This window comes from Akebia trifoliata, chromosome 4 (assembly GCF_017979445.1).
Source record: "Akebia trifoliata isolate Shusen 1 chromosome 4, ASM1797944v1, whole genome shotgun sequence".
Lineage (NCBI taxonomy): Eukaryota > Viridiplantae > Streptophyta > Magnoliopsida > Ranunculales > Lardizabalaceae > Akebia > Akebia trifoliata.
Window position 1 is genome coordinate 21,033,711 of NC_141378.1, and position 72,089 is coordinate 21,105,799.

Consider the following 72,089-nt stretch of genomic DNA (forward strand, 5'->3'; position numbering starts at 1 on the left):
ATGAAAAAAATCTTTAAGTAAAAATTATCGGATGGAATGTTGATTGTTCTACCTTTCTGATGATTTATATTGTGATCAGTTCAAGATAAACCATGCTCTGTAAAGAACTTTTGATATTTCTCTTATAACTTTGACTTAATCATTGATTACATATTTTTGGAATTCATTCGTAATATAACTAATTGATTTTTCGATCCACAAATATTAGTTTTATTTAGTGGATTGAGATAAATAGAGGACATCTAAAATTGTTAACATGACTTGCAATGGTAGATCAGACCGATCTACACCTCTTCATAGTATTTTAAATATTTTCTTTTAATGTTTTGTTTTATATAATTTATTCTCGAAAACTATTTTTAATCGGTTACGTAAATTTGAAGTAAAAGGAATACCGGATCAACGTTGTCTCTGTGGATCGATCCTTGCTTGCCAAGGTCTTTATTTTATCATAATCTACACCAAACATGCTATTTGATTTAAATCCGATTAATTTATCAAATATCTGACAATATCTAATTTGAATAGACTCCAAAACCAAACTAAAGACATGCGCCTAAAGATATGCCCCTGAAATTTAGTCTTCTGCAATTGATTAATCAAAATTGGCCCAAATTATTTTGTCTTCAATCCTATAGCCAAAAATCCTAGATTTTTGCACCTCAAAACCAATCATCTTTAACCTACAAGACAACTTTGTCTCCAACCTTATATTTACCATGGAGCTTAACGAGCTTGAAGATGTTGAATTTTAATAGAAAAATCAAGGGTTCTTTTTTTGTGCGTGGAAGATGGGAGAGGGGTTAAAGATCTTGAAGATGTTGAATTTCTTTTAACAAAATCAAGGGTTTTTTCCGGTGAGTTATTAGTTATCAAATATATATATTCAAGATGTTGGACAACTGATCGTCGTAGTTGATTGGAGAAGTGAACACTATAGTTGGTTAGGGATGACGATCACCTCACCTAATTGCAAGCCCTAAAACCATCGTTAGTTGGCTGAAAGTTAGAAGAAGCATTTTAAAAGAAAAATAAAAAACGTCTTTTATTTACAACAAATATTTAATACAATAAAAATTAATTTAATTTGAATTCAATATCCAAGATTTTCAAATAAGAGTATGACTTCAAATCGAATTTTGGACTATCCATTGACACCCTTATAAATGGATATATATATATATATATATATATAATATATATATATATATATATATATGCGAGTGATTTTTTGCTCACAATCCAACAACTATTTGACATGTAGCGTAAATGACGTGAGCAATAGAAAGAAAACTCCTCTCTTTTGCCGGCACTTCCTCTGCTTACAATTTTTTTTTTAAATATTTTAATTGTTAAAAAGGTCGTTGAGCCCACATGGATGATCACATTGGCAATCTAACAATACACCCTTCTAGATTTCATGAAAAATACATATTCAAAGAAGAAAAAATTGAATTTTTTGAACTTGATCTAAAGTGTTGAAAATGAACAACTACTGAACATCCAAATTTAAAATTAAAATTCAACAATAAAAAATTATTATTTTTAAAATTCATAGAATTTCTCCCTCTACCAGCTGTGGCATGGATCATGTTTTTGAATACCAAGAGATGATCCGATCAATCGATTTCCTTTTTTCACCATGGCCAAGACATAAAAGTTCTATCTCTTATTGCTTAGGTCATTTAGACCTCATGTCAAATGGATGTAAGCAAAAAACCACTCATATTATATACCACATTAGTAACATTAATAAGATGGTAATATCATGTGGAAATTATTTCAGCATGGCTTATCAAAAAAAAAAAAAATTAGTATCCAACACGCAAGGATGGAAAGATATTCCCTACAGATGTCTAATACTTATCACTAGGAATCTCTAATTCTCATCCCATCTAAGCCGTTGATTGGATACTCTTAATTTTCAACGTAGTCTTTCGAATCGACTTTCCAATACCACCGCATTCTATATTTCCATCCATCCCAAACTTGGAAGAAAACGTAAAAAAAGTTAGGGGCGTCTCAATCTCAAGTCGTCACCGAGAAAGAAAGAGAGAATCATCCACCGAATCTCTTCTATACAGGATTAGTAAAATCGTGTTTTGGTACAGTTAATTAGAAGTAACGTTAGTGTGAGACAAAAGAGGAGGAGAGAAACGGAAAATAAAGCTAAAGAGAAAGACACCCGAAGACCCTTCATTCTCTTCTCTTGTATTCTCCCCATTTCATCTTGTCCTCATCTCTCTCTCTCTCTCTCTCTGTTTGTGTGTTTGTGAGAGAGATTTGTTTGCCTGTTTTTCTCTTTGGAGGAGAAAGATGGAGGCAGAGAAGAATGCTTCTTCTGTATCAGATGTTGGTGCATGGGCGATGAATGTTATCAGCTCTGTTGGCATTATCATGGCCAACAAGCAGCTTATGTCCCCCAATGGTTATGGTTTCAACTTCGGTTAGTCTCTCTCTCTTTCTCAATTGACGGATGGATAGATCAATCAATCAGATCTGAGATCCCTACTGGAACTGATTTGATTTCTTCTCATTATCTCCTTTTTTCCAACAAAAGAATTTTTTTTGGTTTTAAATCTATCCTTGCAATCTCCGCTTTGTGGATCTTCTCAAGATCCATCTTTTATTTTTGAATTTTTGGATCGGGATCTAGTGTAATTAAGGTATATATCTTTTGTTGGATTTGCAATCTTCTCATCTTTCGATTCTGTTTCTATAAATCTGATCAAAATGGATATTTTAAGGCCTAAATTCTCTAATCCACACTTTTTAATGCTAATGCCCGACTGAATTTTACCAAATTTCATTCTTATTTGTAACTTATATCTTTCTCATACGTTGGATCACTCTTCAATTTTCAAACCACAAGGTTCTATTTCAATTCCTTTGTTACCGCGTTTCGATTAGTATTCAAAATATTTGTATTTGAATTTCTTGTTTCCATTTAAATCGATATCTGGTGGAATTCTTCACCCAATCAGTTTTTTCTGCTTAATTTTCTTCATGTATTTGCTTCTTTGAACTGCAATTTGCTTAAAACTTCTGTATTTGGGATGCATAATTGAGTATAACTTTTCTCTCTTGTGGCTTTTGTGTATATTTTCTCTCTTGTTAGCATTTTAGCTCAAGTTTTGAATTTTTGGTATATTGGCTGCAAATTGCTTCACCTCTTACTTCTGTAGATGTTTATTTCACTATCATTTTTTTTTAAATTTGGTTTTCTTAATCAGCTTTGCAATCTTTGTATTCCATTTGGGTTGATTTTTTCTTTTGGAATCTTTACTTAATCCATTTTATTGCTCTCTTCTTTAAAGTTTGCACAAATTCATATATGATATCAACGACATTTTCTTCTCCATTACCATCATAATCTAAGAATAATCCTTCTCAATTATACCATTTCTGCATCTCCAGCCACAATTTTAACCGGATTCCACTTCGCTGTGACTGCGCTGGTTGGTCTGGTATCTAAATCTACTAGCAATTCCGTATCAAAGCATGTACCTTTGTGGGAGCTTTTGTGGTTCTCAATTGTTGCCAATACATCAATCACGGGGATGAATTTGAGCCTCATGTTAAACTCTGTTGGATTTTATCAGGTTTGGGTTAATAACTTTGTACTTTTTTACTGCTTTGTGCCAATGTTTGACGTTAATAATTGTAGTTGTGATTTGTATTATTGCACTTGTGGTATAGATTTCAAAGCTGAGTATGATTCCAGTAGTTTGTGTGATGGAATGGATCCTTCATAGTAAACATTACTCGAGGGAAGTAAAGGTGGCTGTGATCGTAGTCGTTGTGGGTGTCGGTGTCTGTACTGTAACAGATGTAAAAGTTAATGCCAAGGGTTTCATTTGTGCCTTTGTAGCAGTCCTTTCTACATCCTTACAGCAAATTGTGAGTATTTTTAATTGTTTTGCATCTATTCATTGCATTATGATTTTCTTTTTTAGTTTTGATGAATCATATTAATAGAAATATGATATTTAAAATAAAACCAAAATCATTCACAGAATGAAAGAAAAGTTTTTCTTTCATAGAAATCACATAATAATTGTGTAGTGTTCTGAAAATCTTACCTCGAGATAGCTGGTATTTATGTTAAACTGTAAAAACAAAGAATAGCTTCCAACTTATTTTCTTATTTGTTTATTTATTTGTATAGATTTTTCATTTATTTAAATTTCTATATATTTTATGATCTTTTTATAATATTTTCTAAAAAAATATGAGCCTTCCCACTTGTATTGCCTCAAGGTGCATAAAACCTAATATTTGCTTCTCTTGTTAAAACTTAAAACATTGTTTGTATCCATGATTGATTAAACGAAAAATGATGATATTTTTCCAATTGTTATAGTTTTCTGTTGTAGTACATTGTTAATATGTCAATGTTTTGTATATTTCATGTATTACTTGCTTAGCCAAACAAATGTTTCATGTAGTGCTTGCAAGAATGCTAACCTTGTCCATTTTTTCACTATTCACCACAAATTTTTTCTATTTGGTTACTTTTTATTGTTCAGTACATTGATTTGTATTTTGATACTTTAATTTATTCTTGCGCGTGTTTTGTTATGGAGTTTGGTGTCTCTAAGTTCCGAGGTCCAACACATGGTGTAGATACATGCGCATCATACCCATTTTTGGGTAACATAATCTCTGAGCACAGCCCAAAATCTTTGCCGGGAATTACATTCACACCCTTTTCACCAACCCTCCAAGGTTAAAACACCTAGACCATCCTGGGAATTGGACTTTTTCTTTTCTTTTCTTGATGGGCAAAGAAAAGGATTTTATTAAACCTGATAAATTGGATTTGGCTGGTTGCCTTGGTGCCTTTTTATCAATGTTTGGCCCATGTTGAAAATTTAAGTAATTATTTTGATAAGCAATATCAATTTTGTTGTTGTCATCTTCAATGAATCTTGTTCCTTGAGATAATGTTATCCTTTTTAGTCCATAAAATCAAATTTATTAAGGAAAAAGGAAATGCTAAAAAGTAAAAAATACAAACTCTAAGAGTGTAGGAAAAGCTCTAGTGCTAAAAGATACAAAAAGATGAATCAATCCCAACCCCCAAAAAACAAATCCCCTCAATATGCCCAATTAAAGATCTTCATTTAGAGATAAAACCTTGAAAGTCAAATAGGAGACCGATAAAACACAAGAGCCTTATCCTTCATAATAACAACTTCATAGCGACTCTTCTTTTTTTGTTTCAAGTACTTTTTATTTTTTTCCCTCCGCTTGCCTAACATATCCTAATTAGAAGTAACTTCCATAGGATCTTTCCCTTGCTAGACATTTATTGACATGGCCCCCTTGAAACAATTCTGTAACTGTTTACAAAAACTCAACAAATATCAAACTTTAATAAGAAAACCATAAATACTGGACAAAGGGAACAAAAAATAAAGTGATCCAACGATTCATCTTTGGATCTATAGACCATGAAGATATTAGGAATGGAGAAATCATGACTAACTAGATACCCAATTGTGAGGATTTTAGATATAGTCCATTAAAGAAAGTGATATTGGAAGGGATAAAAGATTTTCAAATCATCTTCGCAGGAAAAAAGATCCAACAATTTAAAGGCGATTCCTTGTAAAAATATCTTATCGAGAATTTTCCATTGTGGGCCTCTGCCACATTTTACCGTTATCTTCTAGTTGGTGATGCTTGCATTGCTAAATCTCTCCTTAAATGTTAACCATAATGCTTATTCTAATTTTTTAGATTTCTTTTAATCATGAGGTCCCATGCTTGGCCCAATTTATAAACCTTCACGCATTAATTAACGAACTTTTTTTGGGGTACATAGACTTGGCATAGATCAATAGAAATCAACCTCCAACAAACTCCTACACCTCAAATCCTCCCAAAAACCAACATGAGATTGGGATTGCACTTTAAGCCAAATCCCTGTTTTTTAAATTGTTGGAGAACCTTTGTGATGCCTTTCCAAACTCCAGCATTGTACAATAGGAAATGGACTAAAAGAAACTAGGCCAAATTCCCATTACTATATCTTTGACAAACCCTTACTTCCAGAGATTCCAATGTCACCATACCTGCATAACCATTTAACGAGGAGGGCCAATCATCTCCTTCAGATGTTTGGAACTAAAAAGTATTCCAGATTTTGGAGCACATAGTTTCCTAGCTATTGTTCCCATTTCCTCTTAAGAAACCTGTACCCCTTGTTTCCAATCTTTTGACCATTGAAATCATAATTGAGAACAACACTAATAAATAAATAAGAAGACTAAAAAGTGTTCTTATGATTGGTCATCTCAATCGCCTTCTGTACATTTTCTGGGTTTGATAAATTTATACTTATATGAAAAAGTGTTCTTTTGATATGGCTAAATTTATCCTGTTCAAATAAATAACATTTCTTTCAACAGGACAACCTCCTTTCCTGACCCTTCTTTTGTCCAGTGGTTTTATTGAAGACAACCTCTTCATGAGTTATCAACTTACCTTTTGGACCTCACCTTGTTAAAAGTCCAACTTCAATATATAGCCAAACCCAATATCTTGCCCACTCATTTTCTGTATGATCATTGGGCCCAACACCCAATTAATCATTATCTTTGTTTGTGAAAACCACCTCACCCAAGTCTCTAGCCCATGCATTGGACACCTTAGATTCATGATCATCTTTCCTTATTTTTGTAAGAAGACCGATCTGTTAGAGATGGGGAGAACTATGAATATAAGGCTTAACTGGGGTATGACATACCCGAGAGTGGAGGAAAATATACACTCAACAGTCCCCCTCACCCATAATGGTGGAAAGATTCGAACTCATGACCTATGTGAACCTAGTGCTCTGATACCATGAAAGACTTTCAATATAAGTAAAATACTAGAGACAACAATGGCGTTGAAATGAAGTCAATAACCGGATATTTTGATTTGCGGTAGATTCTTATTAAATAGAGAAGGAAACCATGTGTCATACACAACTTAGTAACCACTTGATCTAATCCTAAAGATGATTTGGTACATCTCTATATATCTTAAAAGATTTCAACATAACTAGTAGTCTCACAATGTCCACGTCCCAAAATGCCTATATTATGCAAGTAGTGCCAAAAGACAGTCAAGGTAAAAAGAAGGAAGTTGCTTAATTAATAAGCCAATAACATCAATCAAAGATCAATGTTGTTCACCTCCCCTATTCCAAAGATCGTGCTTTGACTTTAAGTGATCTATAAACATTATATAGCTTCAAAACTTCCAAGGAGACAGCATAATGCAAGACTCAAATCAAGTCAACAATCACAGGTTTACAACCTTCAACTGAGAACATGCTCTGTTATCATATCTTAGGAACTTGAAAATAAAAAATAAAAAAAAATAGGAACTGCCATCATTGTTTTATCGATATGATCACTTTGAGGGGTTTGACTCTTTTACATCTTGCTTCTTCAAGGGGACAAAACCTCCTAATGGTCTGGTCTAAAAATTTTCACATTGATCCTACTAAATATGATATAAAATATTGAATATCAGCACTACTAAATTTATTTTAAAATATCAAATAGCGCTTGTAACATTCCACCACCTCTTTAAGAAACCTTGCCCTCAATGTTAAATATGTACATTCGTGGTAAGATCTTCATTTTTTTTGATAGATCAAGGGCTGGATATTCGAAATTTTCATCAATAACAATTCTTTTTTTCTTCAAATCATTATGTGAGCGCAATGTGAGTTATGAATGGTCGCAAAAGCAAAAATGATTTCTTTGAGGGGTCTCCATCCAAAGTTTTAGCCTTTACATCATTCCTATCCTCTATTGAACCCACAATCTTCAACCCAAGAAAGTGCTCTGGTATCATGTGTTATGAACCTAAATATTATACATACAAAATTGCAAAAACTAATAATTATTATTGTAATGAAGCCAAGGTGAGCGCCTTAGGCGTGTCGTCTTGAGGCGGGGCAAACCGAAGGTGCCTTAATAAATCTGAGGTGGGGTGTACTAAAGCGCACGCCTTGACTGTGCCTCAATCAAGGTGCAAGGGGCATGCCTCACTAAAAATTGAATAAAATAAATGTATTTTATTTGTACAGTCTTTACATACAAAAAAAATTATTTGGAAAATACATTTTTTACCATTAAAAATGTTTAATTTTACATTTTGCATTTTTATTTGGCCCAAGCCCATTAAGGTTGGATTGGGCTTAAGTCGACTGAAGCCATTCAAGGTATATGACTGGTCTAAGGCACAACCCGCCAAAATACGGCTGGGTTAGGCTCAATGAAACCCGCCCATTGAAGACCCTTATTATTGTTGTGCTGTAGCAACGATGGTATATGTCATTTCTGGCCCGCTTAAACCTCTTCGTCTTCTTCCCCTTTTTCTTGTTCTTTCTCTCAAATTTTTCTCTTCTTCTTCTTGAAGTGTTGGATAATTTACCATATTTATATATGTTATAATTGAAAAATATCTAAAACTTATCTTTCACCATTAAATTTTATAATATATAATTTTATATTTATGTTTTAGTTTTATTGCGATTTGTTTCACTCAAACGTGTGCCTCACCTAGGGCCTTAGGCACCAAGAGGCCTTTGCGCCTTTTATAACTACACTGTATTATTGCTATGGCCACTTTTAGGTGGTCGATCAACTTACAACTTGTCTCTTTGAGAGAAGGGGGGGGGGGGGGGGGGGACCCTCCTAATGGACTTCTCCCAAATGATTCTTCTCTCCTCAACCTAGACACGTACATTATTATTGATAACCTATTTCCTAAATATAGGTAGGAGCAGAGTTCAATTGTTAGGTTAGGATTTATATTAGATTTTCTACTATTGCAAACAAGATGTTTTTGTTTAGATGGGGAGTCTTAGTGATATTTGGATTAATAATGATACATTGTCTTTTTAGTTTCTCTCTGGATAGGTTCTTAGAAATCAGGGTTTTAGCGACTTGGGAGCAATTTTGCAAAGAAGTCTATTGGGAGGTAGGCAAGATGTTAGGTCTGTCGCCCCTCGCCCCCCTCCCCCCCCTTCTGTCAAAGTGGGTCATATCAATAATATATTGCTTGGAGGAAAATCCCCTTGGAGTGGTTATTGACATCCTCAAAGTGGTCACCTCTGTGATTGTTCCAAAATCACATTATATTCCAAGATTGCAATGACTTGAATGACACATTGTCTTCAATGAAATATTTGAATTACCCTGCTATCAATTTTTCAAATTTTAACCTTGAGGAAAACGTTTCTTCATAGGATGGTGGATTGTTAGGAAACCAATTTGGTAGTTGGGGTCTAGACTAGATGTGTTATTGTTACAATAAGATGTGTCCCATTGGATGGGGATTCTTAGTAATTAGAATTGATTAGGATATATTGGCTTCCTTATCTTCTCTTTGGAAATAAGGCACTTCGGGATTTAGGAAAATGGAGGAGAATTAGTGGAGAGAAGTTTATTGGAACGTTTTTCCTCTCATAGATGCAAGATGTATGGAGGTTGGACTATGTTTCCTTACTTTGCCACAAGATTTTCATTATTTTTGTTTTGAAAGGTAATGAGTCACAAGTTACTAGAGTACCATCTAGAAGATTTGTTGTACCACAAGTTAATATTTGTATTGTTGTTCCACTATATTGGAATTTCTGAAGGTTGCTTTGCTGGACACCTTTGGATAAATGACACTTAGCATTCGAGTCACGTGTCAAGGTAGCAACTGCTCTAAATGTGTGGAGGGAGGTCGAAGAGGACTCGCTCTTTTAAAGGCCTTCTAATTGAACCAAAAGTTATAATTCAGGAATCTTTTCTGTTTTTAAAATCTTTTCTCATTGAAAACGATTTGCCATGAGTCAAACATGATCCAAATTCCCAGAACATCAATTTGTTCTGAATTCATCCAATATTCACGAAAAATTTGAGCTTCATTGCCCACTAATAGAAATCTTTCTGACAAATGAACTTCTTACAAGAATAAATTATTTATTCAATTTTTTTAATGTAACACATTATTATAACTATAAATACAATTTTGTTCCACGTAATTAATTTTAGTAAGTCAGTGCAAATGCACATGCCACTCACTATTTTTTTTACATAATAAAGAGGATAATAATTGATAGCATGATGGATATTTTATGAATTGTACTGGAATTTTTACATGAATCTGTAGGACTCACATGGGGATTAGTCTAGGGCTGATTTGTGGTGAGGATGATCTCCAAGGAGACCATGCTCACTCAAATTCAGCTCATTCTCCAACCCTATGAACTGTTGCTGCATAGTTTGGGTGGAATGAATGGTTGGAATTATTTCAACTTCTAATAGACTTTTGACAGAATTAGAAGTTTCAGAATTAGCTGACTTTTGGCCAGAATATTCTCCGTTGTAAGGAAATCATTCTTATATAGAAGAATCCATAAAATACTGGGGTTAATATTTGTGCCTGTAATTTTTTTGCATTGCTCAAGTATGTTCTTGGCTAACACCAATCTCACTCACTCACGAGGCCACATAAAGAAGTACTTGAGGTCAATAAACCTTACTAACCTATGTTGAAGGAAGTACTCTCTTGTAATGGCAGAAAAGTTTTGGGGTAGTCAATTAGTATTCTCTGCCTTGATAGACTTTTGACCATGGCCTATTTAATGAGGATCTAAGACCTAGACCATTTCAATTGGAATATTGACAAGCATATGCACAGTTCTTGGCTGTTCCGTCCTCTCTTTTTTTTCCCTTTAGTTTAGCTTACTTTAACTCACTCAACTTCTTAGCAGGTTTACTTTTTAGAACCATTTGTCCTGTCTAAGAGTTAAGAACCTGAAGGGACATGGTATTTTCGATCATCACTGTCATCTTAGATTTTTTATTAGTATCAAAACTGTCTCTTGTGGAGAAAGTTCAACCTTGACATTGTTCAAAACTTTGCTGAGTGTCAGTAATGTGGCTAGTTGACAAATTTGAAATAAAGAGTAAGTTTATTGACCGAGTTTACACCATTCTTTCCATTTTCCAGCACTGGAGTTTTTGTGGATGACTGAAAGAACATGTTGGTAAATTCTATCATATAATATATAAATTTGTTATAATGTTGAGACCTCTATGTTTCCCTACAATGTCATCAAAGTTGATAACGTAATTTTCATATTTTTGCTTCACGTTAAAACTTGCCTATGTGAACTATCAAAAACACATGTTGGATTGAGATAACCTTTTTGTTTGGGTTGCATGTTGCTTGTCTTGTCTGTTTAGAACAATCCTCAATTTCTGATTGGACAATCTCTTGTGGTACAGTCCATTGGTTCCTTACAGAAGAAGTATTCAATCGGGTCTTTTGAATTACTAAGCAAGACAGCTCCCATACAGGCTCTCTCTCTTCTTGTGTTTGGACCTTTCATCGATTACTACCTTAATGGTCAATTCATATCAAACTATAAGTTGTCTTCGGCTGCAACTGTAAGTTCTCTATTTCCCTTTTAACCTTAATAAAGATGTCAATCTTTTAGGAGAAATTTACTAAAATGGTACATGAAAATTACCAAAATGGTGCACTATTCATTTTAATTTCGAAAATGGTAATAAGTTATTTTACCAAAACGGTAAAATTTGAAATGATCAGTGTTTAATCTCAAAGATGCCCTTTTACCATTTTATTTATTTATTATTATAAAACAATATACACATGCCCTGTATAAGTAAACAAATAGAAATATTACCGTATTAGTGTGGTCACGTTTCCCTTCAAGATTTATTTTATTTCATCACTCTGTACTAAAACAGTTATATTTCTCTTTGTTTACTTAAACAGGGGACATGTATACTGTTTTATAACAAAACGGGGATACGTGTTTTTAGTATCAAAACACCGTTAATTTCAAATTTTACTGTTTTCAGAATTAAAATGAATAGTGCACCGTTTTTTGTAAATTTTCAATTTTCGATGCACATTTCGGTAAATTACCCATCTTTTAGTGTCTCCATTTATTTCTCTATGTTTTTAAAAAAGAATTTGTGCAAATAATATGTATTGGATACTCGGCATATGTGCAGTTCTTCATAGTCCTCTCTTGTTGCCTAGCCGTGTTCTGCAATGTGAGCCAGTACCTTTGCATTGGACGTTTCTCAGCTGTCTCTTTCCAAGTGTTAGGTCACATGAAAACTGTCTGTGTTCTCACGTTGGGTTGGCTTCTGTTTGACTCTGAACTGACATTTAAGAATATACTTGGGATGGGTGTTGCCGTTCTTGGCATGGTAATTTACAGTTGGGCGGTTGAGATTGAGAAGCAGGCCAATGCCAAGACATATACGAAAGATAGTCTGACAGAAGAAGAGATCAAACTTTTGAAGGAAGGGGTAGTAGGGAATACTTCTGTGAAGGATCTTGAGCTTGGCGAAACCAAAAGCTAGGTTGGTGCCCCACCTTACAGAAGAAACAAATATGTATTACACTCCCACTTTGGCCTTGTGTCTACTACGCCTTCTGCTTCTTCACTAATAGTCCAGAAATACAATAGAATTGAATGGAAGACATCCCCAACCAATGTCCCACTTGCATCTAAAATTCTTTCGTGCATAGCGGTCAGATAGTGAAGCTGTAATTGGATGGAGAGGTAAAACCCATAGAATTTTTTGGATTACATAGGACATTTACTGTTTTATTAATTTTCTTTCGTGCAGGGTTGAAGCATTTTATGAACCTCATCATCATCATCACCATTTTCATTCACAATGCCTTATTCCATTATATTTATTTTGTAACAAAAGTTATTTTATTTAAATGGTATTTATATTCTTTCTTCTGTTTCTGCTGGGAGGTTCGGGTGTTATTTTTCCCCCGCTCATATTAGAACCCTAGTCACCTGGTAAAGAGTGCCATCCCCTCTCAATTGCCATTTCGGTGCACCAAACCCATTTGAAGGGTCTCCAAGGCATACTCCATCTCCTATTCCATTTTGGAGAATCAAGTTTTCCATCTCCTAAGGTTCAGAGTTGCTTTCAAGCGTATTATTTTCAAATAAATTGACTTTCACAATGAGCTATGACCATGAAAAGGTGAAGTTTCCTATACCATCGGGTTACTTACATACCCAATTTCAAAAGAAATAAGTTTGAGACCAGATCGTTTATTCTTAGGAGTATAGTTAGCAATTCGGTGGACGGGGAAAAAACGGTACGGAAATAAATCGGGTACTATTCAAAATAGTGATGCACCAGTTCGCTCGGAAATTCGACGAAAAAAAATGTAGGATGGTAATAATACGGAACGAAAATAATTAGAAAATGATTTGGATCAAACAATTTTTAAAATTTTCAAAAATTCAAATGTATGTAACATGATATGACCTAACAATTTTAATCTACTAATCAAATTATCAAAACTTAAATTAAAAATATCTTAAGTATACAAATTAACAAATTCACAATCATATTCATCCAATAAAATATATACTAGCAATTAAAGATTTAGTTTTAATCCATCTAATAATTAATGTAAATAAAAAGTATAAAACAGGATATATTAATTAATATCAAAATCATCATGTCTCATGACTTAATTAAATTCAAAAAGAAATTTCTTGTCGTTTCTAAAAAATTATTAATGCGAAGTAGACAAATTTCACCAGATGGCGGACGATCAATGAGCATACTCCACGGTAGGTCGGTGGGGACGATTTTCAACTTAGGGTTTTTTCCCCCCTCTCTTGAGTCTTGAGTTTTGAAGTGAGAATAGGAAAATAGACATAATTTAATAAAATACTTACGGAATATACGTACAAATCGCGATTTAGTCATTGGGATTCAAATATCCGCGAATTAATCTAAATTTTTGAATCCAATGACAGTTCTGATTGAGAAGAGTAATATACGTCTAATTCGTGTCTAATTCACGAATCAATCGCAAATTTACTAACTATGCTCAAGACTAAGGCGTGCAAAACCATTTACCTATAAATGAGTGCCATAATCACATAATTCTCCAAATATTTTCCAGAATTTGTAAACTTCTCCGAATAAGGGACTAGTCTTAGTCCTTTTAAATAGATAAATTGATGTTTTACAAAATCATTAAAATTTTATTTTGTTCAATATTCATATCTGAAGAATAGCCTATGGTTTTTAAGGAGGTTGAAGATGATTGTGTTCTGGTGAGAGAAATCTAAAACATTATGTCCATTTCTCAAATTTTATTCTCGGTTCTTTTTACAAAATTTTCCCAAATTATCTGAATTAATTGAACCGAGCTCCGTGAATAATTACCAAAATCTAGGGTAACACAGGTTGGTAGGGACCCAAATGTACAATGTGTGAGCCCACAGGTTGAACAACATTATCTACGCATTCGAGGTTGGGTTGTCCGATCGAACTTGGATGCCAATTAGCTTTTATGGTCTTAATTTGTATTGGGCTCAATGGATTTGGTGGCCCATTGCCCAATTTTCTTACCTTGGCCATATTTTAGGCAATTTGTTTTACTAAGTAGATGCATCCATATCTATAAAGCCCACAATTTTATCTCACAAACTAAATCATGTTCGAAGCCTTAAATAGCCCATCTACTTTAGGCCTCTCACATCCAAATTTTGATCCAAATTAAGGCGATAACTTGAGAAAGAGAGCCACATAAAATTATTTTAGTCTTAGGACTTAGCAAGTTGAAGCCCAACTAAGAAATTGTGATATAATTTGACTTGATTGAGTCCTTTGACTCGGTTGGGTCTCCAATTAATAAATTGTAGCTCATGTATGGTTCTCTAGATCAAGCGGTCCTAACTGGTCACAATCAACTTTTAATGTTCATATCACTATATGGGCCTATTATAAGATGGCCCAAAATGATGAATGTTACACGGAATCCTTAATCAAAAGATCAAAAAATTCACATCAATCCATCATTTTGATTTACGAACACATTTGATTTAGATATAGATCGCTGGACAATTTTTACATGACATGCTAAACATCCTATATTTCTCTTTTGAAAATTTAGATGGTAAGCTAGTGGAGGTTTCGTATGTCAAGATTGCTCAATAGGGCTATGTGTCTAGCGTTACTACACAAGCATCCTTCAAATCCATCTTTCTCTTTCCAAAAACATAAAAGTTGAATACGTTTGTGTACAACACCACCATACACAAGCATTTGCTGTTCTTTCCTTTTTAGAACACCAAAGTGAAAGTGCCACAATCTGCTTTAAATCGTTGGGAAATCTCTTTAACAGATTCACCACTTAGTTTTAGGTCTTGGAACAAGAATCAATACAAAATTAGATTTAAAAAATCAGGATCTACGAAAATATCGACTTCGAGAATCAAGTTATGGGATTGGAAGGTGTTAGGAATTCATCCTACTCAACGAAAGCATGAAATTCTTACATAAATCTGTCTTTTGTTGAAAAATGATGATTCCTGTGCTTCAAAACTCATTTTCCTAACGTAACATGATTAATAAAAAGTTCTTTAGCATGGAATACCTCATCCGAACTTCGGAAACATATCCAAAGATTAAAAAAATCTCTTAAAACATTCGCCCATTATTAGAAACTGCCACAATCAGATTAATGAGTTGATCAATCAAATAAATGCAAAAAATTGGGGTATCTACACACAAAGGCTTTTAGGATTAATCTGTTATGGGATGAAGAATAAAAAAAACCCTAAAATGAACAAAATGTAAATCTTACCCAATCAATCAAGGGACAAAGCCTTAAATTGCCAGAAAATTATAAGTCCTTGTGATCTTTCACATACTCATAATCGATTGCTTCAACGGAGATCCGAACATGGCAATGTTGTCTGAGTACATTTGCCATCAATGGAGTTGAACTCTGATGTACCTTGATATTAGTAACATAGAGAATAATAATATAATAGGTTAGATTAGTTGATAAGATTTGGATTAACATAAGAAAATAGATTTGGATTGATATTAATTTGTGTAGACACCCAAATTTGCACGAACCCACTTAAAAAAGGTATCCAAAACCTCAAAAGCCTAAATAATCAAAAACCTATCATTTGATCAAAACAAAAACCCGAAGTTAGCTCATGGGCCCACAATAAATGTCAATTGCCCAAAATTTCAACATTGTTCAAATCCCAAACCTAAGCCCATCATTCAAATATCTAAGTCCATTTATTAGCCTAAACTCATTCATTGTTCAAACGTATTCTTAAGCCCGCTATCTATCCTAAACCAACTCTAAGCCCATTACTTTTAATCCAAACTCATCATCATTCTTAGTATTCCCAAATTCATTACTACTCCTAAATCAAATCCATTATAATTTCTAAGTCCACTATTATTCCTAAACAATCTCTAAACCTATTACTCTTAAACCATTTTTATGCTCATTACCCTAACCTACGCCCATTCCCATATCCAACAAGCCTTTAATCCAAATCCATGACCCATGTCAATGCCTAAGAAGCCCAAACCCCATGGTTTCTCACTTTGTCAAAAAGAGTACACATGTCATATTCTAAGCCAATCTTAGAATTGTACATTCACCCATGCTTCTTATGCTATTTACAAGAAAAATTAAGCCTACTTCTCAACAACCACATCACATTTCCACTTGTCACCATCACATTAACCCTCCCCGAAACATGCTCTTACTTTCCATCTCATCTTACCAAATGTCACCATCTCCTTTAACCAATATATTTGTTTTCACTCCATCCTTAAGCATGAGTCACATGGTATAATTCACATAGGCTTAACCAAGAAGCATAGTTCAAAAAGCCCATACTTATCCCTTCCCTCTTTTGCCATTGAAAAGCATGGAAAGACTAAAAGAAAATCCTTAGAATCCCATGTCTTTTTGAGTTTTCTTTGAGTATGGATACTTTTAACCCCAAATGTGCTTTCAAATCACTATAAAAGGAGACTTTCCCCTTTCAAAAATTTCATGCTTTCAAACACCCTTCTCAACATAAAACTCGTACATATTTCTATACTTAAAGCTCTCTCCGTTCCCTCAAACTTCTTTCAACCTTAAACCTTTACACAAAAACTCTCTCAACTCTCAACTTACATACATTTAAAATCTAATTCAAGCAAACCCTTTTGAAGACTAAAAAAAGAATAAAAGAGAAGAACCTTTAAGAATAAAGTAGGCCTAAGATTTTTATTTTAAGCATTGCATCCCATCTCCCACTTCTATCTTCCATGTTCTTTACTTATTTTCCTAGACAAATCTAAGATGTAATGGACACCTCTCCCACCCTCGGTTAGGCTTAGACTCGATTGAAAGGGTGGGAATTGAAAATTTCTTAACCTCCTTATCATTCTCATGCATCATAATGTACACTATGCACCCACAATCATACATACATGATGATGATAGGGAATTGTGTTCCCCTTCTTAGGAATTGAATTATTAAGTTTCTTGCCATAGCATGCATGCATCATGGCCAATGTTTCAAAGGAATTCCAACAATGTGTCTAATACCTTCCTTACTTTCTAGCTGAAGTCCTTACCTAGACTCTAAGTAGATCAATGTTTTATCTAATTTTTAGAGTTACTACTATGCTAAAAAATCGACTTTTAAAATTATCTTTTTGTATAGTTATATGCACTTTTTTTTTATAAAAAGAATGATGACGACTCCAAGCGAAGTAGTAATGAGATTTTCTAAGTCGAAATCACATCATTACAATTGGTGACTCCACTAGGGATACCAGTGGGTCCAATAAATTTCAAAAAAAAAAAAAAATCATTCATTTTATTATCTTTTTTTGTCACTATCTTATTTGTTTATTTTCATTTTTGTGTGGGATTTTTTTTTTCCTTATTTTTATGGGAATGAATGTAATATTTATTTACTTCTTTTTGGAGTTGGAATTATGTAAGAGTTGATACCTTTTTAAATGCACTTGTGCACATGTATTTAATTATCCATTGCACAAATCAAAATCACTCTCTACTTATACATTACGCCAAATGCCGGTATTCTCAAACTCTTGAGATCGTTCATTTTAGAAGATGGAAAGGAAAAATCTACTCTAATCACTAACCTAAGACGTATACACTCCGGTGTGCACAAAGATTTGAAAATTGATAATGACAAAGCCACCTATAGCAGCATTACATCAACATGCTTAGAGGTAGAGAACACTCAGTTTTAAAAAAAAAAATGTGTATCAACTCTATGCTTCAAGGTTGTAATAGCATGGGCCTTTGAAGGCCTAGTTGTAATATTTTGTTTATTTTCAAATGTAAGCACATGACAGCAAGGTGGTAACAAAGTCAAAAAGGCAAAGTTGTACATATATTAGAATTTTCCTTTGTTTTTTTTCTTTAGTAAAATCGGAGCTTTTTTGAGACTTGTATTCTTGCACCTCATTTGCATGTCAATAAAAAAAATTAAAATTAAAAAAAGAGAGGAGAGAAAAGAGTAGCTCAAAGAAAAGTCATTGAAGGGACACCAAGACAGGTAACAATGAACCTACTTGAGTTGCCTATGAAGTGAGAAGTGCTACTGGTCCGTACTGAGAACATGGATCCTAAGTGTATGGTCCCCAATTTCCTTTACCTCACATCAAGAATTAGATTGATGAGTGAAATCAATTATCAGGTAAATAATCTAAACTTTTAAGTTAAATTTAACTTAAATTATGCAATTCATTATCGGAAGAAGATTCAAAATTATGACAGTTTCATTTTAGAAAGTGTCAAGATAATCCGACTACCCCACGTTGCACACTCAGTCGACTCTCCTAACGTGACAAGTTTGAGAGCTGTAGATCTGTACACCAATATATTAAACTGCATTTCCCCATAAAAAAATATTTCTCAAGTGGATGATACCATATCATGTGACGTACATATCTATTGTTCCTGAATTTGTCATGTCAAGAGAGTCAATTGAGTGTGCCATGTGGAGTAGTCAAATTTTCACGACACTTTTAAAAATGAATAGAACCTAAAATTTCACAAAATTCAAGTGGATGATACTTTATCTACTGTACACCAATATATTAAACTGCATTTCCCCATAAAAAAATGTATCTCAAGTGGATGATACTATATCATGTGACGTACATATCTACTGTTCCTGAACTTGTCGTGCCAAGAGAGTCAATTGAGTGTGTCATGTGGAGTAGTCAGATTATCACGACACTTTTAGAAATGAATAGAACCTAAAATTTCACAAAATTCATATAGATCCCCCCCCTGGGGGGCGATCCGTGGCATCGTTGGACCCAAGAAATTTTCTCTAAAAAGTGGAAGGAAAGGCATAGATTTCCTACAGCTGCATATTAAACGCTGTGCATCAAACATTATTGGAGTGGAGAATTTTCCTTAAAGAATTTGACTAAAATTATGCATACGCGCATATGCAAACACGTTATGAACCTCTCTCAACCACGTTAGTTAAGACGCTTTAATCATGTGACAAATAATTTAATATTTCAAATATGTATATGATTGTTCAGGGAACATGTGCCGCGTGTACGGTGCAGAGCTCAATCAACGAGACTGCTTCATGATTAAGGAAATCCTTCAATTCCCATGATAATCGTTGACAGTTTTGTCTTATTAAATATCATAAGCTTCGTTTTATAATATAGGTAAAAAAAAAAATAAAAGGTTGATTTGGACTTACCCTCCATTTTGGTGAATGTTATAGATAATTTATTTTCTTAAAGAGTCGATATCTCATACGATGTCCCGTTTCTATATATAGGAACAATGTCTATGAGGAACAATTTGATTACATTGGTCTGTGTGAATGATTTAATTAGAAGTCCAAGGTGTTTTAAACATCAACTAAACACCTATCCTATTTGATAGAAACGAGACATATTACGTTGCATCGTAATGGATCCCGAGTCTTCGCGCTTGGCCTTGTCCACCTTTTCAAAAGTATTTTTTTTTAAAATAGTGGTATACCTTCATTGACCTCGCTTTTGTAATAAAAACTGACAGAAAAAAAAAAAAAAAAGACTTAAATGACTTTGTCTTCAACCTCCAGAATGGATTATCTATGATACTTTTTTCATGTAGTTACCTATAGTGCATTTTTAAGACACTAAAATCCCTTAATTGAAAATTTAGAATTTAGCAAAAAAGATAAAGGTATGTTAATCTTTTTTACATAATAAATATTTGTCTTTTACATAATAATTGGTGAGGACATTTAATTTTTAGATTTAAATATCATGTTTGCAATAAATACTTTGACAATAAATATAAATAAATATTTATTACGTAAATATATTTTTATCTTTTTCACTAAAAAAATAAAATAAATAATAGTATTATTAGAAAAAATATATATATATGGTGGAGAATACTACGTCCCATTGAGGTATTGGACGTAAGCATCTCTTATATATATGCGGGGTAAGATCAACAAAAATGTTTGATGGGGGCATGCCATTAATTTGAAAACGTGGATGGGTATTATCACCTGGTAAAACCCCTTCAAAATTATCAATATTAAGTTTATGCCCTGCAAATGCAAGATTAGATTTACTTTCTTGATGGAAAGTTAATATCAAGGATGGAGCAAGGATTTTTTTTACAACCCTTATAAATTTTTAAAATTTTTGTAGGGCCAAGTCCCTTGTCGACCCTATCGTTAATCTTCCCCTGATAAACATCCCTAATTTTAATTTTTTTCTTCTTTCCAATTACCCTACAAACCTTAAATTACTAAATCAGACTGTTTTTTTTTTTTTTAAAAAAAATTAAAGAACAGGGTAGCTGACTTTAGGTAAGGGTAAAACTACCCTTGCATTTTGCAGGGGGTAAATCTAATATCCCAAATATTTTAGGGATGATTTTATTAAATTAATCCAAAATAAAATGGAGACCCACAGACATTCACCGCCTTGGTGGAGCCATTTATTAATCCTGGCCCATAGCCCCATACGCGTATTCTAGCTGTCTTGACTTTAGCACCAAGCCTCCGCATTAACTTCCATAGTTCACACTTGATAGCTAATGTTTCTTCTACACTTCGATTCTTCTTTCTATTCTTTTATGGGAAAACCTGAACTGACTTCATTTTTTATTGGCTATTATTATTTTAATATTACACCACATGGCTTTACCTACAAGCCTACAACCTGCAGGATTGGCTCTCTCGGCTTCCATCTAAACTGATAGATCGTTGGCTCGTGACAAATGAGCAGTTAGTTCGACTTGTTATGGCCGATGTAAGAAATTGACTTGAAATCAAGTGTCGGCAAATGTGGGGTTAGAGTAAACTAAAAGTCCAACCAAGCTGAGTTGATTAATTCGATTTGGCTTTTGAGTCGGCCTGATTAATTTTAAAATTATGGTTGGAAAAGTACTTATAGTTTCATTACACACATAAGATAGTGTTTGGTAGGTAATGTTGTAGACAATTTTATCATGTACGACTAAAAGATTTTGAAATGGACTGATGTTTTGTGAGGATGATCTCTATTGCGAAAAGATTATCTTCACAAAATAAAAATCAATCCATTCTGAAATTTTTAGCCCATATAGGATAACATACTTTGACTACGTTTTTGCTCTTGAACCTGTTGGGTACCATTCTGCAAACAATATTAGGAGGACAGTGTTCGGAGATAAAATTTATCTTATATGACTTAAATTTTTTGGATTTGGCTGAATTTTTGTGAGGACGATTTTTATGGTGAGGAGATCATCCTTACAAAAAATCAGCCCAATTTGAAATTTTTAATCCCATAAAAAATAATTTACAAATTAACGATAAAAGTCAATGGTCCACAATTCTTCAACTTTATAAATAATTTTTGATGGGATTAGAAGTTTCAAATTGGACTGATTTTTTGTGAGGAGGATCTCCTCACCATATATATCATCCTCATAAAAAATCAGCAAAATCCGAAACTTTTAAAGCATATAGGACAAATTTGATCTCTCAACGTTAAGGGATAAAAACATAAAAAAAATAAAGTTGGAATTCAATATGGCATTCGAAAATTCCTACTAAAATTTAGTTTTTCAATTGGAAGTTGATACATAATGCGATTCCAATTAATATGCTCAAAAAATGAAGAGGATCTATTATAGCATCTCAATGTATTCTATGCAAATGAGCTGAAAAATCCATTAATCACCTTGTGTTTGAATGTGACTTTAGTAACAGGGCGTGGGGGCATTTTAGTGGGATTCATGATATGAATATTCCAAGAAGAATTTCTTCTCTAATTTTTTGGTTGCAGTACTCCCGTAACTTCTCAGCTAAGATCACACCTTGGATAACTACTTGGGAAATCTGACTTGCGAGGAATTTAGTAATATTTGAAGGTAACTCGAGGTTTGTAGAAATCATTATTTCCAGGATTTCTCATTGGGTTCATGAGTTTGTTTCTCTTTATAATCCTTTTTTCAATTGACCTTTGCATATCATCTCAGTTACTTGGTTTAAACCTCAACCTCAATGGTTGACGTTAAATGTTGATGGGTCAAGGCTTGGCAATCCTGGTGAAGTTGGTGCTGATTTTATCATTCATGATCACTAAGGTAGATTACTTAAATCTGATTGTTTTTACTTGGGGCATGGTACTAATTCCTTTGCTGAAGTTCAAAGCTTGTTACTTGGGTTACACTTGATTCCCTTGGAGAATTCTAAAATACATTTCGAATCTGACTCAATTTTATTGGTTTCATCAATGAATGGTGGGAGATTTCTGTGGGTGTTAGAGTCAGTGATGGCTAAGAGTTTATTCATTCTTTGTCAAATTGAATGGGATATTAGACATGTGTTTAGAGAGTTAAATACCGCAACAGATGCACTAGCTACTTTCACTTCCTTTTTTAAAATTTCTTCTAAATTTACTTTTGTAAATGAGCTTCCTCTCATCGTTAAAGGTGTTTGTTGGATATTTTATGAGTCTTCCAAATACTAAAAAGTTGTAATTTTTTTTTATTCGTGATAATCTTACTTACCCATGTGGTATATTCAATGGACACCACTAACATGACAGGCTCAAGAATCGTAGATCTGCTCTTCTCAAAATATAAAACTACATCTTTTTTATGAGAAACCATAGTTCTGTATCCTGAGATATGATTCCGTAGCTTGTCATATCATGGGTGTCGATTAAGCATGTCACCTGGGTACGTCAGATTATTACCATTCTTTTTTAATATATAAAATCTCCCTTGCTTGGTTAAAAAAACCAAGGAAAAATTAAAAGCATGTTACCAGTTGCCAGCTTTGTGAAAAGTAGAATTTAACTTTAAAAATTGAAACTCAGATACGAAAATTTTAAAGGACTTAATATAGTACGGACGAGTGCAGTATACCCTACTGGAGTGAATTCCTGAGCCGCGTAGGAGCACTCAGAACATTATTATTAACGGCTTGCACCCAGCCAAGCAACTTCCACGCTTCTACCTATTTCTCTTGGCTCTTGCATTATATATAGATATCTACCCTTGGGTTCTCCTTACTAGTCGCAATTCAAAGAGAAAGAAGCAAAGCAAGTAAGTAAACAAGAAGAAAGAAAGAATTATTGAAATACGTACAGACAACAACATCAACATGGTTGCCTTAATGAAGAAGATCTTGTTCTGTGGAATGAAGAGCTTCCCTTCTGAACTCCCTGAAGGTCACGTTCGGGTTTATGTAGGGAAGGAGGTGCCTTGCAAGTTTGAGATGGAAGCAAATTATCTCAATCATCCCTTGTTTGAGAACCTGCTTCAGCTCTCTGTTGAAGAGTTCGGATATTCGTATGATGGAGCACTGAGGATAGCATGCGAGATAGAGCTTTTCCAGCATCTTCTGGAGCTTCTCAAGAGTAGAAACCCCACTGTGCATTACATGGAACTCCAGGATCTCATGTCTAAGTTCTATGATAGCAATGGTAGGCAAAAGGGTGCTCAAAATTAGTCTTTTTTGGGGTGGTTCCAACCTTTTTTTCTAGGGAAGACCATGGTTTTCATATGGGAATCGATTTTCAAAATTTTCCAGATAGAGAGGTCTTCTTGTTGTATGTTTATACAAAACTTCAATTCTTTGGTATTTGATCCTCCAAAATGGGAGAGCTGAAGATGTAATATGATTTGATTTTTTTTTGTTATATTCTTTTGAATGAAGATATACCCCCAAATATTATATAACTCCCAGATAGACAGGTCTTCTTGTTGTATTTTATACAAAACTTCAATTCTTTGGTATTTGATCCTCCAAAATGGGAGAGATGAAGATGTAATACGATTTGACTTTTTTATTATTGTTATATTATTTTGAATGAAGTTATACCTCCATATATTATATAACTCCCCCCCCCCCCCTCTCTCTCTCTCTCTCTCTCTCGCTCTCTCTCTCTCTCAATTGGTAGAGGATGAGCTACCTCGTGGTAAAAGAAGCCAAGGCATCTCCCACACCTTGTTGGCAATCTCCCGTTCAATTTTTGAAAAATTCACGAATTTTTTATTTTTTTTCAATGAAAGTGTTACTACCCTGGCTTATTGAACTATTCTGAATAATTCACGGATTTAAGTTTGAAAAGAATAAAGTCTGGATTTTACAAATTTTTATAAAACTATGTGGAAAAAAAATACTACCATAACTTATTGTATATTGCAAAGTGTAAACTTGTAAGTTGTGACTTGTAACACAAGTCGAACTCTCAACCCTCTCTCAACTCAGAACTCTCTCTCTCTCTCTCTCTCTCAAAACCTATACATCTACACCCATCAACCAACAAAAATTTTCACATAACCAACACATCAAATTCAAAGAAGACTCATCTCTTAAAGGTCAAGAAGAAAGTTTAAAGAAAAAGAAGAAGAACAAAGTAGTGTGTGGACAAAGAGAAAAGAATCTTTTCCCCTCTTTCTCCCCTCCAAATTTCCTTTTTTTACTTCTCCCTCCTCTCTATTTTATTTTTGATTTTTTATCTTTAAGATGAGATGAAAACCCTCATCTACCTCTAATAGATTGGGCTCCGACTCAGTCGAAAGGGTAGATGTTGAAAATCTTTTTAAAATAAAACGTTTCTAAAATCCCTACATTAATGCACACACCAAAAAAAAAATTGAGACTAAGGCTATGGGTCATTTCCTTATGAAAATGAGCCCTTGACTAAAAAAGTCTACATTTTTCAAACTTGCTCAAAGGTATGGTTATATAAGGTCCCTTTCTTCAATAAGAAAGTCTTTTTTTATTAAAACATAAATCAAAGTCCCACGCATTCGATGGTACAAAATCAGTTTTTTTGACTTTTTATTCATTTTTCAAAATAAATCGAATTTGAGGTTATCACCAATGTTGGAGGGAGTAGGATGCCTAACACTTTCCTTATTCCTTAATAGGAACCCCCTTACTTAGATCTAGGGTAGACAAATGGATTGTATCTGTAGACATATGATTTATTAAATTTTGAATATATCATCCACTTTGAGGGATTTTGGAGTTGTCACCATTCATATTTGAAATGGGTGTGAATGGTCGTCTGGATTACATTTTTTTGATAAATATGTCAATTTTGACATTTTGGTGACTCTCGTACGGATATAGCTCATTTAGTCCAACTTTTGATTTTAGGTAAGGGGGTTCATTTTATAGAGTAGGGAAGGTGTTAGGCACCCTACTCCATCCACCATGGTGGTAACCTCGGATTCGGTCCATTCTTGAAAATAAAAATAAAATAAAAGAAAATCAGAAAATTCGATATGTGCCCTCAAGTATGAAGGATTTTAATATTGATTCAAACCATTGAGGACACCCTTATTGAAAAATGGGCTCTTTGATGGTTCAAACCATTGGTGATGTATGTGTAGGTGTAGAGAAGGGGGAAGTAGAAGAGGGAAGTGGGGAGGAGAGAAGGGGGATGATTCTTGTCTAAAGCTCACCTTGTTCTTCTTGACCTTCTTTGACTTTCTTTGACTTACTTGAGAGAGTTGAGTATTAAGGGTTGAAAGTTGAGGTAAGTTGAGGGTGGAGAATTTTTTTAGATGAAATTTTTTTCAAATTTTCATTAGGTAGTAAGAGTTGAGAATGAGGGGGGTTTTATAGAGTTTGAGAGTTATTTTTAAAGGTAAGATAGGATGAAATGTTGGGAGAGTAGAGAATGACATGAATTTTGAAGGTGGAGGTATGAAATTAGGAGTTGAGAGAGGGGTAATTATGTAATGGAGGTAAATGAGTTGTGTTTTGATCCAAATGGTTTGGATCTTACCCAAAACCATTTGTGTGGAGTGTTTGGTGAGGTGAGATAATGAATGTTTAAGAGGGTGGTTGTAATTGAGTGGTGTTTGATTTAAGAGAATGGAGGGTGTAAGAGGGTGAGGGAAATGGTAACATATGACAAGATATGTGAAGATTAAGGGTTTAAATTTAATTAATGGGATAGAATGAGTGTTTGATTTGAGAGGAGGGGTGTAACTTTAAGTTGTAGAGATGGATTTGTAGGGGAAGGTGATGGTTGGTTGGTAGGGAGTGATGATAGTAGGTTAGGGGTGTGGGTTGATGTGATTTTTTTAGAGAAAAAATAATGGGGTAGTTAATTTTTTAGAGAAGAAGATGGGAGTTGGTGGTTTGATGAGGGAGGTGAGATGGGTTGATGACATGTGTCATTTTTTTTAATGAAAAAATGATGATTGGTTTGATGTGGGTAGTGGTTTGTGGGTTAAGATTAATGGGTTGGATATGGATAAGAGCTTAGGGGTACTGGGTTTGGGTTTTAGGAAGGATTTTGGATTTTAGGAATTGGTTAGAGTCATTTAGGATTAGATTTTTAATGGTGGATATATTTTAGGTGATGTGGGATTAAATTTAGGTTAGGGGTTAAGGTGAGAAATGCATTTTGTGTGTGTTGAGGGTTCGTGGGCTTTAAGTGGGCTTCAGACAATTTGATTCGGGAGCAGAACGGTGAAGGTTGTGAAAAGTGGTGAGTATCTCAAGTCTCATTTTGCATTTATTTATCCTTTTAGAGATTTTGGGGATCATTGGACTGATCAAAACACCATATGCTGACAAATCAGGCTTTTTAGGCCTGTTGGTGAATTTATCGAAAAATTGAGTATTTTTACTTTGGGAGCGAAGCGGTGGAGATTGGAGAGGTGTAGGGTAGGTCAAGTCCTTTTGGTGGGCCCACTAGAACACTAGGAGGTCTCAGGGGCCTCAATTCGATCAAAATGTCATATTTGAGTGATTCGCGCTTTTGAGGCCTGTTGGCCAATTTTATTGAAAGATTATTGTTTTTGGACCCTTTCGAGTGGGGGCACGTTCAAATTGGGGTGTCTACAGTATCCATACGAGAGTCAATACTAAATAATTTTTTATAAAAACACTCTTTGGGTGCCCATTCACACCTTGTTTCCAAAAAAGAATAATGGTGACTCCAAACCCAAAATAGGATAAATCTTTGGACTCGAAAATCTCATGTCTACAACTGGCATCCTAATAAAATATTCACACACAATCGAAATAAATAACTATCTAAAATGATCTTATTTGAACTTTACTGACCTCTCTAACGGAGATCTAACCACAAATCATATCAAGAATAATAAAAACAAAATAGAAATATAAAAAATATGAGATTAGGGAAGAGAAATAAAATATCTTTATTAATCTTGACTTGAATCTGGTAGAGTAATCCTTTTGTTTACAAAACTTCTACATAAACAAACCTAAAAACTATAAATTAATAAAAGAGAAAGTTAGAAGACTATTTTTCTCCTTATTTTTTTCTTCCTCTATTGATATCTCATCTGACTTCTTATTTATAGAGGTCAAATTAGTGTTTATCTTGAATTCGGATTACTTTCGTATTTTACAAAAAGTCAAAAACCTAATGCGTTTCGAAATGAATCACATCGCTCAAGGGGTTCATGACGTCGTGGTGTTTGTGGGCCCAATTGACCTGAATCTTGGTCTGCAACTTTGTCCTAAGTCCTAAATTGCAATCCACTTCTTCATTTGTCCTGGTTTATCCTGTTGACTCTCACGATTTTGACTTATTGCATATAAATAATCATAATTAGTTCAAAATTTTATAATTCATTAAAAAATAACAATAATTATGGATTATCAATGTATTATGTCTATTTAGGGGATTTTATGCATTTTCAACCTTAAAGTCTGTATAAATAGGACCCCAAAATCAACTTTCCAGGCATTGATCACATTCAATGAAATTTCCTATTGAGAAGTTATTACAAATGAAAAACAAAGAATTAAGCATTCAAACCAAACCATAATTTTATAAAAATACATTGTTGTCATGAAGTTTATATTCTATTTTTGTCTTTTAATCTAGTTTAGCATATAGCAGGGAATCAATGATGTTTACTTTGGCAGGTTATTACCTCTATAACCCATAATCAAGAGAGTTTTGTTAGCTCTAGCAGATTAAAAGGTGAGTGGTCTCTAGATTATGTTTCTATATAATCTTTATTATTATAATGAGAGAAGGGTATTGTTTACACTAACTAATTTTCTTAAATTATAAAAATACCCTTGCATTTACTTCTCTGTATATATATAGCAACACATCCCCCCTCAAATTTTGTTTAATATTTAAAGACAATCAATTTTATCATGTTGCCCAACGATTTCTTCTAAATATTTGAGATACCTAATGTTTTCAAACTGGAGATGACCCTTGATTTTTTCTTTTAAACTAAAAATGACCTCAGTACCCTCATCATCTTTGTCATCGTTACCATCATTGTTGTCATCATTAATGTTATTATTTTCATCATCACCACAATTGTCATCATGGTTGTCATTATTATTTTTATCATCTTACTCAAGAGGTTGAAGATGAAAAAGTTTTGAGAAGAGAAAACAAGGGTTTTAAGTCTTTTTTTCCTTACTCTATAAGAAAAGATCAAGTTCAAGGGGCATGTCACCAGATTGAAAATATGAGGTGCTCATACTTATCCTCTTTTTTAAAGAAAGAGATGGGGAAGTTTTATCATTTACAGTCTGTTGGATTTTGGCACATTGTGTTGTAGGCTAGTATGCAAGTAATATTGTGTGACCTAAGGGAAAAAAAAAAGGTTGGCATAGGTAGTTAATTACCTAAGTTTTGATCCTATCAAGCTCAATCAATAGAGCACCCAACTATTTTCTCTGCATGTTCATTGAAAGTAGAAAGCCAAGCTTCACCACTTCAATTAGAAACCTTCACCATCATAATATATCTAGAAAAAAAAAAGAATATATATATAGAAATATTGTTATCAAGTGCACATACTTAGTATCATCGTTGATATAGTAATGTATTGTTCTAACTGCCAAACCTTAAATTGCACTCATCATCATTCTTCTAGCGCCACACCAATACCCAGATCCAACAACTTATGATACTTTCTCATTGCATTGCTTGCAAGCCCGGTACCACATTGCCTGATCGGGTTTGATGCAACTTATATATGCTTTTAGGCAGTAAAATTCAGGCTGACCAAATCATAACATGTCAACTTCGCCACAACAAAATATCCAAACAAATTTATTTTCAAACTAACTAAATTTCTATTTGTTCCTTGAAGAACTAATGGTGCAATACCTTTTCCTCCCCCAAGGATGGGTTGCTGGTAATATGTGAAAGCAAGACTCGATTAGAATACATACATCTTCCACAAAGTTGAAGCAACTTTTCCACCGCCATATCAATCTCTTCCTCTCCCTTCTTACTCATATTCTCACTTAACTCCTTTGCCCTATTTCTCACTTTCTCTCCTTCCTTCTCTATCACCAACTCATTAACCACTTTTGCCACCTCTCCTTTTACAATCTTCACTTCTCCACCAATATTCTTTCTCTATATCTCCATAGCTATACAACTCTCTACCAACAACCTTGTAATTACAGGCCGATCGATATGCATGGGCATGGCTATAAAAGGGATTCCAGAATTCATTCCTTCCATTACAAAACTCCATCCACAACGAGTAACAAACCCACCAATGCTACAATGCTTTAGTATTTCTTCTTGTGTTTCCCACCCTTCCACCACCATTCCCTTATCTCCACCCATGTTCAAAAACAGTAGTACTTTATCAACACTAGTTTTTTGTCCTCCAACAGGAAATCTAATGACCCATATGAAGCTCACCTTGCTAAACTCCAACCCATAAGCTATCTCTTGGATCTCATCCTTTGACAAGTAATATTCACTACCAAATGAAACAAAAACAATTGAAGATCTACCCTTCTTGTTAAGCCACTCAATGAACTTTGATGAAAGAGCTATTAACCTTAAAGCATTTTTTGTTTTTTAACACAACAAACTATGAAACAAAGCTACCTTTCACATCACACAAAGGCGGGTAAGCCGCCAAGAAATTTACAAAGAAGAAACTCCATTAGTTTTCATTCTATTGGTAAAAGCCATTGAGATTATTCAAGAATACCAATGTAAGAAAGATTGAACAAAAATTAACATTTGCATAAGAATTAGCATAATAAATAAGTATTTCAATGAGATAAACATATATCCCTGCAATAAAGACAATATAACAACTATATTAACTATCTAAATAAGAAAATGAGTGATAGAATTGCTGATTTAGGAGTAGTGTTCGAAAGCTCTCTAGTTAAATAATAGTACACATGCTGCATGTGAGACCATACCCTCAGCTTATACGTAGACTACACTTATCCAAGATATAAAACTTGACTTTACAATGACAGCTAATATATGCTTTCACATGGTAAGGAAGTTCATTATTGTATACTTATTATACCAAGACAATTCAAGACATAAACATGGCTTTAAAATGACAGGTCACATGTACTTTCATACTTTCATGAGGTAAGGAAGTTTATAGTTATATAGTCATACTTGCTAGACCAAAAAGTCTCTAATGTTTTAGACATAATAATTTGGGAATCTACTTGAGGTCAGAAGTGATGTAGTTGCTACAATGCTTATACACAAAGGCACGAATATGCATAAACCCCACTAATCATCTCTAGCATATAAGCAAAATGTACGTTTAATGATAGCATGAAAACACATGTGCATTATTAAGAAAAAAATCACAAAAATGTCAAATGGTTTGGTTGACCAGTTCCCAATTGCATATGAGAAACTTATCAAGCAGAGTGATAAAATGTAGATTAAGCACATGTAAATAATAATAATAATAATAGTTACCGTAGCAAATATTGCTATTTTGAGTATTAAGACATTTCCATAAACCCTTGTAATTTTTATACTAAGGGTATGTTTGATTGCATGGAAAGTCACTTTCCATGGAATTTGAAATCCATGGAAAATTAGTTGTGGAAAATAGGTAGGGTTGGAAAATCAAATTCCACTGTTTGATTTCACTTGGATAAAATCATGGAAAAAATATGAGAAAAAATAAGAAGAGGAGAAGGAGGATGTGGCGACGACGAGGGCGACGGTGGCGGCGACGACGACGGCGGTGGGGATGGCGGTGGCTGCTACGACGACGATGGTGGAGGCGATGGCGGCGACGACGACGACGATGGTGGCGGCGGCGACGATGAAGGTAAGTGAGAAAAATGGGGGGAGAACTTGGTGGTGGTGGTGGTGGCGGAGGAGGTGAGGGATGGAGAAGAAGAAAAATAAGAAGAGAGAGAGAGAAGGTGGTCGGAGACGGAGCCGACGGCGACGGCGATGGTGACGACGACGACAAGGTTAGTGTAATGGTGGTGGTGGTGATGGTGGTAGTGGTGGTGGTAGGGAATAATTGATGATGGAAAACATGGGTGTATTTCATTTTCCAACCCATATGGGTGGGAAAATGAAATCCATGATTTAGTGGACTTTTTGAATGGGGTGGAAAATGAATTCCATTTCCATGTGCAATCAAACACTTGAAAAATGTCATTTTCCATGGAAATTGATTTTCCACCTTATTTTCCATGTGCAATCAAACATACCCTAAAAGTCCTTAAGTGATGTAGCGAACAATGATTTAATGTGGTGTAGTCAAACAAAAATGATGGGGGGGTGCAATGGCAATTTGTTTTGACTTGGGTTAGGCAACCGTCTTCCGAGTTCCAACTGATTTGTTTTGACTCATGTAAGAAAGATCCTCTCCTCTTGCCCTCTATCTCTCTATTCTCAAAATCTAATTCACTTCCCTGCTTGCCTTGCAGAGACTGCATAAAGTTGCTCTCTGTTATATCAGCGTAAGATCCTGAATCTGATTTTGGAATCATGGATGCATCTTTTGAGGAGGACGATATGGGATCTCTATTCGAAGGCATGATACTCTTCAATCCTTCCCAAATCACAGACAACGAAGATCATCATCCATCTCCAATTCCCACCACATCATCATCATCATCAACAACAACAACATCATCATCTTCTTCTTCATCTGCACCTCTTGATGAAAATCTCTTCTCTGATCTCACAATCGTCACTCCTATCGAAACCCTAACCTTACCACCACAATTTGATCCCTCCCCTATTACCACCTCTACTACCACAGTAGCAGAAGTGACCCCTCCTCAAGTTTCTCGACAACTTTCGAGAAAGAAGAAGAAATCAAGCATCAAGATCGGATACGGCAGAGACTCTTCCCTTCCTGATGAATCTTCAACAACAGCTGAATCGAATCCTCCATCTCTCACTTCCGATGATGCTAATTCCCTCCTCAAAGAATCGGAATCTCCTGAATTGGATTCTCAAACATTCACAATTGAAACTGAAATCGGTTCTGAAGACGCCAACGAGAAAAATATTTCGATACCTGGAGTTGATCCCCAGGCCGAGTCTCGTAAAGAAGACGGTGGTGATGGTTCGAATGAGGAGAAATTGGAGAAGATCAGGGCTCGGATTTCAGAGAAACTTGAGGAGATTCGAGGAGTGGCCGCGTCTCTCACAGCAATGAAGAAGGAGACGGCAATGAAGAGAAGGAAAGCGGCTGAGAATTTAGATTTATCATCCATTAAGCATAAACAGTTGGAAAGAGAATTGGAGGAAGCTTGTGAGGCTGAAGATTTCGAGAGGGCAGAAAGGGTCAGCGAGAGCCTTGCAGCTGCAGAAAAGGAGAAGGAAGGTTTTATGATTGCGGTGAGAGATGCCGAAGCAGATTGTGATTCTGTTGATTTGAAGATGCAGGAGGTTTTAGAATCTCAGATTGCAGCTGAGGAGGAAGGTGTGTTGTTGCTGGAACAATTTGCAAAGGTTAGTGGAAATCCATTCTTTATCGTAATAACAGAAGCAAGAGTTTAGTTCAAGATGCTTAGTTACATTAATCTATTATAGAATTAGGTTTATTTGATTGATTATATTCAGCCGTTACTTAATGTTTCAATTGAATTCTTCCATTATTATTGATACCATATTCACTTGAAAAAAGTGTAAATAACAGCTGTGACATGGTTAATTAAACACGGAAACATTTCAATTGTGTCAAAAATAAAGAACTAGGATAATTTTTTGTATGGGGATTGGGAAAGTGGGGAGGCAAAGAACTTGTATGGGTGTAGTGTATGGAAAGGCATTCTCAAAATTCTACTCAAATTCAAAAAGAGAGTAAAATTTAAAGTGGGAAGGGGTGATAAGGTGAGGTTTTGGGAGGACCCATGGTGTGGGGAGGGCACATTAAATGAAAGATTCTCGACGGTGTTTGCCTTATCGACTAAAAAGAGCTTCTCAATTGCTAGTTTCATGGTGGATGGCATAGGGAACACAAGGTGGGATTTGGGTTTTAGAAGTTGTTAAATGATTGGGAGGTGCCAGAGGTCATGAATTTATTGGGGTGCCTAGACAATATTCCAAGAGATTCAAATGGGGAGGATTTGAGGCACTAAATAGTAAAGGTGTTTTTTCAGTTAAAAACTTTTACAATGACCTAAATAAGAGTGGGTACACAACCTTCCCTCATATCGTTGTTTGGGGACCAAGGGTGCCTTCGAAGGTGGCCTTTTTCGAGTGGACAACCATTCAAGTTAAAACTCTTACTCTTGATCAACTGAGGAAGAAGTGTTTTTGTGGGCTGAATGTTTGTTATATGTGTATGAGTGACGAGGAGACATCGAACCATTTGCTAGTCCATTGCGAAGTGGCTAAGGAAATGTGGTTTAATTTTCTAGCTCATTTTAGTGTGGAGTGTTGTTTGCAAGATTCGATGACAGGCGTGATTACTTAATGGTTTCAATTGGGGGTGAGCTTTCGTTTGTCGAAGAGATTGTTCCCCTTTTGCGGTTGCTTGGGGCATTTGTAGGGAAAGGAACATAAGAACCTTTGAAGGAAAATCGAAATCTAATCAAGATATTTTTTTTGAGATTTTGGGGTTATTGTTCTTTTGGTGTAAAATTTTCAAAGAGTTTCAAGGGATCTTTTTTGAAGACTTTCTGGTCCGTTGGGATGTTGTTTGTAACCTTGTAGACTCGTAGTTTTCTTTCTTCTTTTTTATCTTTTCTTCTTGTTGTTTTTTCCTTGGTTGGTCATCTCGACCTTCCCGTTGTAATGTTTTCCTTTTCGTTTATTATAATAAAAAAAGGTGAAGAGGAAGGGAGAAATATTTATTGCATCAATACGTTATGACATCTACCAAATGAAGTCTTGGGTGTTGACTACTAGGAGCTACATCAACAGAGAGTAGGTGGAAGAGCTAGAGCGAGCAATTGGAACTATAAAATAGGTTGTTTGTCTTGGAAGTCAAGAGTTTTTTTAAAAACATTGGCAATCTCTGTAGAGAATGCATGATTTATATGGATGGCTAATTGTTTCCATGATAAGCAAATTGCCCATATGTAATATTTGTTGTAGTCTGCTAAGAATCAATTCATGATTCTTTTAAAACTGCTGGAGAGATTTCATAGGCCAATTAGCTAGATTGGTGATGCTTACAAGATTAAGTGCAAATGAATGTATATTATAGTTTCTTCTTTGCGATTTATCAATACAAAAAAAAAATAGTTTCTTCTTTGTGAGGAACGTTTGTTAGGGGTAGAAAAATTCTAGGTGGGGTTCTAATCGAAAATGAATGTGTATTGGTTCTAGAATTAGATCAATAGAGCTAGGGGAAAAAGAAGTTTCTTAGTGAGCATCACTAAGCATTTCTTAGCTCCTTTCTACATTTCAAGTTCCATAGCGATAGAGTTGGAGTTTTTTTTTTTTTTGGACTTTCTTTGGGAGCATAGGGAAAAAAGTTTGAAGTTTCAATAGGAGAATTGGAAGCTCATTTGTGTGCTTAGAATATCATCGAACTCCAACTGATTAAGAAGCGGCCATGACAAGTGGACCTCCGAATAAAGCTTAGAATAGAAATCAACAATCCCATCTCTAATACTTTCCTCCTCATACTTCCACACCCTGTTAATCTTGAGCTTAGAGATGATGTTGGTTCTATTATGATAGTTTGCCATTCGATGGAACAATTTTGAGTTTTGGTCACCTTCTTTCAACCAACTCACTCAGTTCTTTTGCTTCTAACTAGTTTTTTCCATTAGAACCAACTTTTGAAAGCGCGCCATAAGATTTACTCTTTCCTTGGCTGATAGCCCGCTTAACTCCTCTTTTCTGTTAATGCCCCCTTTCTTCACTTCCACTCGGCCAAACTTTTTTAAATTCCACTTCTTTAACTTCTCCTTAATAAACTTTAGCTTTGACCTAAAGGCGAAAGCCGACCTCCCCCCAAGGATGGGTTCATTCCACCAACTTTGAATTAAATTCACAAAGCCTTCTTGGATACGCCATATATTTTTGAATCGGAATGGAGTAGGTCTTCTTTCAACCTCGCTAACTGTCAAGGTGACAGGACAATCATCCGAGGTGGGGTTAGGAATTGTTTCTTGAACTAACCTCCCAAAGTGCTCCTCCCAATCATGAGAGACAAACTCTATCTAGCCTTGTGAGAGAAGGATCCTCTTGATTGTTCGTCTATGTGAACGCCTTCTCGCAAGGTGGAATATCCAAAAGCTCATTTCTACCCACAAACCCCTCAAATAATCTTAGCTTTGTACACCATCCCAAGCCCTCTCACTTCTCAACGCAAAATCTGATTACACTAAAGTCTCCCCCAAGACACCACGGCCGGTTCCAACGACACCCAACATCATCCAACTTCTCTCAAAATTGCACCCTATCCCTATTCGTAGTTGACCCATAAACACTTGAGAATACCCAAGAAAAATCTTCCCTTACCCACGTACAAAGGATTGAAGCTGAGAATGCCCCAATCAAAGATTCCTCCACAAAGATGACTCTTGTATCCCACATGACAATGATCCCACCTGCAACCCCCAAAGCAAACACAAAATACCAATCTTTATTGTTGCCCCCCCCTCCCCCAACTCCGCTATCAACCTGTTATCCACCTCCATAAGTTTTGATTCTTGCAAAGTTACAATATGGGGCTTGGCGATACAGATTACTGATTTAACCATTGCTCTCTTATCCTTATGATTGAGACCTCTCACATTCTAGGAAAGCAATTTAACTATTATTATTCGACAATGGTTTCAACATAACCGATTTGCCCCTCTTCCTAATTCCTCGGCTTCCTTCCTCGGCAACAAATTCTTCTTTAACACACAAGCCTCAATAATGACCTACCTGACAAGAGAAAGAGATTTGCGAACCAACACCTTCGCACTAACATTCAGTGGAAACATTGCACTACTGGTTAACCTCTCTGACTTTCGGTAAACTTAATTGACGTCTCTTTTCCTCCTCCAACTTGAACAAATATTTGGTTATTATCAATTGTCTTCCCAGAGCCATCTCCAGCAGCACTTTTGCAGCATTTCCTCTCCTAGCCAAGGACACCACCACTGTTAAACCCACATCTACATACTGCCCAAAAGTCAATCAGCTAGGTCGCAGATCAAAGCCTTCTCCTGATCAACTCGTCGACCCAAAGGCAAAATGCCAATATCCTGAAATACCAACTCACACCCACCTTTCTATGACAATGAATCGCAGGTACCCACTTCTAGATCTTCTCTGAAACTACCCATGAGAAGCCTTGAGCAGAAGCTAGTGTAGTCGACCAAGGGAAACAACGAGGAAAGCAAACTCCCGCATGTAAGGTTGACCAACCCAGGTTGAAAAACACCTCTCGATCGGTTCCCCGTACTCTAAACAACACCACACCCTCACCTTTAACCCCTAAGAAACAGAGAAGAGGTAGAGAGGAAGAAGAATGAAACACACCAGAAAAATATTTTCTGTGAAGCCTTCCAGAGTAGCCGAACCAAAAACCTATTCGCAATCATGGGCTGGGTTCAAGGCCAAAACAGTAAGCAGCCCAACGGGCTCAACATGATCCATTTCTTTTTCAAAATACCCTATGTCTGAAGTGGTGTCTTGGTTTGAAACACAACCAAGCCTAGTGGGCTCTACACCCAAAACAAACTCATTCGCAACAAGCCCATTGGGGTCTACACCCAAAAAAACAATACACGAATCCAGTCCAATGAAACGAGTAAACTCAGCCTCCTCATCTGATTGAATCAAAATTGAGTTAGGGACAAAAGACCCACATGAATCCCCTTTCGAGCCAAGCCCAATCACATCAGTTGCATCTGGATCCACAACCCTCAAAGATAGAATACAGAAATCAACCACCTCCTACACTGCACCTGATCCTTTCTCAAGAAGAGACTTCACCTGACACGTGTCTTCAATTTTTGCATACGTGGCTGCAAGAAAAATCAAATTTGAATTAGGATTTGAATCCATCTCAAATCCGGGATCTGATATTCCACCAGGTCTTCTTCCCTTTTCCTTCAACAACCCAACCTCTATTGCCTGAGACGACGGAGCTTTGCCTCCAAACGATAGATTCTGAATTGGTTCTTTACTTGGCCTACAAATAAAATTACTACCTCCAACACCTTCTTCTTGGCTTCGAACCATAAAACCTAGGAATGATTTCATTTCACTCCATCGAATACCCACTCTGTACTCAAAACCCTCTTTACAGACTTTAATACTTCTTACGATCTTTCTTTCTCAATCCCGAACCTTCAATTTTTCCCTACTCAAATCTTCAAACCTATGATTAATGTCTACGAACTCTAGGAGTCCCCCCAAAGCATTTCCAATGGAGAGGAAAATCTCCTCATACCAAAGTTGAAATGGTAGACCCCAGACTTCAATCAAAGCATCTTCTTTCCAGCAAGAAGGGATTTGGTTGATCAGCACGAACCATGGCCTCACATGGACAACTCCATCCTAAATTCGAAACGATTTCGGTTCCCAATAAAAGTTAAACAAACAACCATCTACCACAAATAACAAACTCCTAGATTGATTTACCAGGATGAACAAAAATTTCAAGAGCCCTCCCTCAAGCTCTTTAATTGCCTCTTTCATTGTCCTCCCAACGCATCAATTGATTTGATAGGATCTGATAACTCGCATACCAAAGCATTCTACCAAACTCCAAACAAATTAACACTTTTTTCCTTCAAAGCATGGGGCCCAGCTACCAACCCATGTTCTTTTGGTTAAGGGTCCACAAGTCCAACAACTGAACTTGTTGAGGCCTTAATAGTCCAAAAATCCTTTTCTTTCAAAAAAGCTTCAGCCAACTCGCACACAGCACCCTTAGGTCCTTCTAGTATGAGCAAAGATGTGCCCCACCTTTTCTCATTAAACTTGGGCACTCTAACATATCTGTTTTTGTCTTTGCTACCTCCAACATCTACCAGCACCCTTCCATTCAACGTAGATTTACTCCAAATGGGTTTACCTCAGCTTTTCACTCCAGCCTTAACTAAGCAAGACCAAGCCAACACGTTTCTGCAAAGGAGCACCATAGAGACATTGTTTGATTTCCGCTCTCCACAACAATAATCCTTCTTTGGTTCTTGACCTGACCTAATTTTAACTCAAAAACCTTCAACTCCACTTGAACTAACCTCACTCTTCAACATACACAATCTCTTTGTTTTGCTTCGTCGATCTCTTGTGATTCCTCACCATGATCTCCAAATCTTCGTGACTACCTTTTTAGAATATTCTGACGAGATGACAAAAATTAAATCTGGCACACCTGATCAGTTGTGGTGGATGTTGTCGAATTCAAATGATTTACAGTCATAGCAAGAGCGTGGATTGGCTACATATGCCGACTCTGTTTCCACTCCTCACCTTCTTGCCCATGCATAGTCTTCTCTCATCTTTCCCAATTTTGATTTTGATCCAATTCCAACCTTCGATGCGAACAAGAACCATCAATGCAAGCGAAATTCTCCCGTCCAATCCAACAGATCTTGGCGCACATTCATGTTGCATGAAACCCTAGATCATTCCCAATCATTTTATTATCATCTCTATTCCCTTCCTAAAAGCATAAACCCTAATTTCCATCCACATCACTCCTCGATCAAGAAAATTTCGAGATTAGGCTTCTTTTCAATGGTAGATAATGAATCACAACTCGAATTGACTGTTGGGATGTCCCTAGTGTAGATTCAGACTGATTGAGAATCGATTCATGGAGCAAAATAGAGAAATTTTGACCTTTTTCAATTGAGGATTTCGTGATCTCAGAGAGAGAGTAAGAGAGAGAAATGCGATGATTTTATGTACGTAATCCCTCTAAACCTCTCATCTTGCTTCATTTTGTATTTAAAAATCCAGTGGAAAGTGACTTTCTTTTCTTGGAGTATGGCCTTGAATAGAGTTCTAACCATAGACCACCTTAAAAGTCGTGATGTAATTATAATGTTTTGCCTCATATGTAAGTCAAAGGGTGAATCCCTAAATCACCTTCTCCTTCATTGTCCTATGGCTTGAGTAGTCTAGAATGCCTTATTGCCCTTTGTTTGGTTAACAGCGCTTGGGAGGCCGCCGACTTTGGATTAGATCTTTAGAAGAGGCTCTTAAGCTCTTAATTTTTGTTGCATGTGTAAGGAGAATAGCAAATCAGTTGATCTCATTCTCGTGCATTGCATTATAGCGCATTAGGTTTGGTCGCATTTTTTGTTATTATTTGGTTTGGAGGGTTGTTTCACATCCTCTTTGCGTTTATTGTTGGATTTTTATTGCCTTAGGGATTTTTCGTTTCTAAAGTCAGTGTATTATATGGGTTCTTCTGCCTTTTGCCATTAAGCGAGGCCTATGGAAAGAAAGAAATAATCGTATTTTCAAAGGGAAGGAGCGGCCCTTTCATGATCTAATCATTTTTGTTTTAGCTATTTTTTTTTGTGGGACAAACTTTATATAGAATTTAAGGGGATTTTCTTGTAAGATGGACCAGGATCTGTGACCTTGATGTGGGGTAGTTTCTTTTGACTGTTGGGTCTGTATCCTTCTTGTTGTACCTTGGAATGGTCATCTCGACCTTCATTTTTTCTCATCCTTTTAATAAAATTATCTTTACTAATTAAAAAAATTATATATATATATTTATTTATTGGTAAAAAAGATATATTAAAAAAAAATGGCAGTCGAGATGACCAAACCCAAAGGATATACAATGCTATAGTAATTAAAGCTGAATTCCAATAAGTGGCTCTGTTAGAAGAAATTAGTTGGAAACAAAGGTCTAATTTTAATACAAAATTAAAATTCTTTCACCGTGTTACTAATTTTAATAAAAGAAGGAATTTAATTGGGAAGATTTTGGTGGAGGATAGATTGCTTGAGGATGAAGAGAGTATAAGAAACTCCATCATGGGTTACTATCATAATCGTTATTTGGAGGAGTTCTAGGAAAGACCTTTGTTGGATAACTTAGTTTTTGATAATATTTCCGAGAGTGATAGGGATTGGCTTGAAAGACTGATTGGAGAGGATGAGGTTCTACAAGCAATCAACAGCATGTCCAACGATAAGGCTCCAGATCCCGATGATTTTACGATGAGTTTCTACAAAGTTTGTTGGGATGTGGTAAAGGAGGATTTGTGTAGGGTTATGAGTGATTTCTACAAGGAAGGTTTCTTGGAGCATGGTTCGAATTCAACTTTCATTACTTTGATTCCTAAGAAAGAAGGGTGGAGGAGTTGAGAGATTTCAAGCCTATTAGTTTAATTTTGTCTGCTTATAAGATTTTATCGAAAATTCTTGCCTTGAGATTAAAAGTAGTGATTCCAAAAATTATTGACAAGAAGCGAGAGGCTTTCATCAAAGGTAGACAAATTTTGGTGGCCAATGAGTGCATAGACTCTAAGAAAAGGACAGGCAGGGCAGGGCTTATATGTAAAGTTGACATCGAAAATGCCTTTGATTATGTTAATTGGAGCTTCCTTTGGTATCTTTTGTACAGTATGGGGTTTGGTGAGAAATGGATTAATTGGATGAGCAAATGTGTTTCTTCAGCCTCCTTTTTTCATTTTGGTTAATGGAAGCCTAGGTGGCTATTTTAGAATCTCTAGAGGTATTAGACAAGGTGATCCGCTATCCCCCTTTCTTTTCAATATAGTTGTCTAAGCTGTGGGTAAAATGTTCCCTCGAGCCACCTCTTTGGGAGTGTTCTCTAGTTTTGGTGTAACTAGTAATGGACCGCAAGTCTCGCAACTTCAATTTGCAGACGACATGTTAGTTTTTTTTTAGATGCCAATACGAGTCAAGTTTGTTTCCTTAAGGGACTCCTTTGTTGGTTTGAGGTGCTTACCCATCAATTTGAGAAAGAGCAACCTTTATGTTGTGGGCGATGTTTTGATATTGAGGCATAGGCAGATTTTTTGGGTTGTCAAGTTAGTTCCTTGCCTTGTACCTATCTGGGACTCCCCTTGGGAGCAACACACAAACCTTTGTTAGTTTGGGAGGCCCTAATTGAAAGGATGAGAAAGAGGCTTAATGCGTGGAAAGCTAGATACCTGTCAAAAGGGGGGAAGATGACTCTTATTAGAAGCATTTTGTCTAACATTTCGATTCATTTCTTATCCTTGTGTTACCCAAGAAGATTGAGAAGTTGGTTAGAGATTTCTTGTGGAATGAAAGATTGGGTAATAATAAGCTTCACCTTGTGAACTGGAAGTTGGTGTGTCGTCATAGGAAGTTAGGGGGTCTTGGTTTTAGAAGATTTAAGTCAGTGGATAAAGCTTTGCTAGGGAAGTGGAGTTGGCGTTTTGGTATTGAAAGAGAGGAGCTTTGGAGAAAATTTGTTGTCGCGAAGTTTGGCGAGGAAGCTAGAGGGTGGAGTAGTTTGCCTAGTAATATCCCATTCGGTTGTGGAGTTTGAAAAGGCATCTTAAGAGTGGGAGGAATCTTGAGTGAGCATGTTCGTTTCGAGCTAGGGAGAGGAGATCGTATTCTTTTCTAGGAAGATCACTGGTGTGGCAAAACTCCGTTGTGACTTATATTTCCAGGCCTAAACTCTATTTCCATGAGGAAAAGAATGTTTGTTTATGCTTTCTTGGTCCCAAACAAGAGGGGTGAGTCCTGAGACTTGGGTTTTAGAAGAAGATTAAATGACTGGGTAATTGAAAACGCAATCTCTATCCTGGATTTGCTAGCCTCAATGAGTGCTTCGATAGATGGGGTTGATCATCGAATTTGGAAAGGTAGTACGGATGGTCGTTTTTCTATCAAGTCTTTCTACTCACTTCTTGAAGGTAACGAAGAGGTGTGTTTCCCTTCTTCAATTATTTGGTCCTCTAAGGTGCCAACGAAAGTGTCCTTTCTTTTGTGTTTGGCGGCCTTAAATAGACTCCCCACGATTGAATGTCCTTCTCTCAATTTAAGGTTTCTTGGTTCCAGCCGCGGTCGTTTATTTCTCCTCTTTGGATGGAAGACTCCCTTTCATGGTAGTAAAGTAAGAATTGTATGGAAATTAACACCTTTTGCAATTTGTTGGGGTTTGTGAAAGAGAGGAATTCCCGAACTTTCGATGGGAAAGAGAGAACCCGTCAAGAGATAATCTTCAATATCATTGGCTTGATGTTTTATTGGTGCAAGCAATTTAAGGAATTTCAGGGTGATTTCTTTGAAGATTTTGTTTTTAGATGGGATAATGTGACTAGAGAGTAGTTTCTTTGCTTCTTTGTCTAGCTTTTCTTTGTCCTTATTCTTCTTCTTGTTTTCTCTGTAGCCTTTGAGGACCCCTTGTCCTCCCATTAATAAATTTTCACTTACCAAAAAAAAAAAAAAAAATTTATACTACAAACCCAATCCCATCTCCCCACAAAATCATCAAAGAACAACCACCCTCCCCCCCACTCTTTGAGTGCCTTACACCAAAAAAAAAAAGAGAGGTCCAAAACAGAAATCACTACATCATTCACACTTGACTCCTTGCCATCAAAGATCCATTTATTTCTCTCCTTTCATAACTCCGAACCATTTGCAAATGGCAAAAAACTCTGAAGTAACTTTTGTGCAGATGAGAAACCTACATCCCAATGAAGCCACAACTGAAGCAAGGACTTCACCGACAAGGGAAACGACTAGCAACTCTAAACATTGAAACAAAAAAGATGCCCCCAAAATTGTTGAGAAATGGGAAAATGCAAAACAATATGATCCACTGACTCCCCTCTTCGCTTGCAAAGGAAGCAGAAATTAGGATCCACCATCCCTCTTTTAATGAGTTGGATCTTTGGTAAGAGTTCTCCCCAAAGCTGTAGCCCACATAAAGGAGACCTTCGATGGCATCTTGCAACCCCTAATCATCTTTGGTGGAAATGAATGACTCTTGGAATGCCTCATCACTTGATAAAAAGATTTAACCAAAAAGCCACCATCAAGAATCCCCTCCCAAAATCTGCAATCCTCCCTATCCAAAAGTAATTGAGACCCCTTCCACCATACATGACTTAGCAATGCTTTCAATGTCCCAGTCATTTAGGGATCTTCTAAATCCCAAAGTCCCCCTTATCCACTCTCCTCACAAGTAAGGAAATCACTTCACTTTTTTTCTGAGAAATCCCAAATAGGTCTGGGAATTGCTCCTTAAGTGGAACATCACCGCATCAACAATCCTCCCAGACCTGATCCTTCTCCCTTTCCTAAACTGCACTTTCATTTCAAACACCAGAACTTTTAGTACTCCTTTCCAAACACCACATCCGTGAGCACCCTGAGCCACACCACTTTCCGAACCATGCATTTTTACGCCGTATTTTTCAGTAACCAAAGGCTCTCTTCGTCCACTCCAAACCTCCCAAGCCATTTACCTAAGAGAGCTGCGTTCGTCCGCCCAACTTTTTGAAGTCCAACCCTCCCTCCTTTGAAGAGCAAATGATCTTCCACCCTACCATGTGAAATTTCCTTTTCCCTTAAATCCCATGCACAAGAAGTCTCAAAATAGTTTATCTAGCTTATATTCTAAACTTCGACGAATCGAGAACCAACGACATAAAATAGACTGGTATATTTGCCAAGGTCAATTTGATCAGTATCATTTTTCACCCTTTAGAGAGATATTTCGACTTCCATTATTCCATATACCAAGTCTCCTCCCCACCTTCACCAAAACCGACTCCCATATCATCTTACTGTTATATGCTACTCCCAAAGGTAACTCTAAGTCATTGAAGGAGTGAGAAAGTTTGTTCTTCGAAAATTTTGTAATTAGGTGGGGAAGCATTGTAAGAGGGAGAGATCCTGAATTTTGTTTATGTTCCTTTTCTCTTTATAAATCTTTTTGGTGATAAAAAAAAGGGAAAGAAAAAAAACTGTTGATGGGGCCGGTGAACACTTTCTTCTGACTGTTGTACGACAGAATTTTGCATAAAAAGTTCAACACCATCTCGAGAAACTCACCTTTATACCATGGACATGGCTGTGCTAAGATCCCTTTTTTATCTTTTTTTTTTTTTTTTTTTCCTTCCCATGTTATCACTTCTTTTTTATAGTTTTCTTGAGGTTTACTCCCTTATTATTCCAGAAGCTGAATAAACTTTTAACTCTTTCTAGATTTAGCTTAAAACTTTATTTAATATTTATTTGTGTTTCACAGGATGCTGAAGATAATGCACATTTAGTCTTGAAGAATGCAGAAGAAGTCTCTTCTAAAGAAATGAGCGAATGGCTATCATCAGTTGAATCCTTAGAGTTGAAGAAAATGGAATTGGAAATTGAATCACATTTAATAAATGATGCACGTTTGGGATTGAATAATTCCATTGAGTACATGATCGAGGATGACAATCGAGAAAAAGAACTTCTTTGTAAGAAACAAAATGTCCTGACTGAGGAATTAGAGAAGCTACTTGATTTGGTAAGACAAAAGGAAGCGGAGATTGCGGAAAACGGTTCTAAAATACAAGAAGTTGAGAAAAGGATTTCTGGTGTGGTGTCTGGGTTTCATGAGGCACAATCAAGTATTGATATGAAGTATGATAACATGCAGACAGTCCTTTCAAGGATGGATTTAGAAAGTGAAACTTCATCCATGAAAAAGAACGAAATTGATGAGTTCTTTTCTCAAGAAGAAAATAGGGGAGCAAAACTCAGAGAACTTGCCAGTGTTTCCATGGTCGAGGCAAAATCATGCCAAGAACTTGTTGCTCTAAGAAAGTCTCTGGCATTGCCGATTTTGAAGTCTAGGGAGGTTAGAGTGGAACTTGCCAAAACTGAAGAGAAAATTTTAGAGGATCTCCAAATACTTAGACAAGAAGTGTCTGCTGCAAGAGCTTCTCTACAGGTAAATTATGCTCTCTAACAGTCTCATGTTCTGTCATTTTGGTTATATGTTATTTTTGGCCATATTACTTCTATAATATTAAATGCTTAAGGATTCTCTAGGAATTTCTTTAACTGCTCGGTCTAGACAATTTCGGTTTTTATTTTGATCAAATCTTTACCCTAGATGGGATTTTGAACCTTGGGTCATGTTGATGCTCTTGAGTATCAAGAAACTTGTTGGAGTAATCTAGAGGATCCACCAAGTTATTTATGATGCCAAAAAATGAATTGGTACCTCTAGTGGTGAGTCCCTGATGAAGATCTTAATTACGTGGTGTTTTAATACTGATGCTCACTACCAGGAGATAAGTCTTATGATAGCATCACTTGTTTGAATGGAAAACACCTCGATTTAGGATGTACCCGTAATCACAAATATTTTAGACAAAGAAACACCAAGGCTGAATAGATTGGCAGGGGAAAAAAGGGGGAAAAAGAAAATGAAATGAAACCTAGAGCATATTTTTAAGTTTCTAAAAAATTCTGATTGTAAATTTAGCGCACTATGGACTAAAGAAAAACCCAACAAATTATTGACTTTCGTAAAAAAAAAGATGGAAGTCTATGTTCACCAATGGTCACTTTTTTTCTCTCTTTTTCTTTTTCTTTTTCTTTTTATTTTTTTCCTTTGTTTGGTAAGACATCCGACCAGCAAAGAAGACAATAAACCCAAAAATAATTGTCAAGAAATAGGATCTTTTTTCTACAAACTTAACACAGTCTAAGGGTCATCTCCAACCATGTTTATTTATTCATTAAAATATATATAGTTTGAAGGTCAGAAATAGAAATTGATGTATCTTTGTTACATAGCTTGAAATTTGTCTTCCCCACATGTTCTCAGATTTTTGTTCTCAATTGTAGCAATGAAAATTAGTTACCAAAAAAAAAACTTTAAACTATGAAAATAAGAATTGATTAGCATATGTATAAAATTAATTTGATTTGTCAAACCCCTAGCTCTAAATGTTCAATAAATGAATACGACTGGAATTGTTAACAATTGTTGGTCTTCAATCACCTAAGTCAAGAAATTTATATAAAATCTAATCTATGGAAACATCTTCGAACCTTCAGAGCATATGCACAATAATATTAGTAAGATTTTGACCATTTTGAGAGTTGCCAAGATCTCTGGATGTGCAATGCAGGAACAAAAGCCATCTCTTGAAACAACTGGAATCCCTTAATTTTGTGAAATGTACACAATTTATAGGATGTATGCATGATACCATGCAGGCGAGGAAATTGAAAATTAAGACAAACTAGTGTGGCTAGTCTGGTTACTTGATGAGTATTGCTGATGAAATTGGCACTATATCTAATAGAAAGCTTTTTCTTTCTATTTTTTATTATTATTATTACTATTATTTTTTATTGGTAATATAATTTCCTTGAGCAAGGAAAGGGGGTTGAGATGACCAACCTGGTGCAAGAGAGGAAAATAAAAAGAATGAAACTGGTAAAGATTAAAACACACATAGAAGATTAGCTCACACCAGCAGGCAAGAGACACACTTGTACTACGAGTCTCTAATATACATACACTGTCTCATCTAAACAGAAATTCTTCAAAGAGCACCCCTAAAAATTCCTTGAAACTTTTGCACCAAAAGAAAAGAAAGTCTAAAAAGAGATGATCTCTTAAAGAGAGCGCTCACATCCATCAAAACCCACAAGAACTCAGAGATTCCTTTCCTTCCAAATGCTCCAATACACTGGAAGGGGGTTATAGCCCACAAGATTCATGAGATTAAGTGAAATGAAGAAGAAGATGATGAACATTTTCCCCATAAACCAACCTGATATAGAAAACAAAAGGTGGCCCAAATGAAATCAGATGAACGAGGTTTGGACAGGCAGTCAGTTCGGGTGTTTTCATGGTTAAATCCTTTTTTATATTCTTTGTGTCTTCTTAATGAACATCCTTTCCCTTTTGTGGCTATTTGGGGTCCAAAGGGATTCCCTCGAAGATTGCGTTTTTCATATGATGTGCTTGGTTGAGGAAAGTGCTCATAATGGATCAAGTCATTAAGCAAGGCTTCCAAGGACCCAATATATATCTTATGTTCATTTAGGATGAGGAGTTTGCCAATCGTGTTTTTATTCACTGTGCAGTTGCCCGTGATGTGTGGGTTTCTTAGGCCTGTTTGGTGTTTTGGGCTGTTTTCCAGGCTTCATCTGGTCTCTATTTCAGGCTTGGGCTCGATTGGGCTTCTCATTTAGGAATGCTAAGAGGGTCCTCTGGAGTCTTGTACCTTTTGCAGTGTCTGGGGAACTTGGAAAGAACGTAATTGCCACTGTTTTGAAGTGGAAGCCGCTTCAGTTTCTGAGTTGTGTTTATTTTTGGTGTAAGGTGTTCAAGGAGTTTAGCGGGGTTGTTTTCGATGATTTTATACGTTGGTGGGATTCCTCTTTTTCTTTGTGTCTTTGTTAAGTTGGTCAGCTTGACCACTTTTCAATAATAAAAAATATATCAGTTGATTATGAAAATTCTATTCAGAATTGCCTCCCAAATGAAGATATTTTGCGAGGCACATTTGGACCCCAGATTGCTATAAATAGGAAACAGCGTCTGTGAACCAATAGAAATGAAAGTGATCAAATAATCTTACAGAGAAAACCTCATCTTGGCTACCATCACAAACCCATGGATCAGTTTCTTTTTTTCTTTTCTTTTTTTGCTAAGAGTTTTATTTGGGTTTGAGATTTTATATGAGCCTGATCATAATTGTAAACAACGACTGAAATTGTTTGAAAGAGTGTTATAATGTTTTGTAATATAGAGATAATAGTTTGAGCCAAACCTTTGTGATGCTTGAATGGTGTACTTTATTATTTAATTAGGGTGTGATAAATAATTTAAGAAATTGCGGTGTAATAAGTAAAAGTTGGGGTGCCAATAGCAGCTCTCTAATTAAATTCTCTAATTTTTAAAGGAACTCTCTTCAACAAGGTCAAGCATCCAGCAAGAAATTGCTTCTTCAACGCAACGGATATTCTTCATAGACAAGAGAATCCCTGAACTGGAATCTGAAAAGAAAGTTGCTGCTTCTGCAAGAAATTTCAAGGAAGCCGGGCGAATAGCTGGTGAGGCAAAAACACTAATTGTTGAAAAAGAAAGCATACAGATTAAGACAGAGGCAGCCGTTTTAAAGCTTGGTAACATAGAAGGAGAGATTGAAGACACTATCAAAAGATTGAATGAGACAGAGGAGCTAATTTTGTTCAAGGAAAAAGAAGCCGCATTGGCAGGTTGGCAAAGATTACGTTTGGTTTCTGCTGTTGCCATGGCCGAGAGATCAGCTTCTCTTGAGTTAGGTGACCTTGAAGAAGCTAAAATTTTACTTGTCGAAGCTGATTTAGCGGATTCTCAAGCAAAGAAGCTTCAACAAACTTACAATCTCAAAGAAGAAGATTTTGTAAGTACAATAGAACATTTGATATCCATGGAGCTTATCGCCAATGTTGGAGGGAAAGAGTTAGTTGAAATGGCTGCATCCGTTTCTCTTCCTGCAGCATGAGATCACAACCATCGGTTACATGAAGCATGAGATCATTCCTATGTAACCGTAATTAGAATTTGTGTACCATCTGCTGTGTATTATTCCATTCTTTCCAGCCATTTAATTCCTTTTTCAACTCTTAGGTAACATCTGCAACCACTCCATTTTTGCTTATCATTAGTTTGGTTATATTTATTTGTTTCCGTTAGATTTCCTGCTAGTTATTGATGAGGGAGTTTATTGTGCGGTGGAAATTCATGCTTGAACAATTATGTAATTAATGGTTTTTCTGTGAAAAAATCTGAAGTGAAATTTGTCTATATTACACAGGTATATGCAGCAGTTCATAAAATTCCTCGTGTTCTGTTTGGGTTTCTTCATATGTGTTGTGTTATAAAACATTCTTGCAATACTTCAAGACCTCCAGATAATTTCAATGCTATTCATTTAACAGGGAAGTTTGCATAGTTTTTTTTTTTTTCAAATAACAGTAATATATGTTATGGAGCAGTACTGCCCATGGTTTTTAAACTCGTCCGAGACCGAGACATATCGTCCGAGTTAACTCGGTATCAGAACTGAACGAGACCTACTCACAAAGTCATTTTTTTTACCGAGTTTTATGTCTCACGTTATATTTTTTGAGTTATCTCACGAGATGTCTCAAACGTATTGGAAAACTCGTCCGAGATGACTCGGTATCGGAGTTTAATGAGACGAGACGCGATACCGAGTTTAAAAACCATGGAACCGCCCAACAGGTCTTCTGAACCTGAACCATCCGAATGTGAATTTGGCCTAGTTCGGCGTGGAAACTAAACAGCCTAGTAACACTATCCAAAATGTCAGACGGGCTGGATTAGGCCACAACCCAGACATTGACAAGGAGAGAGATTTGGACTTCTTTCCCTTTCCGCAATTGTTCTTAGTAATTCCAAATATGTTGTTATTTGGAGATGGTTAAAATATTTGTTTAAAAAAATAAAAAAAATACAAACCTTGGCTGGATATTTAAGATTCTTTCCTCACCAAGAATATTCTTACATCTGTTATGATTCACAATTGAGCAAAACTAAAAATAGGAGGTAAATAATCCTAGTTATATATTTGAATTTTTTAAATATTCTCAACAAAACAATATTTTCACCAAAACTTTTGTTTCTAAAAGGTTAAGTCTTTGTATTAGGGGGAAAAAAAAAACAAGGAAAAGAAAAGAAAAACCAATAAACTTTAAGATACATTTAAATAAATCCAAACACTTCCCTAGGTGGGGCCGTGATCTTTACATCGGTTCCAATCCACTTTAACTTCAAACCACCCAAACAAAACAAGTGAAGAATGAAAAAATAAACCTGGGTTCAATTCTCGCCATCACGCATTACAGATCTACTTAAAAACAATTCCCCTCAAAAAGAAAAAAAAAATTGTGAAGATTTCTAAGTTAAAAAAATCCATCCCAACTAAAGTTTAGTAAGAGACCAGTTATGCACTAAATAGGGTTGAACACTGAACATAAAATGATTTGTCCACCTTAACATAAGCAATGGTCCACACCGACGACTTGTACTAAATGTTATTGTCAATGTAGTTGAGCGTAGTACCTGCCCAAGAGTCTCAGATAAAGTTATGAAGTCCTGTGCAAAAATTATAACAAGAGCCCTTCAACTCAACTCTACACCCCACCTTACCCCCTATTCTACCTAATCCTTGAGCATATGCAATCTTTTCCCCCTACATGCAGCGGGTAATAATTTCTGGAATAGATCCTTGAGAGTGGCCCCTAAGAGATGATTCAAACTCAAGACCTCCGCTCGATCCTAAGGCTTGGGGTCCCTGGACATCTCACCAACTCTTTGGGGAGTTGAATATCAATTTATTTTCATGATCTTGGGGACCATGATTATTGATTTTCTGAAATCCTTGCCATCACTTATTCTTTTTGGATCGTCATCCCATCCAAGAAGATAAACATGCTGACGGGAAAATTCTACCCGGCCTAAGCCTAAAAGTACAAATGATTCCATTAACGAGACATATATTTCGCATGAGGCCATATTCCATCCCAAGGTACCACCCTTTGGTATACCAGCTAAGTTATCTTATGCAAGATTAGATTTGCTCCTAGTCCTAATGGACACAAACCATGATATGATTAAATGCATATTTTTGCTCACAGATGGATTAGGATTAGGAGAAAGCCCAGAAAATAAAAAAGCTAAAATTATAAATAAATGCATCAATGAAAATTTAGGAATTATACAATAGATGATAAACTAAGAAAAATCAGAGAAACAAAAGTAAAGCTGGAACAGTATTGTGCGACCAAAAATGTTAAAACACCCTAACCACACCTGATTTAGACTACAATTCTACAAGACTTTCTTCTTTTCCTTTTTTTTGTGTGTGTTTTTTTTTTGAGGTAAGGCTTTGCTGCCTGCTGCTAAAGGCAAAATGGTTAAGACAGAGTGACTCCACCACAAACAAGCGTATTGGATAAAGTCACAGGTGGGGAGACTTGATCTCACGAGCACACCCAGGTCGCTGGACCATTGTTTCATCACTCGGTGGTAAATAAATAATAAATATTAAAAACGCAAAAACAACGGGGAATACAACATAATACACAAATTTAATAATACTACAAACCCTACCTGGTCCTATTGATTTTCGCCAACAAGCCATAGTGAATTTCAATTACCCACCAAACCAACGTAAGAACCGCATCCAAAAAATATTAAGTTTAATCAGCCTTCAAGACATGAAGATGTGCACAAATTCCAACATCAAAATTCAAAACATATATTTCTGCTTTAACACAAGTAGTTTATTACAATGAAACACTGAAACTGGAACTTGAAAGAGGAATCCCACTCACTGCTACTCTCTTAATAAACATTTTTACTAGAGTGCTATCCCCAAAAAATTATCACTGGGTTCCCTTTCCACCCCCCCAACCCTCCCTATCCCTATTGGGGCCAGCAGAGAGAGAGAAAGAGATAAGAGGGAGAGAAGAATGAGCAAAAGATGATCAAACCCGAGTTTGCTTTTGTTGTTTACATAAAGCAGGCTTAGAAACCTACTATTATTGTGAAAATAAACAATAAAGGGAGATCAACTGCAATAATACATGGTGTGACAATGTGGTTGCCCCTTAACTCTTCCCTGTTTTTACCAAACTAATAAAGAATCAAAGACCACTTCTATAAAAACTGCCTAACAGATTCTAACAAACAATAAACTTTCACACAAACAAAGAAGAGTTTGACCTTGGCCTTTTTGGATTCCCTTTGCTGGTAGAAGCGGTGAGTTGAAACCCGACGTCAAAAAATGTACATATATTGTCGTCTCACCTTCTAATTACAGTCCAACCCACATTCCTCAAGAACCGGACCATCTGACTTGGCCAAGAAAGGATCAATCCGAACCCACAAAAGGGAGAAGATGGAAGCCAGAAGGATCGACCAAACGATAATGATAGTAGGCGTTCTGTTCTGCCGACCAAGCAAACCCTTGAGAAAAGGATAGAGATGGACGATCACCCAAAAGGCAAAGAAGAGTTTTCCAAAGAGAGGACCCCACGACTCGTACCCATTATTTATAGCATTTGAAACACCAGCAACAACTCCGATCAAGTTTACTATCAGCAGTGTTGTTGGAGGTATGAGTAAAGTGGTCCACTTAAACATGTAAAGCTCTGCAAACTCATTATCATCTCCACCCTTTGAGGTCACAGTGAAATTTGTATCTATACCAGCAAAAACTTTCAAGAGACCTTGAAAGACTGCAAAGAGATGAGAAGAAACACCTCCAATGACCCAAAACTGTTCATTTCTCCACCATTCATCGATACCAACACCACTCCATCTCATTTCTAGGATACTTGTGGCGAAAATACAGATGAAAAGTGACAGAAACCATAAGCTCGCAACATTGCTAAGCTGCATTAGAAAGATAAAACAAAAAAATTATTAAAGACCAGCAAAACTATAAAACTAACCCTTTCCTTACTAAGCTAGTAAGATTTTAAGCCTTACTAAGATCATTTTGCTCAAATGGATTACCACAGTGGCCAAATCCAACACCACAGCCCTCTAGATTTCATGGAAAAACTCAGATAAAAAATAAAAAATTCTTTTGGACTAGATCCAAGATTTTGAAAATGGATGGCTACAAAACTTCCACCAAACTCCCAAATTTAAAATTAAAATTCAACGATGAAAAATAACTTTTTTTGGGAATTTTTTTTTTCTTTCAAAGTTCATAGAATTTTGTCCTCTACAGCCCCCTGAAGCATCAGATTATGGTTTTTGATGCCAAAAATTGAGCCCAAACTGTAAGGTTAGTTGGACTCAAACTATAAAACCAAGATTTATATGCATACTTTGACACTAATCAGCAGGTAAATCTAATACCTCCGGAGTGATAAATTTCCCTGTGAGAAGGCATACAGCTGGTAAGGTACAGTAAGCCAGTAATGGAATCGAGGTCCATGGATATATTGTAGCATTTATGTAAGATAGTCGCTCTAGCCATTTAAGACCACCTCCATACCCATACCAGAGAGGACAGTGTCTGCTCAAGAAAATTTCAACAGAACCAAGAGCCCATCGAAGGACTTGGTGCAGACGATCAGAAAGATTGATGGGTGCAGACCCTTTAAATGCCGGCCTCGAAGGAATACAATATATGGATCGCCACCCATGACAATGCATCTTAAAACCCGTCAAGATATCCTCTGTAACGGAACCATAGATCCATCCCACCTGGATAAAAATAATGAAAGTTTAGTGAAGATCTGAATCATGGTTTTAAATCTCGTCCGAGACTGAGATGACTCGCCCAAATCATCTCGGTATCATCCATGAACGAGACGGATAGACAAGCCATCTCATATGAGCAAAATCTCACGAGACATATGAGATCGACTCGGAAGAGATTTTGAAAATATTAGACGAGTCAGTAAAACTCGTCTGAGTCAACTGGGATTTTGTATATTTTAATTAAAATAATTAACTATTTAATTTTTTAAATATTTATTATCTAAATAAAACATGATTTAATGATTAAACATCTTCTAAACTACCTTACTTTATAATAATAAAAAAATTATAATTTTTTTATATCAATATGTATGAATAAATGGTTTATCTCGTCCGAGTTGAATCGACTAGTCTGAGACAACTCAGTCTCCTCCATGAGTGAGATGAGACATTAAAACGAATTTTGAAACCATGATCTAACTAGAAGCCAACCACACTTGTAAAGGAGGATTTAAGCAAGCAAGGTTATAGTTTTACCTCTTTTCCCCAATCTGTCTTGTCTTCATAGCCACAGCTGATAACATGAATGGCTTCTTTTAGCAATGATGCAGGGCTAGCACCTTTCAATGGCCCACCATTCTCAAGCAGAGTAGATGCAACAAACACAGGGGACTGCCCAAACTTCTTTTCCAACTTCTGCTCAGACATCAGAGCAGATTTCTCACTCTCAATTCCTGGAAAATATAAAAATTCTTCAAAATTCGGTTGACGAAATCACAAGAAAATAACAAAAGCAAGACCGAGAGTGAGAGAGAGAGACTTGGAGAATGGGTCCACTCCATCTATATAGCAAATATATAACAAAAGACAAAGATTCATAATTCTAAAATTAACTACTTCGACAACATAAATTGCATTAATATCAACCATTAAGTTCTACAATCTTTTCAATCAATATTTGAAAGAAAATCTTTTGAGTTTCAAAACAGAACCATCCTAGTCAATTACACACTATGCCAATTTCTGACTTGGCAGAATCTCTCTCCTGCAGGCAAACTGTGACTTGCAATGTGTTAGAACTTAGAATAAGAGAGCTGCTATTGGCACCTAAACTTTTACTTATTAAAACCCAATTTAAAATAAAGAAAACAAGCGAATGGATAAGAATAAGTAAAAGTGGGGGTGCCAATAGAAACCTTTTTTGGGGGGCTAGAATTCTATTTTTTGGGTTTAAAATTTGATATGAGCGTAATCATAATTGTAAACAACTACTGAAATAGTTTGAACGAGTGTTATAATGTTTTGTAATGTTTAGATCATAATTTGAGCCAAACCTTTGTAATGTTTGGAGAGTGTTTTAGTCTATTATTGACGTGTGATAAATAATTTAAGATATTGGGGTGTAATAAGTAAAAGTTAGGATGCCAGTAGCAGCTCTTTAAAATAAATATATGAGCAAGTCTTTGAGCACTGGTTTTAACAGGAGGGTTAACCGACATGAGACATTTGGTCGTTCAAATTTTCCAAAACCCATTGCGACTATTAAATGAACACGCTCAATTTCCAAAGATACACTCTATGATGATAACGATTACCCCTCATTAAACAAGACAAACTTTACCTTCAACGCCCTCTTCAATACCCTCCAAAGCAAATACAGGTGCTCCTGCCTCTCCTCTCCTTGAGTTCCTCTTTTTCTTCTCAGACTTGGCCTTCGTAGTCTTCTTTTTCTTCCTTCCTGAGAAAAGGCATCCACAGCAGCACCATTTAGGCAAGCAGTTGCAGGTCCTTGTAGGTGGCTTCTTTGTCTTTGGAGCATCAAAACCATAGAGTGCTTGCCTTCTGAAAACACATCCAGTCCCAACATAAATGGGACCTTGAATCCCATCCAAGCCTTTCATGTTGATCTGTCAAAAACAACTACCATTAGTTGCACATAATTAACAAACATTAGATAATGGAAAGTAGAACAAAAGACTAGAATATTCTGTGCTTACATCAAAGAATACAGTGTTCCTGTTAGCATAACGATCATGACGATCAATACCATCAAACCTCTGCGGAAATTGCACATAGCACACTTTCTTTCCCAACAATGGGTCCATCATGAAACACATTCCCTCCCTAAGAGCCTTGCTGTTGTTGATGTAGTGATCACAATCCAAGTTCAATAGATAAGGTGCATTTGTGAGCACAGCAGAGACTCTGACCTGTTTTTCAGACATATCTGCCACAAAGTGAGAAACCGTACACTTTCTTGGAAGTAATGTGATTGTCCGTAAGTCACTTACCAAGGCATTCATGGCACCAGCCTTTTTGTGATGATTGAATCCAGGTCTCTTTTCTCTAGAGACATACACAAGGCGTGGTAATTCATTTCCATCCGTATCAAGTCCCCCACTTTGACCTAGAAAGACCTAGAATTGATCCAAATGGATCCTTAGAGATAGGGTGAATGAAATTGTTTATAATCATGGATGAAACTAAGAATCTCTATACCTGAATCATTCCAGGATGATCACGAACATTATTCCCGGGCCAAGGAGACCCATCTTGCATAGTCCACCCTTCTTCTGGAACCTTTTGAGCCTTGGCAACCAAAGCATTGATCCGAACTTTGAACTCCTCATATTCCCTCTGCAAGCATAATCCAACACACGTTTACCAAGTTAACCAGAAAAGCCACCAATAAGAAGTGGTGGTAGCAATTGTACTTCATTTTTTTTGCTTATTGGGTATACCCACCCTTCGAGTGAGACTAATCCCACGGTCACACACACCACCCCCTCAAAAAGTCCTACATGCAACTGGTTGAGTCGAGGGTCAACCAGACCCTGGAGAGAAGGGGGAAGAAGGGTGGGGGGGTCGAACACTTGGCCTACCCTTTCTGGGGAGCTTATCAAGGCTCGGCTTGCCACTAGGCCAACCCCTTGGGGTTGTGGTGGTGGCAATGTGATTACGTGATAACTGAGACTTATCTTCAACCTCATTACCTTCATTGCCCTTCGATCCTTTATAAATGATGGTAAGATTTTATCCTTAAGATAATCTATCTTCTGGGCAAAGTAAAACTCTGGTGCCCGTGGCTCAATGTTGAATTTCTTACAGAACGGAACCCATTTTCTTGCAAACTCAGACGTTTCTGATAAAGCTTCAAATGTCAGCATAGCTGCACCATCATCAGAAACATAGCAGGATACCTTGTCAACAGGGTAGTCCACAGCAAGAATGGAAAGAACAGTGTTTGCAGTTACTAGAGGGGGCTCTTTTAAAGGGTCCACTGTGCTCACAAATAAATCAACTTCTGCGAGTTGTGAGGGCTGCCCTTCCTTCTCATACCTGAACGGATTATTAACAGGATTATGTTTTGATTAAAGAGAACAAAAAAAAATTAAGTACACCATAGTAAGCCAAGCACTGACCTCAAGGACAACCTATCAAGATAAGTTTCCCTTTCAATTGGGAGCCATTTCGGGAACTGATCGAGAATCCACGAAATGCCAAACCAAATCTCACAGATGACAGATATGAGCCACAATGGGTAAGCGTCATTCACGGGATGCAGGACCCTGTAATGAAAGAAAAACCCAAGCACCACAAGACGGATTATGATGATCATCCGATAAGGGTTGATCCGGCTCGATGGCAGAGGCAACTTTCTTGATAATGGTTGTCTACCTTCATCCATTCTGATCAAAGAGAAGTTGAAAGCACAGATTTTAGATTCACGATAACAACAGTCCTTACTGGAAAGAGTGTAGAAGTCAATTTCCATAGCATTTTATAGTTAATGATTTAAAATGTTACTAAGGTATGACAAAAGTACAAGATAGAAAAAGAAAATTCCCACAATTCATCACCAAGAGAGTCACAAATCATCACTATCATATAATCATAATAAAAAAATTCTTTAATTTATTTTAAAAGAGACAGCCACAGTAGAAATGCCATATGATTAACCATTGAATGTTCCTCATCGATGGTCACCTCGACCATCGCTTTTTTTTAACATAATTTCCACATATCTTTCAGAAGGGGAAAAAAACAACCAAATTATCGACCACAAAATCAATAGAAATATTCCTTCAATATATTTTCAATTCTTATGAGATTTATTTGAGTGCTTACATGGGTAGATCTGGTCCATCACCATCGTTGTCCCAATCTTTGCCACCATTCCCATTCTTCATTACTTGTAACCTATCTTGCTTTTGTTTCCAATTCTCCATCCTCTCCTTCCAAGCAACACTTCCATAACCATAAGCAGCCAAGTCCTTAGAGGGATCCATGGATCTGGGTTGAACTACAAAATATAATTTCCAGGTTGGTGAACAAGTTCCAAACTCAAAATAAAAATAAAAAATGTGCATGGGATCAGAAAGGAAAAAACCTACACTGATCCAAGACCAAAACTGTGGGACAAACAAAGAAAATTAAAACCAAAATGAAAGATCCAACATCCAAGTACCTGGAAGTGTAGGATCTGGGAAAGGGAGGGGGTGAATCCGTTTCCCTCCACCACCCATGAAAGAAGGGACCAAGGCATGTTGTTCAGGAGGAATATCATCAACCTACAGCACCAATATTACATATCAGGAAAAACCCATTCAAAATAATCCTAAAAAAAAGGTCAAAGGAATACAACCCAATGAAAAGGAGTAACCCATACACATAGTTAACCGTTTAGTTAAAAGGGAAGAAAATAAAGAAGCAAGTTATGTAGAGGTGGTGAAGTATACCATCTGGCCATTTGTAAGCAAAGGAACTTGAGGCATAGTGTGGACTACTTGAGGCATGTCCATATCACCAGCTCTTCCATAACTCATGTGACCTTGAAGCATGGCTTCTGCAAGATACTGATGCATATCTTGCTTATTTCTTCCCATGAAATTAAACTCATTCTCAAGATCATCTATGCCATCTTCTTCTTCATCGCCCGCAACTCTTGCACACCCTACAAATTTGCAAAAAATCGTTATAAAAAACCCGCAACGAAATTCAAAAAACCCAAATATAAAAATTCGATGCCGTGAAAAGGGTACATTTCATTACCTTTGAGACGTTTGAACCTAGTTTTGCATTGTGGACAGACCTGGCTTCCTTCTTGACGTTCATACTCGTAACAAGTCCTACAAATTGGAAATGCACACTCGTTGCAAGCGACGAAGAGCTCTCCATCGACCGTGAGCCCAACATCATCACCACAAATCTGGCAAGTTTGTCCACTTAATTGCTGCAACGGCTTCGGCTGCAAAACAAGAAACACAGAGAGAGAGAGAGAGAATCAAAACCTCACAATTCTTCTTAATTTGAGAAAAACTGACCCAGTCAATCAATGCAGGTGACTTACTGCTGATTCTACTTCTTGACGGATCACCACGAGTTCGTTCCTGTTGTGAGAGCCTGCAACTAGACCTGCACTGGCCTCCATCGCTCACAGACTAATGGCCAATGTGCGAAAAATCCGATTTTTCTCCAGATCTGTCTGTTTTCTGGAATACCCAGACAGCAAAATTCGATTTTTTTTTCAGATAGTGATGATGGTGAAAGAGATAATCGCGAGATCTCCAAGAAAGAAAGAACACTGAGAGAACCCACCGACGAAAAGTCCCCTTCTTTCACTCACTTATTATTCCTTTCTTCTTACCTCAACCAACAATAATAATAAATTTAAAATAATAAAATAAAAAAAAAAAACTCCACATAATACATTCTCTTTCGGTAAAAAAAAAAATCAAATACCTTCAGAGAAGAAAAAGAAGCCAAGAAAGAAGACGATACCGTAGAGAGAAAATGAATAATAAAATAGAAAAACTAGAAACCCTAACCCTAATTTCAATCCACAACTCATAACAATTAAAAATATCAGTTGTCCTTCTCTGGTTCTAATCTACATTTATTAAGATCTCCGCCGACACCGCCAATGCGTTAAAAATCAAGTTAACCTCTCTCACTTTGTTCTCTAAAAGGAATTTTACAGAACTCTTAAGACGATTAAAAAATAAAAATAAGTTATGGGTTCTAAATAATAAGTTTGGTCAAAGGGGTTTAACACTTAACAATACTTTAAACAAAGAAGAGTTACGTTGTAACAGAGAGAGAAAAAGACGTATAATTAAACCATAAATTAATGAATAAATGAGATAAATTATAAATTAGACTAAAAATACAAACAAAGAAAACAAGAAGAAACAGTGAAAAATTAAAGGCAGAAAGACAGCTCTGCACATGTGGGGCTTTAGCAATCACATCGTGAAACTGGCAGCTGCCGGTTCTCCCCTCCACCACCACCATCACCACTTTCAACTATGTTCTGTTTCTCATCACTCCTACGACCCCACCACATCTACCCCTCTGTGTATCTTTCTTTTCTCCTCTTAAACGTACTTTCATTTCACAGGACATAAAATGGGTCGGATCTATATATTCATTTTAAGATATGAATATAAAATTCGAATCCGGATTTGACATATCCCAACCCATCGGGTCGGGTTGAACTGTATTTTTCACATGAAAGACATCTCTCAATTCAGATCAATCGGGTGGGGTGGGGTGTGGTAATTTGGGTTAATGGACATTAAATCATATTTGACCCATTTTTTATACGGATCTACACCAACTATCGTACACGGTTAAATTTAGTGTTTGGGAATATTCCCATTTATAGTCAAATCCAACCCTTTTTATGTCCCATACTTATACTGATACTTTTCAAGGGATATGATTTCATGTGACTAGATGTTATTTAGATAAAATATTCTTGTTCATTTTAGATTAATTAAAATAATTGTCGTTATTATTTGATGTGGATGAATAATAAGTTACTACTTGAAGCATAATATCAGTATGCTTTTTTTACTCTGAAGTATAGTTAATATTTAGTTAACTAACGATGCACTTACGTCACACCTCCTTCAAGACCCAGTAACGGAACAGTCGACGGATGTTACGTTTATTTTAATTTAGGGTGAGTTTGGTATAGAGTCCAACTAACCTTACTATGTTAGTAAGGATTTCACCATTGTTAAGAGTCCTTGGACTCACCTTGTGGCGTCCGAAAACATAATCTGATGCATTGGGATTCTATGAACTTTAAATATAAAAAAAAATTATTTTTTACCGTTTAATTTTCATTTTAAATTTAGGACTTATGTGAAAGTTAAATAACCATCCATTTTCAAAACCAAGGATCAAGTCCAAAGTAAATTAGTTTTCAAATTAGGTTTTTTTTATTTGAGTTTTTCGTTGAAATTTAGAGGATTGTGGTGTTAGATTTCTAAGGTGGTACACCATTGCAAAACAACCCTTAGTAAGGCTTGAAATCTTAGACATATCTCTCCACGTTTTAGTCAATATTTGCCATACCCTTATGCTTTTACTCATAAAGTCGTGATGGGGTGACACATGATTTAATGTGATTCTCACAATTCTGACGTGGACATGCATACATAATCGTAGATGATTTTTAATCGTATCGCGAGAAAACACATATATGATTATGTGCACATCCCACATTAGACTTGTGAGAATCGCAGTAAATACCTTATGTTATTCCAGCATTTTCCTTACTCATAACATACCTCCCTTGACCTCCTCCTTCGTCTCGATTTCTATGAAATAACCTAAATACCCTCATCTTTAATAAGTAATAATAATAAAAAATTAAGAATTTTTCTTCTCAAACCCATTAGTCATTGTCAAACTCTTCAATTTCTATGATAAATTATTCTTAATCTATAAACCTCGTTTTCAATCCATTAATTTCAACTTAGGATTAGTTCTTAGTTGAAAATCCTTGATTTTTCTATTAAATATTTCATTATTTTCTACTTCAAAAATCAAATCTTCGTCGTGAGGTTTGAAGCTAGGAGTAGATCAATAGAATTTATTTTATTTTTTTTTCGAAAGTTGAAGTAGAAAGAAACTTAAAGTTGAAGAGTAAGATCATATTTGTTACTTAAGGTTGAAGATGATTGGTTCTAAAACAAGAAAAAGTATTTTCTAATTACAAGTTCAAGATGAGGGCATTTAGGTCATTTATTATTAGTCCATAAGAGAAAATGAGGCTAAGGGGCATGTTATCCGTTTTAAAAAAACCATGATTAACTCAAATATTCAACACAGAGGTATATATGTAAATTGATGTGTTTTATTTGTGAGTTTAAACTTTGTGTGTGTTTTTATTCAATCCTTAAAAAAGAAAACATTTACTATACTAGGATATGATAAGAAAAAAGTTTGGTAGCATTAGAGTCATATTACCGACTCGTTTCCTCGTTTTGGACCCCTACAAGCATATCTAGGGGTGTTAATGGGTGGGTTTTAGTTTGCTTCCTAAGGAACTTAGAACCATAACCACTATATTTATTTTGATTTAGATTATTGTCGATTTCGGGTTCAATTCCAAAATAAATAAAACTTGATCCAGAACCGCCAAAAAACATGGGTACCCATCGATTCCGATTCTCAAAAATCAAATGAGAAAAAAAAAATTTTCAAATCATTATAAAACTTTTTTCCTTAAAAAAAATTTAAAATATTAACTAAACAATTATTAACTAAATTATAATTTGTTATACTAAAGATACAAATTAATGATTTTTTCTAAAAATAAAAATTAATCTTAATTAAAATTAATAAATTTTTAGAAGATATAACTCTTTTTAAATTCCAATGGACAATTTATATGAAAAATTGAAGATCTTTATATAACATGCATTAATTTTGATATAAGAGAATATCTTAAATCATTTATAGAATGAAAAGAAATGACAAAATAAATCGGTTTCAATAAAAATGAACAAGAATCGGGGGTTTTAACTTCGGTTTTGATTAAATGGGTACCCATTGACACCCCTAAGCGTATCGTGTTTGTTACGAACATTTGATGAATGGTTGATTTCTCACTTCACTTAAAAATGGAGTATTCAAAAGTAAACCAATAAGGAAGTGGCTCATTCCTGGTTATAGCTCAAGTTTATGAGAAGCATGGTTGTCAACAAGATATGTGATTTTTACCTATTTGTCCAAAAAACAATCAAAATCAAAATCAAAATTCTCAAACTAAACCACCTCTAAAACAACAAATGAATTTTTTCATCATTTCATACCTTAATTTTTCTTACAATTCTCAAATTATGCTACTTGAACCATTAAACATGCATTTTTTTTACCATTTTATCCCTCAATTTGTTCAATCATCTGAAATTTGCTAACCATATGTCTACCATCTATTGTCACTTTATTGGTTATGTTTGCATCCAGTTTCTTTCTTTCTACACGTGTTATCTCTCTCTCTCCACAACTAGTAAAATGCATTTATTGCACATGATTACTTAAAGAATTATATATATTTATATACATGGGGACAGCCAACGTAAGGGAGCCAACGATTTTTCTTATATGGGTTAAAAGTATCGATTCGTTGATTTTTTTTTTTTTCTTTTAGGATGATCTCTATGATGAAAAGATCATCTTCACAAAATATCAAACCAACCTGAAACTTTCAATCTCATTTACAAATTAATGGTAAAAGCTTTTAAACTACTTTTGATGGGGTTAGACGTTTCAGATTGGGCTGATTTTTTGTGAGGATAATCTCCTCGCCGCAGAGATCATCCAGTCAGGAGATCATCCTTACAAAATATCAACCTAATCCAAAAAACTTAACCCATATAGGAAAATTTTTGGCTCCCTAACACTTGTTGCCGAACACTACCCATAATAATAATAAAACACAACTGTATAGACAACTTTTGTGGGAAATAAACTTCCATCCAACTAGGATAAACATCCCATACAATTACAGTTTTTGTGGGACCTACTTTATCAACTTTTCACTTCACCCCTTAATTTTACTATATTTTCTCTTTTACTCCTTTAACCCAATTATTAGTTTTTGTTTTTTACTTGTTAGTTTCAAAAAAAAACTAATAATGCCGTCTAACTTTATTTTTTCACATTTACACCATTAATCCAAAAGAAGATGTCGTGTTATAGGCACAAGAGAACTTTAGTATATATATATATTATATATATATATACGAGAGGACTATTTAAGGGATCAAAAAATCTTACAATGTGTTTTGAAAATAAAGTGTCACGTCCTCATTTAGGATCTAGATTTTCTCAAATCTTCAGGGTGGTGAGAAAAAAATAAAATCAAAATTTTCAAATTTTAAATACAATGTGAATTTCTTTCAAATAATTTTGATAGAATTTTCCTAAAAATTGGACTTATGAAAAATTTTCACCTGTTTAATCAAAATTCATATATTCAACCATCATATCATATCGAATATATATATATATATATAATTCCTAAAAAACATAATTATAAGTACAACTCAAATATGTTATATACATCAACTACACATCCCACATCGATCGATAGTTATCTACGTCATATACATTAACTCTCACTCTCTGGACATATACATACAAGAAGACACAATACACATAATACTAATATATACAAGGAAGTCCAAATATACAACAATAGTTTCATTAAACTTTAATCGCAGCTCACATATAATATAAATAATATTCATCATTATGATCCTGCGATCCCTCTATATAATGTTCTCCATAAAGAACAAACATCTTAGTAGTTGGGGTATCTTTAATGTTTTATTAGTAGAGTGAGTAACGAAAAAATTACTCAATAGTAAACTCACATTTCAAATTAATAGTTCTAACATGAATGGTTAAATAAGTTAATCTATTATAAATAATGCAGATTTTTAAATAAGTAAATAAAACGAATAAAACTATAAACATATTAATTATTACTAAAGTAGTAATGAAACATCTTTCAACTCATAATAAGATAAAAGAAACAGTAATTCTATTTGAGGGGTATGAGTGTCAAAGTCGTTAGAAAGTGATCAAACTCTAAAGAATGTAGGAGCAATGGCATGTAATTTACAATGGAGAATTATAACTTTTAGGATAATTATATTTGATAAGCTCTTAACAACTTTGTAGACACCCCAATTTGCACGAACCCTTAGGAAAATCCAAATTTTCTCGAATTAATTTTGATTTAGAACTCAAGTTCTTCGACGGACCCACATTGCTATTTTGCATCATTTTCATGCATACATGCATCATCTCATATCATTGCATGCCCATGCCTTGTCCCTAATCCACTTAAACCTATGCCCATCACCCAAACCCAAATCCAAATCCATATCCCAAATCCAAATCCAAGTCCATGTCCTAACCCAAAACCAAGTCCATCCTAAGCCCAAACCCAAGTCCACATCCCTAACCCAAAACCAAGTCCATCCTAAGCCCAAATCCAAGTCCATATCCCAAACCCAAACCCAAGTCCATTCTCTCACCCCTTATATGATGACACATGTTGATACCTCATAAGCCCCCAATACCCAATGCATCATCTAATTGGAGGGTCAACTTTCCCTTTGTGAAAACTCAAGAATGCCCTTCTCAAAAGGTTTAGTCAAACCAAAAAGGTTGTTTGGTCTTTGGTAATAATCCATGAAGGTGAGGGAACTTCCCATTATACCCTCAAAAGGTGGGAATCTTCAAGTACATACATGTAGTTCTCCCAATGGTCCATTTCAAAATTATACTTCCACCCTTGCTTTATTTGTTATTTACAAATGAACCAAAGTCTACTTTTCACCTACCACTTCACCTTTACACATGTCATCCTCTTATTCACCCTCCCAAATGTGCTTTTGTTTTCCCATTGGTCCATTTCAAAACTACACTTTCACCCTTGCTTTATGAGTTATTTACAAATAAACCAAGATCTACTTTTTACCTACCACTCCACCTTTACACATGTCACTCCCCCATTCACCCTCCCAAAAGTACTTTTGTTCTCTCACCTCTATTTACCAAAAAACCAAGGATCAAAGCATGCTTTTAGGGTTTCTTCACAAATGTCATCTTTACCCCCATACAAATGAAAAATTCAAAAAGAAATAACCTAAATCTCATGTCCATTTTCTTCATTTTTAGGGTTGGACCACTTTATCCCCAAAAGTCTTCCAAAAACTCTATAAATACCTTCAATTTCCATGAACAACTCATGCTCTCAAGCCCCCATCTCTCAACCTAAAACTCTATAAAAATTCCTACTCATTCTCTCATCTTCTAAACTTCAACTCAACCCTCAATCATCTCTCAAGCCTACTCTTCAAGGTTCAAGTTCATTAAGGGACAAGGTGGGGATAAGATGTAGTTATTTATTTTAAAGCTTGCATCTTCTTATTCTAATCCTCTATTTTATTTTCTCTTTTAGAAATCCTTTAGGATGTAATGCACACCCTCTCCCATCCCCGGTAGATTGGACTAAGGTTCGATCGAAAGGATGGGGGTTGAAGCCCTTTTCATCCCAATCTCATGCATCATCTTGTACACAATGCACACACTCACTTATGCATGGCAATGATGAAGAAATGTGTCACCCTCTTGATGGGGTGAAACACTAAGTTTCTAGCCATGCATACATACATTATGGTTGTGACTTCAAGGGAACTCCATTATGGAGTCTCTCTAAGAGTTCAAACCAACATTCATTTCATAAATTTAATGTGATTATATGGGTCATTCTCTTCCATAGAATGTCCCTAATGTCACATTGAAATCAAAATCCCTTTTTTAGGGAACATTCCACTTAATGCACACACCACTCTTACCATACATTCTCATGCATTTTAATATTTGTTTTCTTGAGTTTTTTACAAAATAAAATGGCCAAGCAAGGTAACCACCTTTGGTGGAGAGGATGGGGTGCCTAACACCTTCCCCATCCTCTAACCGGACCTCCTTACCTAGGTCTTAGGTAGACCGTGCCCTTTCCAACATATGAGAGTCACTACAATGCCATGAAAAAAATGGTTTTCAAAAGAATCAATCCGGGTGCCCATTCACACCCATTTCAAAAAAGAATGGTGGCGACTCCAAACAATGTAGTATTAAGGTTCATTGTGAACATTTCATGTCTACAAACTTGAGAGTAAAAAAGTAAATGCCATAGAAATTTTAGAGACTTCTTGTGAGTAGGCAAAAAGGTCAAGGTCCTTTAATCCTTGATCATAATCAATTTGCATAAAATTTAAGAGACTTAACTTTGAATTAAGGATAGGAACGATGGACTTGAAGATTAATTATTCTAATTGAGTCTCAATAAAATATGACACTTAAAAAATAAATTCTCATTTCTTTCTAACTAAATCAACCAAGCAAGTTTTGTGGATAAACTTTCATGCTAGCATTTTCATTTGCGTGGCAAACATGCATTTTGTTAAGTAAAATAATTACTAAAAGATATAATAATCTTTGTAATTATAGTCAGATCTACTTATACCTGACTAATCCATTTATTAAATAACTTGAAAAAAATAAAGTGTATAGGACTACAAAATGAGCAGGTTTAGAACAAATACCTAAACAGTCACTTAAAGTTGAAACCCAACTTAATATTTGTTTACTCAATACTTAAATTTAATAGGAAGAATAAATTGTAAATATGTGATAAATACGACAATCCTATAAATTAAAAAATAAAATACTTGTTTCATCCACAGTGTAGGGGATTTTTTAGATCACCCACTCCTTGAGATATGTGTAACAATTGATTTCTTAATCCTCGAATCTATGTATACTCTGATGAGCCCTTTTTCTAACTATCTTCTCCGTCAATCTTTACTTGAAAAGGTACTGGTGTGGTACCGCTTAAAGAGCCTCCGACGATCAAATTAATATTTGATGAAAATTACAGAGTAAAATGAAGAAAATATGAGTAATAGAATTTTGTGGGGCTTGTGTATTGGGTTTGATTAGGAGAGGATTCCTTGTTTATAGGGTAGGCTCTTTAATAGGGGTAGTAAGCTTAGTTATAATCACTCTCCTATGTTGTCTAGCATTTATGGTAATAAAATCCATGATGCTTTGACAATAATGAAGACCCTCTCTTCATAGTACTTGTAATCTACATGAAGAGTGACCATAAATGTGTAACTACTCTTACTTGGTGACTACTCAGCTCTAGAATTGACTCAGTTGAATTATGTAACCACAACTCTTTCAAGCACCATGTATATTTTTCCTTGAAAGATTTGTACTACTTGAGTAGTTTTGCATAAGATTGCTTATTTTGTTATTGAGTGGATTGGTCCACTAGAATTGACCTTTGGCTTGCATGATTATTTGAAGGGATGATCCATGCGATCCACTTATAGGATTTGACACTAAGGCTAGTCAAGGTGGTCAATTTATATAATGTATGCAATAAGGATTGACATAAGTGGCCGAACCACATAAGAAAAGTAATATGGAGGTTAGGCCTAGGGTGTTGAACCATCTAGTGTGCGAAATGGGGTTGGTCAAGGTGGCCGAGCCACTCAAGATGAGCAACAAGGGGCTCGGCCAAGGTGTCGAACGACTTAAAAGGAACTATGGGGAGGTTCAACCAAGGGCCAAGCCACATAAGAAGGGCAATAGGGGAGTTCGACCAAGGTGACCAAACCACCTGAAGTATGCAATGTGGAGGGGGGAGGGGGGTTAGTCGAGGTGGCCGTACGACTTAAATTTTTGGAGAGGATCCATTGGTTGGATCAAATAAAAACAGGTCCAATCACCCTAATTTTGTAACTTTCCTAATCTCTAGGAAATGAATATTTTTGGTTCCTACTCATAGTATGATGAGCATTATTCTTGGTAGATCTATAGTCTTTTGCATTAAAATGTTATAGTTTCATTGGCATCTTTGATTGATCTATCTAACTAGTACATCCGCTGTCAATGACATATGACCTTACCTCATAAACGCTTATGAAACCCAGTCCAGCTAGCATAAGGCTTAAAGCGTTCTAGTATTTAAGGAACACCATTATAATTTTTAAGGATGTATGTATAATTATTTAGGTTTGTCGTATAAGATCATAAGTCCAATACACTAAGAATCTTGACAATCTTTGAATTATTTTGACTTAGTGAACGATCAAGTATTTTAAACATCTTCATCTATTCACATACGTCAACATATACTTTGATTTAAAAAATGAAAATTTGTGAAAGATTGTTGGAAATTTTTAACATATTTAAAATAATTTGTGTTTGTACCATTTTATTTTGAAGTTTTTAAAAAGGGAAGGCAATCAATTTTGCAAAATGGTTTGTTTCAAGTGTTTTACATTTAACCTCAATATTCTCAAGGTCATTTTCTTTCCAAAAGGAATAGAATTCCAATCCCATGACTTCCCACAACCACATAGTTAGTTTTCTAAAATTAGAAAAATATCATTTTTTTTATTTTATTTACAAAATCACCCTAATTAATATTTAAAATTATTTTAAAAAAACCTTGTTATATATTAAATGATATGATATAAGATTAAATTGCCTATTTAATTTTTTTAAATAAGCACAAACAATTTAAATAATGTATAAATCCTAATTTTTGGTGTACATATGCGAGTGCACACACTAGCTACTAGTGTCTTTTTTATATAAAAATTCAATAGTTTTAAATGTTGGATTTCATTCCAACATTGGAACCACCTTTTAAAAGACATCTTTTTTAATTTTCAACCCTTCAATATATAGCTCTTGACGCAAAGGGTTGTTTTGGAAATTTTCAGTTCATGTATTTCAATTTTAGATTCCTCTTGAATCCTATTATTTAAATGAGACTTTTCCACTTATTTGTTTACAAATATAATTACCTAAGTCAATTAGAAATAGCCTTGTTTTTATCGATCCCACAATTGTCTTAGTCAAATCGAAGTGTTCTTATTTTGGTGTTTTGGGGTAGCGTAATTACGTTCAATAAATCTCCACAAGAATTCCTATTTGATGTATTGTATCCTGGAACTAACTTTACGGGTAATTTGTTATTGATTACATTTACAAACTGGGAGAAACTATATATTAAAGATAACTATATTTCTGGTGCCTCGGGTCAAATTTATGTATTTTTTCTTCTCTTCTTCAATTTGTTTTTCAATTTCTCCAATAAAATTCTATCCTTCTACATCTCCAAAAATGATCCTGTTTGTGAGGTAAAGTGGTTGAATAGATTGAATCATTAGGTCATTTTCAAGTTGTTGAAAGCTAGAGTAAACAACTTTTAACCTATAACATTGTATTCAATATCTTGTAGGAATCATTTTTCAAAGTTGAAGGAGACAAAATCTTAAGTTTGAAGATAGAGGTAAAAAACTTTACTCAAGGTTAAAAGATGATTGTTTTGAGGAAAAAAAAAAAAACTTTAAATCCAATGTCACCCCAACACGACTCCTTATTCAACTACAAGAAACAATGACTCCCTATTATCTCTTTTGCAATTCTTCCTCCCAACATTCTAGACAAAGTATTTTGTCTTATATGAATATAAAATTTCTCTATGGTGAGAAAATTATCCTCATAAAAAATCAACTAATTCTGAAATTTCTAACCCTAGTTTATAAGTTGAAGAATCATGAATCGTCAATTTTTTACCCGTTAGTTTGTAACCACTTTTCATGGGGTTAGAAGTTTCAAAATTGGTTGAGTTTTTGTGAGAATGATCTACTCATTATAGAGATCATCCTCACAAAAATTCAACCCATTCTGAAACTTTTTAGCCATATAAGACAAAACTTTGTCTAGAATTTTATCAAAATAACCTGACCATATATATATATATATGGGTCCCGTTCAGCACCCTAAGTTTTACCACACACTTTGACAAACGCGTTTTGTCCTACATGGGTTAGAAGTTTCGGAATGGGCTGATTTTTGGTGAGGATGATCTCTATGGTGAGGAGATCATCCTCACCAAAAACCAGCACATTCCAAAACTTCTAACCCCATCAAAAATGATTTACAAAAAATGGACGGTCCACGATTTTTCTACTTGTAAACATGGGGCTAAACATTTTGGAATGGGCTGATTTTTGGCGAGGATGATCTTCTAATCATAGAGATCATCCTCACCAAAAATCAGCCCATTCCAAAACTTCTAACCCATGTAGGACAAAAAACGTTTGTCAAAGTGTGTGGTAAAACTTAGGGTGCTGAACATTTCCCTATATATATATATATATATGGTCCCGTTCAGCAACAAACATTTTGGCAAAACATTTTTCAAAACATGGGTTAGAGGTTTTGGAATGGGCTGATTTTTAGTGAGGATGATCTCTACGGTGAGGAGATCATCCTCACCAAAAATCAGCCCATTCCAAAACTTCTAGCCCCTGTTTACAAGTTGAAAATTTGTGAACCGTCCATTTTTTGTAAACCATTTTTGATGGGGTTAGAAGTTTTGGAATGAGCTGATTTTTGGTGATGATGATCTCCTCACCTTAGAGATCATCCTCACCAAAAATCAGCCCATTCCAAAACCTCTAACCCATGTTTTGAAAAATGTTTGTTGCTGAACATTTCCCTATATATATATATATATAGGGAAATGTTACACACCCTACCATTTACCCAACAATTTGCCCAACGTTAAAAGTCTTGGAATGGGCTGATTTTTGGTGAGGATAATCTCTACTGTTAGAAGATTTTCCTCACCAAAAATCAGCTCATTCCGAAATTTCTAGCCCCATGTTTACAAGTTGAAAAATCGTGGACCGTCCATTTTTTGTAAACCATTTTTAATGGGGTTAGAAGTTTTGGAATGGGCTGATTTTTGGTGAAGATGATCTCCTCACCATAGAGATCATCCTCACAAAAAATCAGCCTATTCCAAAATTTCTAACCCATGTAGGACAAAACACGTAGGGTAAAGTGCAGGGTAAAGCATAGGGTGTTGAACGTGATATATATATATATATATATGGGTAGCGTTCAATGGCTAACTTTTTGGCAAATCATTTTTCGAATACTACCCTTTCGTTTAGTCGTGTTACGGGTGCCCCTACCCACATCACGACACGCTCTCATTGAGAACCTATCTTCAGAGAACAAACTTGAACTCCTGGAGCTTACTCGACCTGGACTTCAGTACCACAAACTACAAACTACCTCTCACGAAAGCCGGCCTTCGGGCCAGGTGCCCTCCGGGGGGACCACCTAAGCTAGAAACATGAGTTAGAAGTTTGGAATGGGCTGATTTTTGGTGAGGATGATCTCTACGGTGAGGAGATCAGCCTCACCAAAAATCAGCCCATTCCAAAACCTCTAACCCATGTTTACAAGTTGAAAAATCGTGGACCGTCCATTTTTTGTAAATTGTTTTTTATGGGGTTAAAAGTTTTGGAATGGGCTGATTTTTTATGGTGATGATCTCCTCACCGTAGAGATCATCCTCACCAAAAATCAGCCCATTCCAAAACTTCTAACTCATGTTTTGAAAAATGTTTTGC

General features: G+C 35.6%; 4 protein-coding genes across 4 annotated transcripts; 3 read left to right on the top strand and 1 right to left on the bottom strand.

Annotated features, from left to right (window-relative positions):
- Positions 1-2,022: 2,022 nt before the first annotated feature.
- Positions 2,023-12,793, top strand: LOC147404429 (UDP-rhamnose/UDP-galactose transporter 2-like). Its single transcript, XM_086440368.1, has 5 exons — positions 2,023-2,446; positions 3,418-3,602; positions 3,700-3,900; positions 11,289-11,450; positions 12,045-12,793. Exons 1-5 carry the CDS (start codon positions 2,317-2,319, stop codon positions 12,399-12,401), a joined length of 1,035 nt encoding a protein of 344 aa, XP_086296494.1. The 5' UTR covers positions 2,023-2,316; the 3' UTR covers positions 12,402-12,793.
- A 10,638-nt stretch (positions 12,794-23,431) lies between these two features.
- Positions 23,432-24,146, top strand: LOC147404430 (auxin-responsive protein SAUR71-like). Its single transcript, XM_086437739.1, has one exon. It carries the CDS (start codon positions 23,507-23,509, stop codon positions 23,852-23,854), a length of 348 nt encoding a protein of 115 aa, XP_086293865.1. The 5' UTR covers positions 23,432-23,506; the 3' UTR covers positions 23,855-24,146.
- Positions 24,147-31,856: 7,710 nt separating this feature from the next.
- On the top strand, positions 31,857-49,320 carry LOC147404431 (neurofilament light protein). Its single transcript, XM_086440371.1, has 4 exons — positions 31,857-31,977; positions 32,054-33,089; positions 44,767-45,453; positions 48,434-49,320. The coding sequence occupies exons 2-4, from the start codon at positions 32,115-32,117 to the stop codon at positions 49,016-49,018; spliced, it is 2,247 nt and encodes a 748-aa protein (XP_086296497.1). The 5' UTR covers positions 31,857-31,977; positions 32,054-32,114; the 3' UTR covers positions 49,019-49,320.
- Positions 49,321-51,773: 2,453 nt separating this feature from the next.
- Positions 51,774-59,699, bottom strand: LOC147404432 (putative cellulose synthase A catalytic subunit 3 [UDP-forming]). Its single transcript, XM_086440369.1, has 14 exons — positions 59,111-59,699; positions 58,813-59,008; positions 58,500-58,714; positions 58,229-58,331; positions 57,889-58,063; positions 57,183-57,449; positions 56,754-57,099; positions 56,260-56,397; positions 56,052-56,177; positions 55,758-55,970; positions 55,382-55,667; positions 54,298-54,494; positions 53,413-53,763; positions 51,774-52,938 (listed from the first exon to the last, which is right to left on the bottom strand). The coding sequence occupies exons 1-14, from the start codon at positions 59,189-59,191 to the stop codon at positions 52,354-52,356; spliced, it is 3,279 nt and encodes a 1,092-aa protein (XP_086296495.1). The 5' UTR covers positions 59,192-59,699; the 3' UTR covers positions 51,774-52,353.
- Between the last annotated feature and the right edge of the window lie 12,390 nt (positions 59,700-72,089).

Bases quoted from the DNA above. Each gene is read 5' to 3' on its own strand.
- LOC147404429 (XM_086440368.1), top strand. From the start codon at position 2,317: ATGGAGGCAGAGAAGAATGCTTCTTCTGTATCAGATGTTGGTGCATGG. The intron at 2,447-3,417 runs GTTAGTCTCTCT...CTGCATCTCCAG, and splicing joins TGGTTATGGTTTCAACTTCG to CCACAATTTTAACCGGATTC. The intron at 11,451-12,044 runs GTAAGTTCTCTA...GCATATGTGCAG, and splicing joins AGTTGTCTTCGGCTGCAACT to TTCTTCATAGTCCTCTCTTG.
- LOC147404431 (XM_086440371.1), top strand. From the start codon at position 32,115: ATGGATGCATCTTTTGAGGAGGACGATATGGGATCTCTATTCGAAGGC. The intron at 33,090-44,766 runs GTTAGTGGAAAT...TGTGTTTCACAG, and splicing joins TGCTGGAACAATTTGCAAAG to GATGCTGAAGATAATGCACA. The intron at 45,454-48,433 runs GTAAATTATGCT...TAATTTTTAAAG, and splicing joins CTGCAAGAGCTTCTCTACAG to GAACTCTCTTCAACAAGGTC.
- LOC147404430 (XM_086437739.1), top strand. From the start codon at position 23,507: ATGGTTGCCTTAATGAAGAAGATCTTGTTCTGTGGAATGAAGAGCTTC.
- LOC147404432 (XM_086440369.1), bottom strand. From the start codon at position 59,191: ATGGAGGCCAGTGCAGGTCTAGTTGCAGGCTCTCACAACAGGAACGAA. The intron at 57,100-57,182 runs GTCAGTGCTTGG...TAATCCGTTCAG, and splicing joins CTTGATAGGTTGTCCTTGAG to GTATGAGAAGGAAGGGCAGC. The intron at 53,764-54,297 runs GTAAAACTATAA...ATTTTTATCCAG, and splicing joins AGACAGATTGGGGAAAAGAG to GTGGGATGGATCTATGGTTC.